Source organism: Barbatula barbatula, assembly GCF_947034865.1.
Source record: "Barbatula barbatula genome assembly, chromosome: 12".
NCBI classification, from domain to species: domain Eukaryota; kingdom Metazoa; phylum Chordata; class Actinopteri; order Cypriniformes; family Nemacheilidae; genus Barbatula; species Barbatula barbatula.
In genome coordinates, this window is record NC_136775.1 from 6,213,771 (window position 1) to 6,285,859 (window position 72,089).

General features: G+C 39.7%; 1 protein-coding gene across 1 annotated transcript; it reads left to right on the plus strand.

Annotated features, from left to right (window-relative positions):
* Positions 1-5,768: 5,768 nt before the first annotated feature.
* On the plus strand, positions 5,769-59,945 carry adgrb1a (adhesion G protein-coupled receptor B1a; the record flags this gene model as incomplete). Its single annotated transcript, XM_079469420.1, has 31 exons — positions 5,769-6,486; positions 18,103-18,261; positions 19,343-19,417; positions 19,808-19,912; positions 21,347-21,514; positions 22,035-22,214; positions 23,263-23,592; positions 23,822-23,923; positions 24,103-24,209; positions 24,305-24,499; positions 24,591-24,659; positions 25,219-25,327; positions 26,577-26,720; positions 29,585-29,660; positions 30,234-30,336; positions 30,502-30,545; positions 34,239-34,365; positions 38,660-38,763; positions 39,153-39,255; positions 40,148-40,298; positions 40,715-40,784; positions 40,936-41,002; positions 41,667-41,752; positions 46,668-46,766; positions 49,077-49,248; positions 49,338-49,433; positions 49,542-49,581; positions 50,640-51,301; positions 52,295-52,330; positions 52,428-52,586; positions 59,215-59,945. 31 exons carry the CDS (start codon positions 5,769-5,771, stop codon positions 59,407-59,409), a joined length of 4,851 nt encoding a protein of 1,616 aa, XP_079325546.1. The 3' UTR covers positions 59,410-59,945.
* Positions 59,946-72,089: the final 12,144 nt, after the last annotated feature.

Genomic DNA, 72,089 nt, shown 5'->3' on the forward strand with positions numbered 1-72,089 from the left:
GTTCGAAATGAGGGAATGCACTCTGGGGTTTTATGCTAAGATCTGTGTGTTTATTTTCTAAAGCCATTATCTTCTTGAAGGCTTTCGTCAGAAAAAGGAGTTGAGAGAATAAGATGGGGAGAATAAAAATGAGGGAATTAGTGAAATAAGAGAATGAAAGAAAAAATTTAAAAAGAGAATGTAAGGGAATCTAAAAGAGAGGAGATAATAATGATGATATAGAAAGAAAAAAGAAAGAAAGAAAGAAAGAAAACTTTAAGGACATTGGCCTTCTTCACACGGACATGTCCATTAATCTTCATTCTGCTGTCTTGTTTAAATGGTATGTGTCTCTCTTCTCTCTGCTGTGGCTCTTCAGCTTTATTCGTTTCTTCAGACAGTTAGACGCCTAATTGAAATTAGCGTCAGGTAAGCGCTAGTCTGTGGCAGGGATGACAGGGAAAACAAACAAAGCTGAAGCAGACGTGCCAGGGGAAAGAGAGCATGCAGACGCAGCCTGTTAGATCATCACACAAACAGATGTTCACTTCCTTCTCTTCCCCCCATCATTTGTCCTCCTAACATTCACACTGTCCCAGACATGTCTGTCTTCTTCTTCCCTTCATGTCAATATTTAATCTGTGTGTCCCTCTCTAAACATCTGTTTCTTAAAATGCTGCGATAGCCATTTGAAACAGCCGAATGAAAATTCCAGCACTGCATTATTGGTTATCCATAAGAATCAAGGTGAAGTTTTAGGGAGGTTTTGTATTTAGGCCTTGACTTTGATGTGGTGCCGCATTATTATGCAACACCACATCAAAGTCACCCTTCACAACAGTGGCAATATTAAAATATGTATTTTTAGGTGGGGAGGAGCCACCTACAAAATATATATTATAAATATTTAAATATAAATTTTTTAGATGGGGAGGAGAAAACTAAAATTGTCAGTCCACAGTGAGACATCACACTTTGACAGTCAGTCAGAAGGTATTTTATGTGAAGTGTGATTTTTGGACCAGTGAAAAAAATCTGTTTTCGCTTTTTCAATTTTTTTTATTTCTTGGAAAGAAAGGCTTTTGAAAATATACAAAAACAACGAATAGCACACCGAAGGCTGAAAGGATGGGCTTGAATGGATCTGGTGCCTGAAGTGGTGCAACTCAATAAATCGCGAACAGTGCTGCCTTGAAATCTTGATAAAAATCTGTGATTTATAAAACGTTTCAGGTTTTATATTGCGTGTTTTAGAGGTGTCAATGTCTGACCCTGATCAACTTTCTAGCTGTAGTCTTCAACATTGATTATGGCTTTTTTTGGAAAATCCAAGCCTGTAGAGATCTTGAGATCTCTTTTTTACGTGACTACCATAGTAGGAAAAATTACAATGGTAATCAAATAAAAAGTGGCCAAAATCTGTATCCCTCAAAATATCTTCTTTTGTCTTCAACAGAAAAAAAAATAATAAAGCAAAATGTCCTACTATGGTAGTCAACGGTGGCCAAGAACTGTTTCGCTACAAGCATTCTTTCCAATATCTTTCTCTGTGTTTATCAGAACAAACAGATTTGGAACAACTTGAGTGTGCATTGTCATTTTTGTCGACTATCTCTTTAAAACCTCCCAAATGTAACTTTACCATATGGGTGAGAATCTTTCTATTTGTTACTGCTGTGGGCAAAGCCTGAATGTAACTGTTACAATTAAGAATTGTGAGCGGCTCAAAAAGACTTTCTGAGAACAAGAGCACCTCCATCTGGCATTAACGGTTTGCTGATGTAAGATGCTAGACTCGCCCGTGTTTGCCTTGTAGGAACAGAAGCAGGTTATAAGTTGATAAAGGAAGGCCTGGCATTTAGCACAGTAAACACATTCATCACCACAGACAGATAATTATCTCTTTAATTCCACAACCGTTCGAGGTCTAGCGCTTGTTGTCGTAGATGCTGAAGAACAAATAGAGGAGAAAGAGGTTTGTCTTTAAAGAAGCACCCATGCTTCATGTCTTCTAAATAACCTTGTTGCCTTGTAGATCTATAATTTCCGAGGCATGAGAATGAAATAATGGGCGGAGCCAGGAGAGATACACAAGAGCTCCCATGAGAATGACAGCTTCTCTCCTTTTACCTTCACGCCTATTTGTCTTCTATGTTTTGTCTGGTCTATTTGTCTTCCAAAGCAGTGTTTTACCTTTGTTAAAGCTAGCAGGGTTTTGGGAGGTGCGAGCCATTATTATATTATCGTTAGCACTTTTTAAAAATATAATGAATGTGAAAATCAGGCACCATCACGGCAGCCCTAATCATTTACATTTACATTTATTCATTTGGCAGACGCTTTTATCCAAAGCGACTTACAAGTTGTTTTTTTATACAGTGGCACATTACTGCAGAGCAATCAGGGTTAAGGTGCCTTGCTAATCGGGTAACAATCCTGCCACAAGGACGTACAATAGTCAACTTTTTCCTTTCTTCTACTCTCTAATCCACACATCAGTGCAGAAGGCTGAACAACCGAGAAGAAGCCTTTTCCTTCCGCTTCAGCGATTTTTCCAGCATGTTCAGAAAGCGAAGCCGCTGACAGCATCTTTACATCAGCCTGTGTTTCCATAACGCCTAGCCGGTTCCGAAAGACCCTGTCACGCCCCGCGCATGCACGTGAGACTGACAGATCAGGAAATGCTTTGGAGTGTGAATGCCAATGACTCAAAGTGAAAATCGATCAGGCCATTCTGTTTTCTACTTACCTTCCTCTAGTGCATTAATTTACCCGAAATGTCGGTTTTTGAGGCTCTTCTTCTCTCCCGGACTGACGGGGTGCGTGGAAGCAAGGGCTCAATTAACTGAATGGCAATTTTCTGCGTGTCACCGCTGAACCTCTGCTGATCAATAAACACGACATGTCGGTAATGAGCTGGCCACTGCGTGACACAGAGAGCCCCTACCCCAGAGCATGCTGGGAGAGCAGATTCCTAAGGGCAGGAGAGAATAGATGAGCGGAGGACAAAAAGAGCTTCCCCTTTGCTGTACGGTCATCATCCCTGAATCAGTAGAGTTGTTTGATAGCGAGTCGCTAAGGAGGTTCTGCCTTGAGAACGTCTCGGTTAACATCAAGGCTGAGCTAGGCCAAAGGATTAGATGATTACACCCTCCAGCTTCATTACGGATACAGCAACCATGAAAAGCACAGTTTATTTTGTTCGAAACACCCACTCTTCCACTTAGACCTGTGCTGTGAGCATCTAGAACACAGCTTATCTGGGACCTAGCAGATATGGGCTATTGTTCGTGTGTGTGTATTTATGGCAGTGTTTGAGGTCATGCTGGGATCAATTGGAGCGTTTCTATATTATCTGCCTTAGTTGAGCTCCCAGGGAACATGGCCCATACAAAACAAGACATTAGAGAGTCTGTGCTGTTAGCCACCCCCGGGTCTCCATAAGACAGCGTTTAGTGAGAGCAGTAGGTCAAAGTTTGGTTACGTCTGGCTATGAGTAATATATACAGCCGCAGAAATTTTTTTGAGACCAATCCAAAATTTAATTTAATCAGCATTTCTAGATGTATTGTGGCCATTGCAAACCAGTGTCTGATGAATTTCACCAACATCAAGTCATCCAACAGCAAATTGAAAGACAGACAGCATGACAAGACACATGAAAACTGTGATAAATTTTGACGTTATCACCAAATAATTTTGCAGATTTTTTTTCTAAATACAATAGATATATTTCTGTTTTATTCCTTAAAAGTGAATATGAACTTGTTTTCTTTGCAGCTATGTTTGGGTGAACTATCACTTTAACAGGAAATTTAGTTGGGTTGACTACCACTGATCTATATAAATTATTGAATTGCGCCTAGAGCGCTAAAGCAAATTCTGAATCCACCAGAAGCGATCTCGCCACCATCTTAGTATGCCCAACTGACAGCGAGCACCATTGACTTACAGTCAAAATGATGATCTAAAATAACAAGGATTCAGGATCTTCTGGGCTGGCCTAAAACGGTTACTCGATGACGAAAGGGGCGTCCGAGCATGCATGGCCTCGCCCCTAGTTGTATTTGACAACTGAGAAATGGTGGCATGACAATAGCTGCTTTGTGGGCGTGGTTTCAGTGGTGACCGCCGACACGCCCCCAGCGTTTGAGAGTAGAGAGTCCTGCCTATTTTTCCAAGATTTTGATAAAAAAAATTACTTGGATGTTAGTTTTCTCCATTGAAATTTGGCTGGGTGGTTAATAATACACTTTTCTGGAGTGTGTCAAACTCAGAACACATATTTTAATTTCACTTTACTCTGACTTTAAATAATTGACCATTTACATGCTTAAAGCATTTGCGTTGTAAGAGTGTCCTGTGAAACTTTAGATATTAAAACGGGGACTGGTGAGTTACTGTTTTATCATTAATATGTGAAAAACTCCCTTTTAATCTAAAAGAACATTTGGGCATACCAACAGTACGGTGCATTAGCTTCAGTGTAATGACGTCATGAGCGATCGAGTCATTTATAAAGATAAGTGTTAACTACAATAAAAAATATAGTTTACCGACAGGACAGACATTGTTGGGTATTGTCTTTTAAAAAGTGGTGACCATTGAATGTGTAAAGTGTTCAAAATTGTATATAATTATATTTATACTGCAAAATAAACCAAAGCAGTTTTCAATGTGATTCCCTCAAATGCAGTTTTAATAATAATACTGTGAAGCTGTTTTGAATTGATCTGTATTGTATAAAAAAGTTACAGAATTGAAATGTTATGTGGTTAAAATACACTCAGCAACAAACCCTGCAGCTACCAACCACCCATGCCTAGGTTTCAAGAAGTAAGGAACTGATAGAAATTTCACCTTATGTAAAGCTTTCCATTTTCCCTTATTTATTCCAAGAATCCTCTGGTATTAGTGTATATTAATAAACAGCTTTTTTGGTCTGGGTTGTTCTTATTTTTTTGCATACTGAATGTAAGGAACAAAGCTAATGCCTTTAGTTAAGGATGATTAACCTAGAATAAAATCAGCGTGGTATCTTCCCATGTAGTATTTGGCTCTCAGGGTGAGCCCGCTGCCAGGGTGCATACTTTGTAGAGTGACTAATAGCACATGGAACCGTTGCGATTACATCAGAATAGTCTCTGAGACGTCTGTCTGCAGCTCGCTCATGTGACCTCACATATTTTTTGTCGTTAAGTGCTGTCAAACTACACGAGACATTGAATTGTCAAGGAAAAGAATGACGCTCGGGCCGGTTCAACAGATGATCCATCCACTTTTAGCCTAATGATTCGTTGAGGACGGGGCTATTGATCATTTTGGCATGAAGCAAATGCACTGGAAATAATGAATGACAGCAGGTGTTCATATTTTTGTAATTGATTGGCCCGTAATTGGACAAATTATTGAACTCACTGATGAAATACAAGATTGAGGGTGACGTTTTGTTGAATGTGACTGCTTTACAGGGAACAAAGAGTTATTTCTCGATGTGTGGCACAGGTGCAGTACTTTTCACTCAATGTGACCCAGCAATGTAATTTCTGCATGCAAAAGTCTGGCTAATGCTATTTTTTCTGTCTTCTAATCCTGCAGATCTCTCTGAGGCTGTGTGACATCATGGGCGGCAAAATGGATCAATGAGCCAAAGTTCCTTCTCGGCCCAGATGGTTCTGCAAACATCCGAGAATATCACCTTCTCAACAAGAGATTCACAAGATAACTTGCCAATAGTTTGACATCTTCAGCCTCTTCTTTTTTGCACACCTTTTATCTCGTATACAGCCATGATATCAAAATTCTTACGGAATTGTCCGTCGTTGGTCCTGCTATTGCCTCTTCTTCAACTTCTACGGCTGGATGTGCTCAACGCTGCCCCCTCCGGCCCCGAGTCTGACATATGCTCCACCCTAGTCCAGAGCCGTTTCTTTGGCTTTTTTTTCTCTTCAACTGTATTTTCCAGCACCCCTTGCTCATGGACCCTGCAGAACCCCGACCCACGGCGCTACACTATCTTCATCAAGATCACAAAGCCTACCAGAGACTGCGTTCCCAGGCAGCATCGGACCTTTCAGTTCGATTCTTTCTTGGAGACGACACGAACCTTCCTTGGGATGGAGAGCTTCGACGAGGTGGTAAAACTGTGTGATGCCTCCACCCATGTTGCTTTCTTGGAGGCAGGGAAACAGTTCCTGCAGATCCGGAAAGGGCTGCCCAGAGCGGGTGCTGGGTCTAGGAATGGGGATGGGGAATTTAAGGTGGAGTATCTAGTGGTTGGGAAGCGGAACCCCAGCATGGCTGCCTGTCAAATGCTGTGCCAGTGGTTGGAGGATTGCCTCACTTACAGTACCTCCAACCGGCCCTGTGGTATCATGCAGACGCCATGCCAGTGCTGGGACCACCCCCCTCCTAACAAAGAAACCAATGGATGCTATCGAGATGGAGTCTATATGACGAACTGCAGCCCTGTTGAGAAAGAGGGAAGAACAGATGTAGACTCAAGTGGTAAGCTGACATTTAACGTTTAGTTGAAATCCGTATGGTTCAATGGTTAATGTTGTTAAATCGCAGAGTTTTTATCTTTTCTCTAGAAGTTGATCTAGACAAAACAAATTCTCACTTTTTGGGTTAGAATATTTTTTACCCGTGTTTTGGAAGAGATAAAAACAAACTAATGAAGATTAAATAAAACGGGGTTTTGTCTGACTATAATATCTGATTTGAAATATTGTCCATGTTCATACATTCATAGAAGAAAATATTAACAGAACCATGTAAGTTTGGGGAAATTGATCAACAATGCTTGTGCCAGCTAGCAACTTTATAAAAAAATGCTGGTAGGGAAAGAGATAAAGTGATAGTTCACCTGAAACAGAAAATTCTGTCATCATTTACTCACCCTCATGTCATTTCAAAACTGAAAGACTTTCTTTCTTCCAGAGAATACAAAAGAAGATATTTTGAAAAATGTTGTTGAACGAACAGCAATGGCAGCAATTCACTTGCTTTGTCCATACAAAAAAAGTAAATGGGTGCCACCGCTGTTTGGTTATTAACATTCTTCAAAATATCTTATTTTGTGTTCTTCGGAAGAAAGAAAGTCATGAACACTAAGGGAGACAGTTTTTGGGCGAACTGCTCTTTTAATATAAATATAGAAGAATATATCTAGACCCACACCGTGTGATTTCTGAATAAATTCTGAATTTCTGTAGATTTTTTTCATAAATTTCCATAATAATTTGTTGATGCAGGGTATTTGCCGACATGACGCATCTCCATACACTTACATATTTGCTTGGCATGCACAGGTTCTAGCCAAATCAAGTAACTTTGTATTTTTGACAATTTCAGACAGTCACAAGACCTGTTATTAATGTCGATTACTCAGCATAAATGTCAAATTAGTAAACAATTTAGCAGCAAAGCTATAGAATGCTGTCAAAGTTGAGGAGTTCACCTAGATCAGGCTGAGGTTAAAACAGAAAAGAGGGATAAGAGACAGGTTTTAGGTTTCAGCTGATATGTCCTAGCTGGGTGACCTTGGTTTGTTGGCGTCTTGTGTGTCCCTGTGAGGGTTCAGATGGGGATATCGGATCGGCCCGTGGGAGACTTGATGCAGCGGACATGCTCTGAGAGTGACACAGGATAGCTGTGGCGCTGGGCTTGGGATCGATTATTTGAACGGGAATGGGGCCGGTTACTGAGTTCAGAGCTATGATGTGATGTTATGTCAAAGATTGAATATAGCACAGAAACCTCTAGAAGAGGGTGCAGCCAAGGGATTGGAAGATCAGTCAACCAATCGTGCCGCGTGACCTTTCGGTAGATCTTCTGCTCTTTCTTTTTATTGCCTGTGGAAAAACCTAAGAGGGCAGATGGATCTCCACAGTGTCCTATCTGATCTGAAAAAAAAACTGCAGGATTGTGAATTTTTGATTGTTATAAAGTAGAAGCTTGTGATAAAAAGTGATAAAAGCAGGTCACATAAAGAGATGGATGGAGGGTGGGTGGAGATAAAGACTGGATGCTTTATAAATTGATGGTGTGCTTGGGAGGCGAGCCAGGCAGGTCCAGCTGAGCTAACAGATGGATTAGTGGCCGGGGTTAGATGGCAAATAAAAGATGACTTTTGAAAGACAGGCTGTGCATCATTACATTGTCGCTCTCTGGGACCTATCAGTCTGTGGCCAGTATTAATGGCAGGCTAACCACTGTACAGTATGTGTGGCCTGTTTTGTGTTCCTTTCTCAAAAGCCAAGGAGGACAATTCAAGGAGGGGTAAAAAAGCTTGAAAAGATGAGTGTGTGTTCCATCTTAAAATGCTAAAGGCGTGTCTATTGTGCCAGCGTGACCCATTGCTCAGAGGCAAGGCATCATGGGAGATGAGTGGATTCATCACTCGCAGCTCAGAGCAGTGACAGATTACAGACTGGATTTGAGAGACGGAGTGGAAGGAAAATGGAGTGAGATAGAATGAGACAGAGAGAATGAAAATGAAAGTGGGAATGAAAGTGTGAGGTGACAAGAGAAAGCAAAAACTATTTCTGTTAGAAAATTCAGGTTGTAGCATTGTTTTGAAACATTGTAGCAAGTTTTTAGCTGGTCTAGGATGATCTAGACTGCATCACTTAATAGCCAGTTTGGGTTAGCTAAACCAAAATATACGGAAATAAATTGTATAATATTCTATATTTCATAATTTACTATATTTGTATAAATATATTGTTGTTTTTTAATATATAAATATATAACATTTCCATAAATTGGAAATATGTTTTTATATATGTAAATATATGAGAAGCTGCAATTTCTTAGGTATTCCTCAATATATTGTAACCTATATGACCGCATTATTTTATATATTTCAACACATAATAAATAATTTAATATATGTACAATATATATTTAGGAAAATATGTGACCCAGCCTATGAAAACACAGCTATTGATTTCTCTGTCTCAGATTATGAGACCAAATCACAGCTATCATACAAAACCGGTTGTTCCCAGCAGAGATGACTTGCACTTTTCCTTATTTTGGACCGATGTGCTTTAGTTAAGCGAGATGAAAGCGCACATTTTTTTATCTCAGTGAGATGCTTTGAATTGAGACTGGGCTGATAATAGCAGGGCTTGTTAAACGAAGGAATTTAGATTGACTTCCCCCGCAGTCTTTCGTCTTCAATGACAAGAACAAGGTTTAACAAATAACGTTTTTTTTTCATTTCACTCTTTTGTTTACATGCGGCTAGTGACCATTTTCACGCTGAGCAGTTTCATTGTAGACGGCTGAAAGCAGTTGTGCAGGCAGTAGCCTACTCATTCATTGCATGTGGGGTGTGCGTTATGTGCATGTTTGGCCACTAGGGGCGTACTTTTATTTTTCATATGGCTTAGGAAACTGCTCCCACTGCTCCGAGAGGGATCAGCACGGTCCTTATCTCTGTTGGATGGTCTCTCCTTTCTCTCTCAGCCGCTCTTTCTGTTATATTCTGTCTTGTTCGCTCTGTGTCTCCAAATGTTGCCAATGTACCTCCACAGCACTCATGAAAAATTCATGTTTTAATTAAGCAGTTTTACTATGCTCGATAATAAAATATGCCTTAGGTCAGGTGGGTGTTTGGGTGTGTGAACGTGTGTTTTAAGTATGATTTTTAGCCGCAAGACTATGACTAGTATTTTGTAAACGCATGTAGGGAATAGGAAAAAATTTTTTTGCTGAAAGGGTTTAGCGTTATTTAATACACACTTTCATCAGGGTTTATTTTTTAAAGGATTTGTTCCAGGAGGTTGTTGCATTTTTAGTTTGGTAAAATCTGTATTTCATTGTTATGTTTCTGACTGAAGCCGTCTTAACCCATCTCAGACTCTCTAATGTGTGTAACACTGCCTTGTTTTTGTCAAAGTGGTAATTTTCTGTAATTGCTCTAATCCTGCAAAAACACCTTGACAAAAAATTACAGTAATGAGTATCTAATGAGAATCACCATAGAGAATAATGGCAATTACAATGAAACTCAATCAAACAATATCAGGACCAGTGTTGGGCAAGTTACTCTGAAAAAGCAATGAATTACTAGTTACAAATTACATATTTAATAGTGAAATTGTGAGAATTATGTCGCGTTCACACTTGACTTTTCCCTCCATTGACTTCCATCCATTCCAAACGCAAGCACGTCCAACGGTGTTTCGCATTTCGCTGTGTAGCAAAGTCTAAGTTTGATGAACTCTGGCCTGCGAATTCGTGTCGCGTGAGTGCCTGAGACCAATAGAAGATCAAAACTACACAGCGTAAACTCTCGGTACAGGAAAGTTCAAAATCTAGGAATTTTTATAATAACTGCATTAACTAATCTACTGCACTGTAACCTTATTAACTGCATTAACTCATCTTCTGGACTGCAACCTATTGACTGCATTAACTCACCTATTGCATTGCAACTTTAATAGCCAATGTCAATAATTTATGCACACTTAAGTCACTTGCACTATTTTAGTTATTATTATCTGTTCATATCCACCTGTAAACTAATGTTCATAGTATATAGCCATCTGTATATATAGTTCATAGTATATACCTACTGTCATATTTTCATAGAACGTACCTACTGCAAAATATTTTTATAGTCCATGCCCACTGTATTATATTTTCTCAATATTGTATCCTGTATTTATTCACTGTATATCCTGCACTTGCTAACTGCACTTCTGGTTAGACCTAAACTACATTTCGTTACACTGTACTTGTATATGTGTAATGACAATAAAGTTGAATCTAATCATCTAATCAAATTTTTGTACCACCGTCCGATCTTCACATGCTCAAAGTAAAGCCTGACCTTTATACATTTTAAAGTTAGCCTTTGAATTTTTATCTCACGTGCAGGAATGTCTAATGCATCTAGGCTTTGGAACATACGTGTGACACACCAGTGGTTTCCATAGGAACATTATCTCAGAGTGAACGCTGTCAAGTCCCCAATCTACAAACTAATTTTAATCTAGTTTACTACCATATGGGGGCTAAAGGAAATACTGTATTATCTCTCAAATTCTCTCGATCTAACTTATTAGTTTAGCCATTGCTGGATTTAAAAGGCTACAGCCTTCACCAACTTCACCAATATTCACGATACTATCAAAAAGTAAGTCTTACATTATTAATTCTCTCATTTTTCACCAAACATTCTTAAGATAAACATACCCTGCTGAAAAATACAATAGAACCCTGTCCAAAACACAGTAGAAAATGTTATGGATATAATGGTTATAATGGGAATTGTATTGGTTTTAATAGAAACTGTAATGGTATTTTTTGGTATGATATCTGCAGATAATTCATATAGAAATAATGCCCAAAACACACCACAAAAAGGAATTTCATTATGTTTTTTATGGAAAAGGCTAATAGTTCATAATGATATTTTAATGGAAACCATTGGCTTTTATTTGTTTTCTATTGCTTTTCTCAGCAGGGACAATAAGAACTTGAGGGATATTTTTTGTGTTTTCACCCCAAAATAAACATTCTGTAATTTATTCACCTTCATGTCTTTAAAACTGTATATGACTCTTTCTATTGTGTAACAGAAAGGTATTTTGAGAAATGTCTTGTGGTTTTGTGTTCATAAAAAAGTAACAATTATAATAAGTAAAAAGTGCACAGTGTTGTCAAAATTACAAACTTTCTTCATAATATATTATTTTGTGTTCTTCGGAAGAAATTACATCATAGTGTTTTGTTCATTTAAGGTTTTTGCCCTGTAAATTGCATATGGGGATCAAATAGTCACATGCTGTTCTGGAAGGTTTAGCCCTAGTGTGATGACCCATGTTGTCAATCTTTGACCCAAGCAGTGAAGGTGAGAGTGTGTTCATATGTATATTTGTGTGTGCCTTTCTGTCCTTCCGCTCATATGAGCAGATGTTTCTCTGCCCAAGATTGATGTGCAAAGGCGGAAATAAGAAAAGCTTATTTTTCAACTCATCTGTAGGACCGTGAAAAGTGTAAGGCCCATCTGATCCTTTTAGCAAAGGTGTTTTGATTCACGCTCTGTTTTTTTCACTCCCTTTTGTTCCTGTTGAGGAGAGGCATCCATCTTTGGAATTGAAACGTCGTCTCGCCTGACCCGCACCTGCAACCAAAGAACGTTCAAGCGAACCCCTATTCATATCCCTGTCGTACTTCTGATCTGTTTATCTCCATGCTCATCAGTGAAACGTCCGGAATCTGAGCTCGGTCGTGTTCTGCTAACGCGTGTTCTCCGCCAATGAGTGCTCGCTGCTTTTGTGATTGCGTGATGATTGAAATGCAGTGAAATGAAGTGCTTTGATCAGGATCCTCACAGATCTGGCGCCGCATAATCTAAGGTCCTGTTGTTTGAGCCTCCGAGTCAGAATTGAACGCTTCGTTTAATTAATTGCTCATTATTGACCAAATGAAAGTGAATGTGATTGATCACTTTTCTCCTGAAAGTTAACAGCAGAACGAATGGATATTTTTCAAATTGATGCTTTACTGAACATAATATAAATATAACAAATAACGATATTTAGTTTTTTCTGAAAAGTTTGTCATGTGTGTGTTTCATTTGGAGAATACATTATTTATCATGAGTCATTATGTGAATTTAAAGCAAACTCACTGAAAATGTGAAAACATAGTGACATTTTTGTTGGGATAATTTGATGTGGAGTGACCAGGTGTGGCATATATTTGGCCATTGTTAGACTATTTGCGTTGGGCGGTATAGATGGTATTGATGCACACACCTGTCCTGAAGTTAACTTCCGGTCTGTGTTTGGTCATAATGTAACAATTTATTTTACATTTCATTTATATTAACATAATTTATTTATTTATTGTATATCAATTGTATTATATTAAATGAAAACTACTCGACAGTTCTTGTCTTTTGCGGAGGTCTACCGTAAGTAGTTAAGTTTGATCCACATAGCGTTTGAACGTATTGTTCATCGGTATTCTTATTTGCTGTCTATTAGTTGTATTGTGGGTGTTTTGGCTGTAAGTCATCATCATCTCAGATATCTATTATGTCAACAAACATAAGAAATCTACTATCTATGCACATCACTAGGTTTCATAAATCTCCTGTCAGAGTTATTGTAGTTTTACTTAATTTTTTTAGCTTGTAAAACTCTTTTGGGGTCTTGTTTTTATTTTAGAATTGATCTCATAGACATTTCTTTTATTTACAGGTTCTCCAAATATGCTGCTTTTATGTAGGCTAATTCAATTCAAATTTATTTATATAGCGATTTTCACAATGTTCATTGTTCCAAAGCAGCTTTACAGGAGAAAATAAGAAAAACACAAAAAAGGTAAAACACAGCACTTTTGGCGTTTAATAGAACAAGTAAGATTATTCTAGTAAATAATATCGAATAAATTCAGTCTCCCGGTGGTTTATTTACCATATTAGGCATTAAGTGAATGCTGGGGCTGAAAAGATGCGTCTTTAATCTAGATTTAAATTGGGAGAGTGTGTCTGACCCTCGAATAGTATTGGGAAGGATATTACAGAGTTAAGTTGCTACGTATGAGAAAGCTCGACCCCCTTTGGTGGATTTAGTTATTCTAGGTGTTTTCAAAAGTCTGGAGTTTTGAGATTTTAGAGAGTTTGACGGGTTGTAGTGTGATAGAAGCTCTGTTATGAGATGTGATTTCCAAATGACAGGTTGTTGTCTAATAGAATGCCTAGGTCTTTTAGACAAGGAATAGCAAGGGTCCCAAAACCAATCCCTGAGGTAATCCACAATTTACTTGCGTTAGATTTGATGATTCCCAATTTAAATGGACAAATTGAAGACAATTTTGCATCGTATGTTTTCGATTTTCTCTGTACACAATTTTGATGAATTCATTGCTACCAAGGTGCGGCGGAATAACCAGGTCAGGTGATGTCTGTTTCTTTGTTAATTTAGCAACTGTACGAAATAAAATCCTTGGATTGTTTTTGTTAGTTTCTATGAGGTTATGGTGGTGCTCAGCCGTTGCTGGTTTTAGTGCCTTTTTTTTAACAGTTTGCACTCTCTTTCCACGCAATTTTAAAGACCTCTAATAGGGTTTGTTTCCATTTGCGCTTCAGTTTACGTGATTCTCTTTAAAGGGCGCGAGTGGTGCTATTGTACCATGGTGCTATTTTTTTCTCATTAATCTTTTTTGACTTCATATGTGCGACAGCTTCTAATGTGTTAGATAAAATAGAGCCCAAGTTGCTGGTCATGTCATCCAGCGATTCTGTATTTATTGGTATGGTTATTAAGGAGTCAGATCTGGCAATATTTTGTAGTTAAAGTAAATGTTCTACCCTGTCGATAACGAGTTATACTGTTGATTTCTGCAGTGCGCAGTATACATGTTATAAGATGGTGATCGTGACATTGTCACTTTGACGGATAATGTATATATTGATAATCAAGTCTAGTGTATGATAAAATCGATGAGTGGGTCTATTGATAATAGATAATTTTTAGCTACGGTTAAGGTGTTTATTGTTTTCTAGGGCATTTATGGTTTGTGGCACAAGACGGGAAAGATTAGATGAGGTGGTAGGGGGAGAAGACCTGAGTTATGTTTCCTGCCCCTGAAGAGAGGTTAATCAATGAGATGTGTAAGCACAGCTGTTCAAATATTTATTCCAAGCAGGATGCTGCAGAAATGCACACACACAATGAACACTGGATTAGAAGCACTGATAGAGATGGACAGAGAGAAATGGGCAGAAAGAAAAAAGTGTGAGATGATGAATGACTAATTTCCTTTTACTCAAATACTTCCCAAAGCCATTATTATATGTTTTATTTTCACATTAATAAGATTTTCAGATATCTTAAAGGCAAAGGTCAAATGCTCCTTGATGTTTTCTTAGCTCTATTAAAAATGATTTTTTTAACATGTTCCTTTTTTCATTTAATCAAATCCAGCCACATATTCTCTCACGCTTGTTCGCTGCACGTGTGCCAAACTGCCAATGACTGGCAGTGTCCTCTGGGTGTCAGCACTTACCATCTTTAGCTTTCCATCACTGACCCACACTGTGTCTTTATGCACAAAACGGTTTGAAGACAAAAAAGCAATGAGAAAACACTTAATTGTGACAAATAAATATATGTAGTGCCAAATATTTAAGTATGATAAAATAGGGTGAAATATTTTTTTGGAGTTTGATCTGCATTAAAAAATGACGGGGGGGGGCATTTGTGGTTGTTAAATCTCAGCTGTTTCTCCTAGACAGCAATATGATTCAGTGGTGAGAAAATAAAGATTTCCTTGAGGATTCAGGCCTGCTGTTCAGGTTTCCTCCTGAGGATCAGACCTTGACAACCTGACAGTATAGATCTTATTGATTTCTCAAACTGCTCTCAGATTTGCCAATATGCTCCATTTTGCAGTCGAAGGTGTTATCAATGTGCTATTCACATTAGTATTATTGTTCTGTACTCTTAATTTATGATCATTATTTTTTCATTTAAATCGATTTGACATTTTTCAAGATTTCTAGGAGAATCTATATTTTGGAAATATATTTACTCTATTTCCAAAAGCTCAAACACTCAAAATCTGGTGAACGCTGCAATGCAGAAAATGCGCAAACTGACAGAATAATAGAACTGAGAGCAACAGGCAACCAGAGGACAAACATGAGGACTTAAAGATGATGTAGAGGCTCTGAATGCACCAGCAGCTACCACTGAAGAAAAGCCCACTACATTATTGAAAGCATAATAAAATGTCCTTGGGGAGACAGAAGAAACACTACATTATTCTGCACCCCTTTCTCCTTCAGCCTGTGATTATTGAGCCAAAAAGGGATCGTACTATACCAATCGTTTTTTACGGAGAGAGAAAATATCTTATCTCCAAATTGAGTATTATTTTTTCCTATCAAAATTGTATTACCTTATTCGCTTTTCTCAAGATTGTTTGCCCCAAAGTCCCTATCGGCCATACCCATTTTCAACGTTCAGAGTTTCATTAGTTTTAAATAAGTTTAAAGTCATTCAGCACAGAAGTCAAGAAGGTTATTGGAGTCAGATTTGGACTACTTATGTGTCCCCCTGTGGAGCAGGGATTGGCTAAACATGCTGTTTACACCACGTGCGATTGGTTGATGAAGCCGTGTGACTTGGCGCTTGATTGGTGGATGGAATTAATCAGAACTGCGTGCTGAGAGCCGCCCGGTTCAGTTTTGCATGAGGTTGTCGCATGCTGTGCAAGGAGAACATATGATTGTGTATTCATGACTGAGACGTTAAAGATTAAAATCTGTTATGTTTTGATCAGGTAAATGTGTCTCTCGCAACATGCGGCAAAGCCAATCTCAGCCATCCGAATAAACAATTTGCCATTAATCGCTCATACTGCTCAAACAAATAGATATTGATTCTGCCTTTCAGCGCACGATTGCCAACAGATCTGTACCAGCACTGCGAGAAAAGGCATAAATTGTTTTTTTCTTGCCTTTATGTTTCATAATGTATTAACTGGAGCTTGCAGGTTGCTTCTACTAAGTGTACTCAGTCTAGAAGGGGTTCGCTTAATGTTGTGGTCACTGTTGTGGATTTTGATTTATAAATACATAAAAATTCTTTCAAAACAGTAGTTTGCATACACCTCTATGAATATGTTTAGAAAATAAGGCAAGTTATTTCACAGATACATAGAACTCCTGGAGACCCTCACAACTTTGAGTAAAGGTCAGGGAGGGTTTTTCATAAACCTTTACATTAAAAGGCAAGGTTATTGACTTGTGTTCACCCAAATGAAGTCAATTGACGGTGTAATGTAACATACACGATTTAATATAATGCACAATACTAGGTTCACTATATGATTATAATTGAATAGGATTTTCACAGAAAAATAGGACTTAAATTGAATTAAAGTCAAATGACAGTTCTGTCATTATTTACTCACCCTCAAACCTGCATGACTTTCTTTTATCCGCAAAGGACAAAAGAAGATACTTTGAAGAAAGTAACCGAACAGCCCATTCACTTCTATTGTAAGGACACAAATCCAATGCCAGTGAATGGGTGCGGTTAACAACACTTTTTAAATATGTTGTGTTCTGTGGAAGAAAGAAAGTCATAGAGGTTTGAAGTGACAAGACGGTGAGCAAATGATGACAGGTTTGTAATTGTTATGTGAACTATCACTTAAAGAAAGATAACTTTTAAGAAAAAGCTCTAAAGCAAAAAAGGGGCGTTTAAAAATATTACATATATGTTGACGTATGCACTTGTTGTCAACCAATAGGGTTAAAAGGATTTTTTTGTGAAATATTGTGAAAAAGCTGCGGCATAGATGTACAATACATATTGTAGGTGTATTTTTGTATTGTGATATATTTTTACACCTAAAATATACAATAATTTGTCATAATTAGTCATAAAATGTCAACATTAAATGTATTAAACATATATCACAACATTTATGGAATACATTTCTATTCATTCTTTTAGGACTTCTCCTATTCTTCTTATCTGATGTGTTTATAATTAACACTAACTGATCTACAAGGTCAATATGGTTAATTAATCAATACACAGTTAACTGATCTCCACCTGGTCAATATTAACACCTCTGCATGTAATGTTACAATCTTTTTATACATTTTCGTATAAATGCGAATGAGGACTTTAGACCATTCCATTTCTCTCTAGGTCTTTATTCTTATTTTCTGTATAGTCCATGCTGCACTGAGTGTAGAGTTACAGACTCTCCCTCGTACAATTGATTTGTGAGTAGTTAAAAATGTCTGTAACTGGACATGGTCCAGCTTCATGTTCTATTCATGCAGATTAATACATATACAGTATGTCAGAGCCTCTGGGATCAGACGGGCAGCAATGTCTGATATTAAACATTCATGAGCGAACAGAATGCTAGGACTCATATCCTACTGGTATTTATGGGTCCAATCTTACAGCTTAGTACCATCATAATAGATTACGAAATCCGAACATAATTGCTTTGCAGGGATGGAAATTGAATTTGCATATTGAATATGTATTAATAAATGTTTTTTGCTTGGGAGATGAGTTCACATGGACTGTATGTGGTAATGTTGTATTTGGGGATTCAATACAGGTGGCTGGAGTGGGTGGGGCAACTGGGCGGAGTGCAGCAGCGAATGTGGGGGTGGGGTCCAGACGCGTACACGCACCTGTCAATCACCTCCCGAGGAAGCGTATCTCTGCGAGGGCGTTCTGGAAGAAGGGCGGCCCTGTAACGCACAGTCCTGCATCGGTAAGTTGTGTTCTGTGCATGTATGCATGTGACTGTTCATCTGTTCAAAACCACAGACATCTTTCTACCTCACTACTCTCTCGCTTTCTCTCTTTCTACTCACTTTGTCCCAAAGGAAATTCTTTTTATCATATCAATTGTTTTTCATAGTAATGAGATTATTTAGGGTTTCAATGGAGGCTTTGCCAAAGTCGTATGCCACTCAGGAGTCAGGACCCACTTAATCTCACATGTGACGCTATCTGTGAAATCCAGGCTAAAGTCTCATAATATATTGTACTGTCGCAAATTTTGTGGCCATTGCAGTCGAGGGTCTGATGAATTTTAACAAAATCAAACATCATGAGTGATAAAACTTCATCCAAATCCTGTACAAAAATTCCTGTTGAATTGCTTAAAAGTGAATATGAACCTGTTTTCTTTGCAGTATTTGAGGTCTGAAAAATGATACAGGATATTTTCTGTTATTTTGACCCGTTTCTCCAGTTTTCATTTTCTGCAAAGAAATGCAAAATTAACCAATATTCTTGTTTGAAATTTGGCTGAAATATTGTTAGTAGTTTACAGAATGAAACAAAATGTATCATTTTAACTAAACAAATACGTGTAAATAGTAAGTAAAAAAATCTCAAAATAATTTTGAATTTGTCTCTTCTTTCTTTTTCGTGACTGTAATTATAACATTAGAGTAACATTAAAAATGACCAAAAATAGGTCATGTGTGTTTATTTCAGAAAACCAAATTATCTGACCTCTGATTCCCAGATTTTATGTTATACAGTAGCTCTGTGTTTACTGTATGTCAACAATAATCTCCCTTGTAACCAAACAATTTTAGGGAAAGCATCTTAGACAAAAATGTTTCCTTAGTACAAATATTCCTTAGATTTCTTCACCTTTAAGAGAGTAAAATGAAGATCAGAGTATTCCTCTGGGATGAAATCTCATGTCTATTCACATTTCACTGGTAAACACGATGTGTTGTGTGACAGAATGACAGACCAAAATCATAATGTGATCATAGAAAAATAGACTGATGATAGAATAAGCCGTTTCTGTGTGCTTTTCATTGGACCTTTAGGATACAGGCAGTATTCGTCTAAGGGCAAGGGTTTAAATCCAGTGAAATACAATGGAGTACAGGAGGCCATGCTTGGTAAGAGTACCACTGACAGTGCGAATGTGACTGTAGTGAGTAGATCTCCACTTTAGTCTGTACGCAGGCCATGAGTCAATAACTCGGTCCATGGTCGAGGCCATCACCTTCACCTTGATTGTCTGTGTGTCCATTCAGCATGATCTGCTTATATCTCATCTGCCATCCACTGCTCGCTCCATCTCACTCACTTCCTGAACACTGTTTTTCTTCAGTTTTCAAAGCACACGGTTCCAGATCGCACACACGCTCGGAGTTGCACACTCAGCTCACATTTTAGTTAAACTTTACACAAAAATCCCAAGCATGGCTGATGGTGGTTTAGTTGTACAGGTCACACAGCACCAATCAGAAGTCGACTGTAGTTGCTAACCCCACCCCATCCTGCAGGCAAAGGCCGACTAGGCACTCGCAGCCAATCACTGCGATCGGTGGACAGCCGTAAAAGAGAGGACTCTGATAAGACGCGCAGCGGACAGCAGTCTTCCCCAGCAGGTAAGATGACATCAGCCTCCTTTGCTGCTTGGGGTTACACATGCACAAACACACACTTCACCATTTCACCCACAATTTCACATATAGGGGACTGGATGCGTACAGTATGTGGCTATGGCCTTGTGTTTGTCTGTGTGATTTATGTTTTGTGTGTATTATGTGTTTTGGCATGGTTCATGGTGTGGGGATGTCCATGAATCATGGACGACATTGCTTGAACGCTAAAAGAGTTTTTAAAAGGCTCTTGATCCTTTAATTGAACTGTTAAACAAACAAAAACAAGACATACCTTGTTTGGCGGTGGTCATGTTTGGGTTTGCATGATTTAAATGGATGCTTTGGACTTCTAGGATGTTGTAATTCCTAGTGTTAATATTTAATCTGTATTTTGTGAATACTGCATGAATCTCTCTTTATATTTTGTGGTACCAAGGTGAGTCTGTTTCTTGAAAAGTAATATATTTATTGTTTATGTAATATTGAAATCACTGTGAATCTATACAATGAGGTTTTTATGTGTACGTGCGGGAATTAGATTTTCTCTGTAAAGTGGTTTTGTTTATTATTTAAAAGGGAAAAAGGAGTTCAGATTATAGTGTACTGTATATGTGATGGCTGTAATATGCGTACTGTATGCACATCTTGCATAATTGTATGCATAAAGTACCACTTTTTTTTTTAATTTAACATAGAAAAACTTTGAATTCTGTTTTCTCTTTAAAACGTAATTATTGAAAACGCTTTACAATAAGGTTGTATTCGTTAACATTAGTTAATGCATTAGCTAACATGAACAATACTTCTACCTCATTTATTTATCCCACATACTGTTAATTTCAGCATTTACTAATACATTTTTTAAATCAAACATAGTACAATGTTAACATTACCTGAACTAACGTTAACAATTGTATTGAGATTAACTAAGATTAATAAAAGCTGGCAAATGACATTGGTCATTGTTAGTTCATGTAAGTTTATGCATTCACAAATTTTAAAAGTTTCTACCGTATTGTAAAGTGTTTCCTTATCGTTTACTATTTAATAGAATTACTTGAAACATTCTTTATCCCACTGTTACTTCATCTATGTAAATAATATAACCTATTGGACTGTCGTGAAAGCCAAGTTCTCCCTATTGGACCTTTAAAATGTTCTTTTTCCTTAGAGATTATTTCATGATTCCCTGCCTTCTCCAGTTTAACGTCTCTATTAGCCTGGCTGACAGATCTAAGTGATGAAGTAGAAAAATATATATGACTGATTAACATAACCTAAATACTCTGGATATGGAATCAGCCACATTTGTAAATCTCCCGTCCGACGAAATGGCTAATCCTGCATGTAAATTCGTTTTGGCCCTATTTCCTACCCTTTCCTCCACACCCTACCCCATCCCTGACCCCACCCCCATCCTTCGCTCCTCCCCCTCAGTGGATCCTCCGTCGGGTGAGGAGTGGTCTGCGTGGAGCGTGTGTTCGGCCACGTGTGGCGAAGGCTGGCAGAGCAGAACGCGCTTCTGCGTCTCCATGTCGTACAGCACGCAGTGCAGCGGGCCGCTACGCGAACAGAGACCCTGCAATAACACTGCTGTGTGTCCAGGTAAGCACAGCCCACTTCAGGCCTCTCCTCACCCCCACCAGCTTCCTTATCCACCTCCCGTCCCACCCCCAATAGCTTTGCCCACTTGCCGATGTTCACTTTTACAGGGTCTCATTATACGAGTGTTCCCCTCAGAATCGTAGATGACGAGGAGCCATGTAAGATCTTAGTGGATTTTAAGCACAACGTTTTAGAATGTCCCTGTGGTTCTTATTGCATGTAGCTGGTGGCTTTTTTCTCTTTATTTCAGCATCTCAGGGGGAATGATGAACATCCTTTTTAGAACACCTGTCTGGCACAATGCCATTAGAAGCACAATGTTGTATTCAATGCAAATTATTTTATGCAGGCAAAATAATGATTTGCTATTTAAGATGCAAAACATGAATATAAAAGAATTGAGTCTTTTTGTCCATACAGAAGATTTGGAATTAGGTTAAATTTTTGATTTAGTAATATATACTCTATATACAGGTGTGTTTGTAGAAATGTGTCTTTCTCTCTATAAATCATACCCTAGCCGCTCTGATTACAGTGCATGGGGCCTGGGACGAGTGGTCTCCATGGAGCTTGTGTTCCTCGACGTGCGGTCGCGGATACAGGGACCGCACACGCTCCTGCAAGCCACCCCAGTTCGGAGGAAACCCCTGCGATGGTCCGGGAAAACAGACGAAGATCTGCAATATTGCCGTGTGCCCAGGTGATCGTTGGGTCTTTTAAATACCGACTTTCTCATACGGATGTAATGACTTCCATCTAGCGGCACAATTAAAGCCTAATGTGAGGCAGTGTGGGGGAACGAGATTGAAAGGAGCCATTGTGAGGTTCACGGTGAAGGATGGTGATTAAGTGAGGCTTTAAATCACTGCAGATTGGACTACAGTTTGGCAACCCGAAGCTCCCAATCTCCCATCCCTGCTTCTCTCCCTTTTTTATTCTCACTTATGCAATGTATCTTTTAACAATGGCTTCTTTTCATGCTGTCTCTTTTGCTCATTGTCTGTCTTTCTAACACGTGTGATTGGTGGTTTAACAAAGCAGTCAACCTGCGACTTCGTATCTGAATATTTTTTGGCCAGTGTAAACTATTACAAAACTAATACAACATATTGACACTGTCTGAAAACTATGCGTTTCTCAACGTTTTCTTTTCAAGAAATGGTCAGTGTAAACTTATACAAAAACAATACAAAACGAAGATTTCATTTCCAAAAAGAGATAATAATGTTTTATCGCATTTCAATTAATAGCAACAAAAGGTTTGTTTTGATTTAAGCCATAATAACTCAAAAGCTACAGCTAACTAACACAATTAAAACATGCTAAAATAATAAAATAGATGTTTTTGAAAAAAAAATGTTTTAAACATTTTAAAAACCGACTTATCTCTTTTTGGAATAAAACTCTTTAAACTTCTATAAAACTGTGTATTTCCAATATCTCTTTTTACGTAATAAAAGAAAGAAAATAAATTTTACTATAAAACATTGGTTGTTAAAGATGAAAAATTATTCTCATTTTCATCTCATTTGTACTTGCAAAACCACCAAACAAACATAACAAATTTGGTAATTTGTGCGTTCAAAAAGATTATATTGATTCTAAAATAGACATTTGATTACTAAAATGATCAAATATAGATGTGGCCCGGCAGTGAATGTAGGCAGATTTATTGTTCTTAATTTTGAAGGAGAGCTATGTCAAAGGTATTAATTTCACATTTTAAAAAGTAATATTTTCTTCTGTAGTGGACGGTGAGTGGAACGAATGGTCAAGCTGGAGTTCTTGTTCCTCGACCTGTTCTAACGGGACCATGCAGCGCACACGAGAATGTAACGGGCCCTCGTACGGGGGCATGGAGTGTCAGGGCGAGTTGAAGCAACAGAGGGAATGCTTCCTAAAAGAGTGTCCTGTGGATGGCCAGTGGCAGCCCTGGAGCACCTGGGCTGGTTGTAGCACAACATGTGGTGGAGGAAGCCAACAGAGACAAAGGGTTTGCTATGGGCCCTTCTTTCACGGAGAGCAATGTCCAGGGGACAGAGAGGAAGTTAGACGTTGCAATGAGAAGAAATGTCCAGGTGAGATCATCAAAGCTCCTCAGGCAAAGCTTCCTGAAGTACAAATTAAATTACTATTATCATCTAAAGTACAGTTTCTTTACTCGACAGACATTTGAGTATTGAGGCTCTATTTTGTTTTAGCGTGATGTTAAATGTTGTGTAGTTGCACCTTGTATGTCGTATCTGTATATTTGATTTTGGGGGTATGTACTGTCCTGCATCTCTCTGACATCTGTGGTTTCGGCAGAGCCGCATGAAATCTGTGACGAGGAGAATTTCTCCAACGTAGTGTGGAAGAGAACTCCTGCAGGGGACACAGCGGCTGTCCGCTGCCCTCCAAATGCTGTGGGTAAGACATGACTCATGCAAGCGCACACAAGCCGGAATAACTTTAGAATGACAAAAAGCTGCCCTCACAGCTACAAAGGCTTAGTTTAAAGAAGGAAACAAGCACAACCTTTAAAAACAAACGTTGCAGTTAATGTTAAATATACAGTATAGTCATAATGACTCATATCTATGTTGCAGGATTAATTCTTCGGCGATGTTCATTGGATGATGAGGGCATTGCATACTGGGAGAACCCGACTTACATGAAGTGTGTATCCAATGATTATCGCAGTATCCAAACACTGGTAAGCACAAACAGATCTTCAAACTGAGCCCTAAAGAAAATTATTATGCAGGCCAAACCCAGGATGCCCAAGGGCGTTCTCTTTCTCTATTCCAGACACGAGAACACCTGTCCAAGGCTCAGAGGGGGCTTGTGGGAGACGGGGTCTCTGAAGTGATGACCAAGCTTAGGGTGACATCCAGTGATGGAACAAGCTACAGTGGAGACCTTCTGGCTATCATAGATGTATTAAAAAACATGACAGAAATATTTAGGAGGTCTTACTACAGCCCCAGTAATGCAGATATGAGGGTCAGTAACGAATTGTATGCTTGGTTTGATAAAAGTAGAAGCGCCTTGTGTCTACATTTTTCATGTCATGTCATGTGCTTCTGTGTCACAGAATTTTGTGCAATCAGTTAGCAACTTATTGATGGAGGAAAACAGGGACAGATGGGAAGAGGCTCAGCTGGTGAGTTCATTCATTCATTTGCGCAGGGATATATTTATTTTCTCCCGCATTTATTTACTTATTCACTCGCTCATTTTTTCTCTCCCCCATTTGTTTACTCATTTATTCCCTCACTCCATCATTCATTTATACAATTACTCACTCGCTCACTCACTCACTCATTCTTTGTCTTTGTAATGTTCACATCGTCTCCGTCTTCGTCTTCCTCTCTCTCTCTCTCTCTTTCTCTCTCTCACTTAGTAATTATGCTCGTTTCAGCTGGTTTTTAAGGTGATTAATTGGCTAATTCTCTTCTCATCGCTGCACATCTTTCTCAGCTCTGTGTCTCCTGCTGTTTAGTTAGATCATTAGTTAGCTTTGAATTTATGCCTAAATGCAAGCTTCAGTTTGCCTTCTGAAAGAAAGATGTTATTAAGCTATGGCAGAACTGCAAGAGCATCGTATTTTTAGACGAATGTTATTTATTTACTACATTTACTACAAATATATTCACAGATTGACATAGTATATGTGAATCTGGGTCTGTGATATTAAGCGTTGTGGGGTTTGTTTTGAGCAGCTGGGTCCTAATGTGAAGGAGTTGTTTCGACTGGTGGAGGACTTTGTGGAGGTCATCAGTCTCCGCATGAAGGACTTCCAGGATACCTATGAGGTCACAGACAATTTAGGTCAGTAAAGATTTGTAGCAATGCATACTGTGAAAAGTGCTATACAATTAAAAGGTATTACAACTTTAGGGAACTAGAGATTCGCAAAAAGCTTTTTACAATGAACAGTAATTAACAACAATTGATAAAGGCACTCAATTCCTCCAAACACTACTTACTGACTCCCACTTTCACACGGGGTTAGAAGGTGTTAATACACAATATGCCATTGAAAGCCCTGAGCCGTGAATGAGAATGCTGTTCACACAAGCTTCCGAATGTGTGTTGCTCCGGGCATTCCGAAAGCTTTGGAATCCCACCCTGAACCGCCCACAACTAGCACAATGAAGGCTGTGTTTTACTCAGCACACAGGTTTGTAAAAACAGCGGGAAGATGAGATGTCATGGCCGTACGCTGTGGGCCGCAGCTGGCAGAGTTTAAATAGAGGGTGAGGGGGCAACAGCATGCTCTGTTTACCTCGGAATTACCTAGCCGTTCATGAGCTTACATTCTCCCATAGCGCCAACATCTGTTTCACAGGAAAAGACCTGCACTGGACACACAAACATGCAGAACAACAGACAGAACGTATCGTAAACGTATCGTTTGTTGCTTGGTTAGTTAGATGACTAGTAGGGCTGTTCACCGATTAAATCGCAATTAAACGCATCCATAATAAAAGATTGTGTTTATAATAGTGTCTGTGCACTGTGAATATTTTTTTTATTCTAAAAAACACACAAACAAGTGTTTCTTTAAGAAAGAAAATATTAAAATGAATAGCTTTGTTTATCAATTTAAGTTATATACAAATATAAATGCACAGTATACAGTAATAGCGATTACTATTTGAACAGCCTTGATGTCTGGTTAATCAGTTGCTTAGTTGGTTAGTTACGTAGCTTATTATTTTATTAGTTTATTTAGTTTCTTGGTTATTTAACTTAGACATTACATTTGAAGGGGTAAAATAATAGAAGACAAAGTATTAAAATCTGAACACAGTAGGCCTACCTTAAATTAGCAAGGAACGAAAGAACTGCAGTTAACATCTTTTTACAAGGCGATTCAGGTGAAAGTAATGATAAAATGAGTCCATGGCAAGCAGCACAAGTCAGACTATAAAAGATTGAAAGCAGGTTAACTGAGAGATTTTGTTTCTCCGAATCTTCTGACAACATGACATATTCTCCATGTGAGATATGAGCAGTGAGTCAAGATATTGGTGTTGCCATAGTTCCTACCGTTCCTTCTGGTTTTCCCCTCCAGTGCTGAGTATTCACAAGAGGCCTGTCGCAGGAAATACGGATATCACTTTCCCCATGAAAGGATGGAGGGGGATGGTGGACTGGGCTCGCAACTCAGAGGACAAAGTTAGAGTGCCCAAAAACATCCTGGTCACTGGAAAGCCAGGTGAGAAACACACAATCGCATGTACATGTCTTCTAATGCCTGTCACAACTGTGGCGTGGCGGTTCAGGCACACAAAGAGAGAAGATTACTGAAGATTGTTAAGCTTTACAAGGTCTGATGTTACAGGTCATTAAAGAAGCTCCAGTCCCTTGTGACTATGCTAATAGGGAAGTTGCTGTTTAATCAGGAGTCGGCAGGAGCCAATCAAGTGCAATTAGGTTTAATTCCCCTTCCCATTGGGGGATCTGTTGCCATGCCACCAGCAGCTGATTGACAGGTCTTCATGTTATAGATATGTTGAGAACATTTATATTGAAAATGGATTGGGATAAACCAAATTACCTCTGGTGGATACAAGGTGGGGAGGGATTTGACATCATGAGACTGAGCACACACCACAGAGTGGATAAAACCATCTCATCCTCACCATCACTTCTTTAATATCGCCTAGCATTTACCAGACAGTAATGTAACTGTGAAGTCTAAAGTGTTGACTTCAGTTCAAGTGACTTTCTTGTTTTCAAAAACACAAAAGATACTTTTGGAAGAATGTAACCAAACAACATCGGTCCGCGATGACTTCTATTGTATGGACACAAAACCATTGAAAATTTCCCCAAATGTCTTCGTTTGTGTTCCACAGAAGAAAGAGTCATATACAGGATTGAAATTAAATAAAGGTGAATAGATTTAAAGAACAGTTTTATTTGTGGGTTAACTATCCCTTTAAATGCAAACAGAAGGTCTGCTCTGGATGTGTGCATCAAGCAAACCCATTGAAATAAGACAAATACTGTATATGTTATGTGTTATGTTATATTAATGTTAGATAAAACTATCATTGATTAAACGTTCCTCTTTATTCATTTAATTTTCTTATTAAATCAGATGCAATGGAATTGTAAATCAGTAATGAAGGTGCACCAGTCATTGCAACAAAAAAAAATCATTTTAGTTATAATATGAAACAAAGGTCAACATAAATAAATCTCAGACTTTCCTATTCAGATGAGATTAGATTTGAATGCCCAAAATAGCCAGAACACAGGCTTCAGGCACTTTGCCTAATACGATAGATTATTTTTACCAAGGTTGTGTGAGAAAATGCACTTGTTGGATGAAAATCCCCATCCTGCATCACACAAATCCACCCAACCTCCTTGGGGAAAACAAGTCCCGTCCGAATCGCCTTCTAGGAAAACGTCTTCATGTCTGTTATAAAGAACACATTCCTGCAGAACCATGTGCTGTAGGTAAATGGCCCCTCAGGTGTCATCTGTCCCCATTATTGTGGCAGTGGCATATTGGCAGACAGGCTGGGGGAAAGGGGGTGCGCAAGCAAAAACACAATTACCCTGAGGGAGTCCAAAACTGTCACACACCCACCCCGCTTCCCCCTCCACGTTCTTGCCCATGAGAGCTCAGCTGCAGCCCTGGAGATGTGGCCTCTACCCGCCGCCTGGAAGAACCCTACAAACTCTCTCTCTCTTTCACTGTCTGTCTCTTATTCTCTCTGTGTCTCTCCCCTATATCTTATGCCAGTCTGCCAGGCTCGAGTCCACATGTTTGGGCATGAGATGGAGCAGTGTAGCTTGAAAAGCATATGGACCTTATGTGTGTGTGTAGGCATGTGTGTGAATGCATTGTTTTAGGATGTTGCTGTTTTTTGACAGTGATGTAACGCGAGTGTGACGGAGGCTGAACCGTTGCCCTTTCATCTCACACACGCCTTTTCAGCCGCTCTGGTCTCTTCATTAGCACAAGAAATACAACACTGTCATTTTGAACCAACAGGCAATGCCAACGTTCCACCATTCAACGCGTACCTGCCTGTGAATGATAAGGCCAGCTTTTATCAACCAAGTGCTTGAGTGTGTATACAGGGAGGTATTACAGTCTGAGACCACATTCGGAATTTAAAATCGGATTTAAGCTCAAAAATACTTTTTCAGGACGTTTTTAAAATGAAAAAGTATTGAATTAATAAGAAATATTTGATGCAAGTCGAATTGATTTCCTTATTTCCATTGAAGAACATGTATGTAGAACATACAAGACAAAATGTGTCATCCGAGTTTTTGAAAGCTGATGACTTTAAAATAAAAATGGAAAAAGACATGCTTAAATTATTTTAAAAATTTTAATTACTTAGAAGCTTTGAAGAATGTTGAATTTATGCTGAAATGTGTGACGATAATAATGAAAAAGTCGTGTTAACTTCAAAATGCAAAAATGCTCAAATTTAGCTTTTGTGCGTATTTGTGTGTGGGGGTAGGGATGCAAGATATACTGAAATTTAGCAAATGTTAGTACTGCAGTATGCATATGACAATGGTTTGCAATACTTGTTTTTTGTTTAAAATAAAGCCAATACAGACTGGCAAGACCGAGAGAGTGATTTCTACAAATAATGTGGCATTTTATGTTGGTTATAATTTGTTAGTGTTTAAATCTATTGTAATATAACAATAGATGTTTGATTAACAATATATTATATATTTTTTATATATTTGAATAACTTACAGATTTATTCTATCACACATCACAATATCGATCAGCTTACTGCAAATCACATTTCTCTTCAATATTGTGCAGTCGTAGTGTGGTTAAGGTGTGTAAGCAAATGTTTACAGGTCTCTAGCGATGTAGACCTACTTTAGTAAGGAACTAGAGGGAGAGAAACTTTCAGAATTTCCTTTTTACATTACAGGTCTTAAAGAGAGTTTGATAACATTATTATGTTAAAACGCAATGACAAGTCTAAACCAACTCTAAACATCATCCTTCATTTGTTTATGTCTCTCTCTACACAGATACTGTCAAGTGTAATGTCTGTGTCTATGATGTGTTTGTTTATGTTATAGATGAAGATGAAGCTTCAGCATTTGTGACTGGTATTGTACTCTACAGAAACTTGGGCAGTATTCTCTCTCTAAAGAGGTGAGACTTTATTTTCATTAAATTGATGAAGCATTGCCTTGCTTTTGTGTTATATATTGTTTTATATACAAATATAATATACAGTACAGTGTATAAAAACCTCCATGTTCCTAGGTTCCATGTCATTACGGCTAAACAATGAAATATATTAAAGTGATAGTGGTTTTGTGTCGATACAGTATATGTTGTGTCACAGGAAAGTGTCAGCTTCTCTTAAAGGAGTAGTTCACCGTTAAAATCTAAATTCTGTCATCATTTACACGCCCTCTTGTCATTTCAAAACTGAATGATTTTTCTCCTTCCGCACAACACAAAAGATATTTTGTAGAATGTGGTTAACAGCCCGCTATTCATATTGGTTACGATAGAAGTGAGTGGGGGGCTCTGCTGTTCTGTTAGCAAAATATTTTCATTTGTGTTCTGCAGAAGAAAGAATCTCATACAGGTTTGAAATGACAAGAGAAATGATGACAGAATTGTCATTTCGAAGGTGAACTACTCCTTTAAACTCAAGTTTGTGAACTCCTCTCCTGTTCCCCTCATGTTGTTTCTCACGCTTTGTGATTTCCACAGAAATAGTACAGTGCTGAACTCCAAGGTGATCTCTTTGACAATCAGACCCACCCCCATCTCTCTCACAACTCCACTTGAGATCGAGTTCTCGCATCTTTATAACGTAAGTCAGCCGACCTTTAAACCGGTCCGAACAGGGTCTCATTCCAATATTATTCAGACTGTGACTACAAAACCTTTTCACTTAAAAACGAATTTGCATAGACAACACCATCTGATGTTTTCACGTATAAAAAGTCGGTACATCCCTCGCTTTTTCTCTCCACAGGGAACCACAAACCAGACCTGCATTTCCTGGGACGAGAATGACAGGTGAGCAGCCGTTTATTGATTTAAAGCTGTTTTGCTGTCTGCTGAGATTTTTGGATGAATCTTCACTCACACCGTGACACAGTAGGGTGTACTTTCGGCAGCTTAAGGAGGCGTATGCATGATATGATGATAAAGGATTGCAGGCACACACGTTTTAACATTGATGGAATATACACTGAGTGTTTGTTTAGTTTTGGTCATATTTATATACTAGCCAATTGTTTTTCATTTTAATCGATGTGGCATTACACACCATACGTATCACCATCTGTAAGATGAGATGTATTTTTGCACAAGCACTTTATTCTGTAGTGAGGGCTTGAGGACTGCAAAAGCAATTTTTTAGCATGTATTTTATTCAACGAGTGATTTTGTTTTAGTTTTAATTTGTGTTTTCATATCTAGTAATTTTCTTACTTTGAAACACTATAAAAATTGACAGTGCATATCAGAGAAATCTGCACATTGCAGATAGCTGTCTGGATTTTGAGTTGACCCCACACGGAGGTCATTTTGAAGCGGATGATTCATGCACGGTGCGTTCCGTCTGTAGTGTACGCGCATTGACAGCAATTATGGAAAACGGCAAAGGATTATGTTTTGCCTTGACAAAGAACCATGGGCCTTCTGGTCATGCTTTGACTTTTACCTCCCCACACATATTCATCTCCTAGTGCTCTTTTTCTTTTAAAACTGAGAAAAACGATGCGGTGCCCATAGCACTTAATGGGGTGTGGGTGGGACATTTGCATTTGGAGGCATACATATAGATATATTACAGATGTGAGACAGAAAAAGTTTTCAGTCTCTTTCCTGGAGGGGAAAAAGAACAATGCAAATAAAAAACTAATAAATAACTAGATTTTAGCATTTTTTAGAAGATAATGTGATTTAAGGAGTGTTTGGTTGCCAGAGGTTTGCCACATATGAAGTTGCTATAGTAAGTGTGAGTGGTTTCTAGGCAGTTGTTATATGCTTTGCAGAAGTGTGTTAAGTAGTGTATTTTGGAAAACATAAAATAAGTTTGCCTCTTTTGTTAATATGGTGAACCCACAACCTCTAGATACGCCCCAATGTATCACACGCAAAGCGAAAATCTTAGTTTTGATCTCCAGAAAATTAATAGCACACCTGTCCTTAACACTTCATATGATTTGATGCATAAATTACACCCATAGCACAAAAAGCGTTTCCATTGTGGCGTGTAAAGAAACAACACAGAGAGATGAGAAATAGGGAGCGACAAGGAGGGCGATGACAGAGTGTCAGATAAAAGAAGTGAACGAGAGAAAGAGGGTAGAAAGAGAGTGCCACCGAGAAGACAGCGAAATGTAATCTGGCTGCATTGAGCGAGAGGGGAAACGGGGGGTTGGCGCATGTTTGACGCAAAATTAAAATCCATCTCGGACAGCTGCTATGATTAATGATTCATATTTGGGAGAGAAATTGGAATGTGAGGAGGCTTGTCATTGAGTCTTTTTTTAACAGCTTTAAGGCGTGTAGGTTTCTGTTGACTCGCACCTCAGTCTCAAGCCAACCAAACAAGCCAGTACATTGCCAGACATTTTTTCACCACTTGGTAGACGTTCCCTTTCATTCATCCCTGTGCTTTAAGGCATCTAGCGTGCATTTGATTTAGTTCAAAAGTGACTGTGGGTATATTTTCTTTCTTGCAGGCATTTTTCCTCACGCATCTGGACTTGGCATGTTCTCGGCAAACGTTCACACACAGAGCTGGACTCCAACCCCAGCAATCCAATTACACAGCTGCGCTGCGCTGTGCTGTCTTTGTATTTGTGTAGTCGACACAAGGTCTTAATCGCATCACGTGTAGCGTCTGTGCGGACGTTGATAATATATTGGGTTTCAGGTTTATGTGCTAACGTTGACACCGAGTCCTCCCCTGGGGCTGCAACACAGTTCTGTACTGTATGGCCTTCAGCACCATCCGAGGTGCATTGTGGGTAACGTAGGCTGATGCACTGCAGAACTATACTGCACAGTGACTTTCGACTGGTGCTTGAAGCTCTTGTGTGGAATAGGACTATGTGTGTGTTTTGACTCCATATTTATTTTGTGGTTGCTTGAAGAGGACACTAGATGATTGATGAGTTGCTGTAAGGATCAGTTGTGCGTGGAGTGGGTATGTCGCCTTTGGATATGACTTTCATTGATGTCATTATGAGGTCTTTGTTGCAATTATTGGAGCGTCAGATCAGGCACAGCCGAATCGTGCTGTCAAGAGGGTTCCACGTTAAGATTATGAGATTCACTTTGGTGTGGCTACAGACATTGTTTGAGCATAAGCACTTTTTTTAGCTATGATGTCTAAACCCCTCACCATAATTGTATAACATCCTGTATTATATATTATTCCCAGTTTTCAGTGGAAATACACAAAGGCTTTTTATTCATTATTCTGTATCTGAAAATACAGTATGAGGACTATTTCTAGCCTTCATAAATAGTTGATAGTAAATAAACACCAGGCACTCGGATCGGTTTATGACTCTGTTAGAAGTTTTCAGGTCTCATTGGCCCAGTGTAATATCGGTCCTCTGGTCCAATGCACTTCTCCTCCACACTTTGTAATCCTCCAAAGTTTTGACAGGTACAAAAGGCTGTTCTTTACTCCACTTGTATGACTTCCTGCCGGCTGAACCACATGAAAACATCACATGCCACATCCACACTGGCCTTTAGAAAACTAATTTTTGTATTAATTGCTATTTTTAAAGTTAACCAGCAAAAATAAATAAATAGCAAATTTCTATATTATCTGAAGAAACTGTCAGGCACAAGACTTTTCTTGTTCCCAGTTTTTGCTCTTTTGTGTAGTTTCAAAGGCATTGCTGTGGGTACAGGTATATATGCTAGGCTGTTGCTTTCTACCCCATGCCATAAGCCCACCCCTCACGTTATGTTTTGATATGTGTGGCCCCACTTTTGCAGGACTTTTGTATGTCTGTGGTAATACCTCTCTCCAATATACCCCATGTAAGGTATTTAATGTCCATTACAAACTGTGCAATTCTGGGCATGAAATAGGCCCATAGCAGGCTATGAATACTACACATTCTTGAACAGTGAGTTAGCAATTACCAATAACAAGATTTTAATAATAGAAAAAAAACGTATAAACCATTCTAATGGATTTAATGGTTATAATGCGTTGGTTTGAATGGAAACTGCAATGGTCTCTTATTTGGTAATGTGTTTGGTTCTATTGGTGGGATGTAATCTGGCAGATGTAAAACAACTTAAAGCAACTTGTTGAAATCATTAAAACCTACGAAATTAGGCTTAAATAATGGTTTTAATGGTAATTCAGTTCATGGTGTTCTAAAAAGGAAACCTTTAGAAGTAGTATTTTTGTTGTTTAGGTTTATTTTATTCAATTTTATTATTATTATTATCATCATTATAATAACCAGCCATGATGTAATAACTAACCCAGGAATGTTATTTTCTTTCATTTTAAATGACATTTTGTAGCCGCGTTTTTTCCACATCAGCTAACCTGGCCATGCAGAAAGCAGAGGTGCGCGCCGCATCGCATCGTCCATTCATCCGTGTTTTCGCGGTGTTTTTTTAGCGCTCCGGCTTTCACACGTCGCGGTCGGCGCATCCTGGATGAGGGAAAACAGCGGTTTTATCGCGCAAGGGTTTGATCTGTATCTCTCCGCTCCGCAGCTCGTCGTTGCTGGGCTCCTGGTCTGCGCGAGGCTGCAGAGCCGTGCCCGTCGACTCCAGCACCACCAAATGCTTGTGTGACAGACTCTCCACCTTCGCCATTTTAGCACGCCTCAACCCCGATGTGGTAAGTGCGATCGTTTCTTTTGTTTCTCTTAACATTGCAAGTGTAAAAAGACTCGTTTGTGTGATGTGCTGTGTTTAAATGTACGGCGTTTTTTAGGCTATAGGCGTCATTGTGTATCAACAGATCCCACTCTCACTCCCCCTCTTTCTCTTCTCGGCATACCACAGAGATTTAATGCGAACAAATTAAGAACAATGTTGCATTTCTTTAGTATGTGGAAGTATATGTTTATAACAAAATCAATGGATGTTTAGTGACATGTTGCTGTGATGGAACACGGTGTATCAAACACGATGGCTTTGATATGCATTGCATTTGCATGCATTACAGTATACATTTTGTCTTTACAATTATGCATGTCATTCGTTATATGATGGTTTTGTTCATCTACATACATGTAGTGATGTCAGGCTCATTTTTTTTATCCATTTGAATGACAAAAACACTCCCACATATTTTATTGTAATTTCTAGAAATCTTTTGGGTTGCGTGCTGCATAGCCTTTGCGTTGTTTCTAGTGTTTTAAAAATGTGTAGGCTACGGTGATTTTGTCGCCTTTGCATGAGCATGAAATGTAAATCTTGATGAAATGCATCAGTACATCTGGGCCTTAGAGGGATGTGGATGTGTAAAGCTATATGTCTTGTGTTAAAATACTTTTTTTCCTAAAATGATGAGATTTGGCTGGGTTTGATGCAGGGAAGGGGAGCGTCTTTGTGTTGAATTTTCATTCGGAGTGATTAGTTATTATTAGACTGGAAACTGCCTCTGAAGCAGTTTATTCACCAGTTGCCCTGGAAACAGCATGGCCAGTGGAAGTTCTTAAAGCTATAGAAGACGTTATAACACTCTCTTTGTGCAGCCTGGCCCAGATATGAGCCAGCGAGCCAAAAAAAGAGGAAGAGGAAGCTTTACACCCTACTGGCAAAAACAATGGCCACGTCTTTGCCCGTTTTCCCAGCCAAGATGTTTCCGATTGGCTGTTTTCATGTTTTAAGTCACTGTTGTGATTTGGGAAACCAAGTGGAAAGAAAGGGATCGTAACAGAAAAACGACTTCTCCATTTTAGATTCTATTTTCTTGAGAAGATAACCAGAAAATGGGCTTCATGTGATGACAACCAGACATGACTTATTTATTTTTAAAACAGTGATTTAATCAATCTGACAGTAGGTTACAGAAATAATCTTCATTTGTAGAGCTTTTAAAAATACAACCTTTAAGTACCCCAAAACCATATTATGGCAATTCTTAAAACATTTTAAGGAAGCTAACTTGTGTGATTTCATATTGTCTAATTCGTACGTTAAAGTAAAATCTGTTTTCACGTCAATGTCATTAGGTTTAGGTCTTCGTTATTGCGTTTTCTAATAATTGTATGTTTATGATAAATCGTACGATTTAGCCACTTCATGAAAAAGCTATGGATTCTCGTGAGATCAGGCTGAGTAACCTTATATATACAGTACTTCAATAAAAAACTCTGTGTCTACACCGGACACGACCGACGTGAGACGACACACGGCTTATGATACACTGATAATACAAAATGATACACTGGGTAACTAAAATTTAAATGATAATGAGTTCTTCTATTGTCTTTTGTTGTGCCACGTCCGGTGTAGATACGGTGTTACAGTAAGAAACAAAGCTCTGTTTTAAAATAAATGTGCCATCTTAAAGCCACATGCACATTTTTTTAATCCTACAAACATCTTCGTTGTTTTGCAGATCTGTCTTCCAGTGTGCTCCCATATGCATTTATGCATGAGATGCACTGGCGTTTGCATTCAGGCTTGCACTTGTAAAGGCCACATGATCTGCATGGTCTCCTCGCTGAGATGCTAATGCCGTTCGTTACGTAGGCTGCGTGTCTTGCTCTACTTGCTCGTAAGGAAGTGAAATATGGGAATGTCGCAGTTAGCTCTTCACATGCCTCGTGGGAAGCATGTTGTGGGGATTTCGTTTGTGTTACTGTGTGCCAGCAGAAGGAAGGGCCTTTCCTCCCCTTTGGCTCCACTCCCTGTCTGTGTCTCTCCTCATCTCGCTCCAGACCTCCACCGCTATGCGACTAATTATTCCTGCAGTTCCACTTGCCACCTCAAAAGGCCCATCCAACGCCCCCCCCACCGGCAACTAGCATCCTACAGCTTCAGAATGATAAAGAGCCAGCAAAAAAATAACAAGCGTTCTCTGTTTCTACTTCACTTCCTACATTCTGAAACTGTGGTGGATTGAAAATATGATGAGGCTAATGTCAAATACAACGGTGCAAGAGAAGTAGCACTGCAGCTGTATTAATAATATTCAGTTTAGTAGTTTGTACAGATGTCTTTAGTTTTGAGTACAGCTGAGGTTTACATGCGGCAGTCCAACTTAAGCAGTTTGATAAGAGGAATTGCTTTGTTTTAGGCTGAAATGAATATTTATGAGCTGAAGCTTGGAGTTATGCTGTTTCGGAGGGGGTCAGTGAAGATGGCCACAAACTCCACACAGAATTAAGGCCATCGTCCCATATAAAATAAGTATAAAAAATGCAAATACATTACTCATGATATGCAAAAAAAGTATTGCTTTCAATAGGAGAAACAGAGAAACCGGGACTAAAACACACAATTATTTGCTGAAGTTAAAAGCAGTTGGACTCGACAGTGATCCTTACGACTTACAAAGGAAACAGGTTTCCTTGGACACTGATATGTTGCACGGAATTGCTTTTCCTGGTATTTGTATGTAGCTATTTTGCTGAGTGTTTTGCCACTCAAAGGAGCGTGTTCACTTGGTGTTCACTGGAAAAGTGACGTTACGTGTATACCCTTTATAGAAAAGTCTATAGGTCTTAATTTAAATACTAATGCAAAGAGTATTTGCTTGTTAAACGTTTTTTTTCTTTGTTGTGTATTTTCTATTCAAACACTCAGTTAAGGTTAGAATTTAACATATTTCCTTTATATAAAGAAGAAGTGTACATCATATTCATAAACGATTAGCTATTTTCCATTGAGGGGCGGGAGCTACAGCACAAGGAGCTGCAATATTTACATTCCAGAGAGCATTTAATTGGACAAAAGTAGTCCTCCGGGAAAATTAATAATGCTTTTGGTTCATTTTTTCAAGACAGGGTTTAATTTTCTAATATTAAATTCAAATACAATTTTGCTATACATTACTTTTTTCTAACATACTATACTGAGCAGGGGGTTACTTGTTGCAAATTATGATTCCATGGCTTTTCTTAATGTATGCAAATATGCTTATATTGACTTTTGAGACATATGGCAAAGATCGACTGAACGTTGACCCATCTTTGCGTGCCAAATGATGACTCTGCTCTTAGTTTAGCTATGGGTCTGTGTCTGCCCTGATAGACTGAATCATTCCCTTGGTTCAATAGAGGCTGCTCTGGATTCTTGCTGTCCAGGACAGCTTAGGCTTAGTCAAGTGTTTGATTGGCTGGGAGGAGACAAACTTGGTCTCAGAGGATACATTTCTTTCTGGAGTGTCAGTAGGGACCTCACTGCAGTGCAGATTAATCAGAGGGATTTAATTAACTTTGCCCTGTGCGCACATTAAACCTGGAGACAAGACAGGCTATAAACTCGCCCAATTATCTTTGGGTGTGCGTATATGTCTTTCCTGTTAAGGTAAGAAGTCCACACCTCTGAGGATGCCAGGCACCGCTCGGCATTCTTCAGTAGCATTAAGCATCAAAACGCTTGAATGTATTAAAAATGTATTAGCACTTTAATGGCAAGCGTTTCTAGACATGGATTAGTCGCTTTTCTGTAGCGCACTGGCTTCTTAATTTATTAACCTCAGACAGGAATGAAGGTATTCACAAACACACACATTCTGACAAGCTCACATTACTACTTACAGTACATATGTATATGGCAAATGCTGCATACACCACTGCAGTGGCCGCTGTTTCACAACCACATCACCATGGCAACCAAGACAATGGTTGCACCAGCCTGCAAACGTGCATTAAATCTGAGGGTTTGGGTTCATGGTCTGTGTATGAGTAATTCAGAATTAGATAGTATATGTATAGTTTCTTACTTTTTTGTCTGACTTCACAGGCGATCTTGCATTCATAGGTTGTCATAGCCTTTCTCTCTGCTCTTTGAGTGACCTTCATCTCACCTTGTTTCTTAGCTGGAGCCTCATGCACAGCAGCCCGCTCTGCCCTGCTGTCTCCAGTACCGAATCACATGCCGGACAAGCACACGGCCAGCCTGATGTGTCAGTAGGGTTTTTCAGTGCTAACTGAGTTCATTTCTTGTGTTGACAGAACATGGATAAGACCCAGCTTCCATCGGTAACTCTGATCGTGGGCTGCGGGGTCTCGTCCCTCACCCTGCTGCTGCTCATCATCATCTATGTGTCTGTCTGGAGGTAGGTAAAGATCTTCTAATCATTTAAAATAGTATTTAAGTGCGTTTCACTTCTATTTAAAGCAAGGAAAACTCATCAGCACACAGCAATGCAGCCGAATGGATTTCAGCACCACGGACAGCGACCAGTGTTCTTGTTGAGCTTCTACATTGTTTTTACACTTATTTTGCCATCATATTTAAACAGTATATGTTAGAAAAATATGATGTTGTATCTTTCATTTAACGTTTTATAGATTTTAAAGGTTTGTTAAGGTATTTATTAGCTTTTCTCATCCTATTATTAGCTGGAAAGTGTTGATCGCTGTGTATTTATAAAAACATTTGTGGCTTGAAAAATGCATGTCATCAAATTATTTTGGCTCAATATGTCATTGTGTACTTCAACAGGTATATCCGGTCAGAGCGCTCTGTCATCCTCATCAACTTCTGTTTGTCCATCATCTCCTCCAATGCTCTCATACTCATTGGACAGACTCAGACGCGGAACAAGGTAATTCCACATGCATTTACACAACTGGGTTTAAATTAGTGGTGAAACGGTTCGCGGTTGATCCATGATTCGTACGGATCATGCTGTACGGTTTGGAATGCACGTGACCCGCGGATTGACTGCAAGTTTATTCATCACACACTGGCTTTCAATGCTGAGAATGTTAAGTTCGGAAAGTCTCTCTGGCTCATTGTACTTCTCACAATGTACGTTTTGGAGATATTTTATCTTACTTATTTAGCAAGAATGCTAAGATTACTACGTTCCAGGACATTTGTAGCTATTCTCCATTACGATTGGACAAGACAAAGGATACTGTGATCACCAAAATAAAAGTCCTGTTAATTTAAAAAAAAAAACGTGTGCCAGATGAGAGAAAGTCAGTCGAAATACTTACTCCGTGATCACCATCATAGCACTTGTCACATTTATAATCTGATATCTAGAGATCCATTTGTCAGCTGTTTACTCTGATTGCACGTTTATAATATAATATATTTGATATACATATTGATTTTTTTTAAATAGGCCTAAGGGGTCCACACTGTATAACATAATAAATAAGCCTAAAAGATAAATAATAACTGTTTACTAGTGTTTAATCTGTTGATATCTGTTGTCTGTTGATAACTTCTTCTTTATAGAATTCTATAAACTGTTCATATTATAATAATAAATTATTATGAGCCTTTACATTAGAGCCGATCCGATCTGTAACCCAAAATCCGTAACATGATCCGAACCTTGAGGTTTGTGATCTGTTGCACCGCTACTTTAAATTGAATAAAATATTGAATCACAAGTCTTAATTTTTCTTATTTCTTTGTAAATACTGTCCTTTTTGATTGATGGACTTGATTTCTTTATTTCTCTTTCACTCTCTCTTTCTCAGGTTGTTTGTACTCTTGTGGCTGCTTTTCTGCATTTCTTCTTCCTGTCTTCTTTCTGTTGGGTTCTGACGGAGGCCTGGCAATCTTACATGGCCGTGACTGGCCGTCTTAGAAACCGCATTATTCGCAAGCGTTTCCTCTGTCTTGGTTGGGGTGAGGCTTCCTGCCTTCCTGTCCATCTTTATGCATGTATTGTGTGTGATCAAATAGAATTCATAAAAACAAAAATGTAACTTCCTTTTTTACATTATACATTAAGAGTGGGTCATAATTGTTGAATAACTTGTCCATCTAATACATTATTAGATAACATCTGAAACCTTGTATGTCCAAATACGCTGTTTTTCAGGATTTAAAAAAAAAACACTTTACTCATTTAATGATTTCATATTGTGTTGTCAAAGTTGACCAGCATTTAAAATAATTTTTAGTTTATTTAAATTACGAAATATGACGATATTATAGACATACTGCATATATATACTTACATTATTAGATATATATTTTGTGTAGTTTTTATTTTCAACTGCCAACCTACTGTATCTCTAACAATTTTTCCCCTTATGTAGGTTTACCCGCTCTTGTTGTAGCAATTTCTGTTGGATTTACCAAGGCAAAGGGATATGGCACTGTTAACTAGTAAGACCGCACATAAATAACCCTTCTATTTTCTTTCTTTGGATCATTTGTTAAGTAATCACATGACTTGACCTGTCAGAAGCAACCAATACCAACTCAGCCACATGAATGATATAATTATCATCTGACATTATTACCTTCATTGTGTTAGCTGCTGGCTGTCTCTGGAAGGCGGACTGTTGTACGCATTTGTGGGACCAGCCGCTGCCGTCGTTTTGGTACAGTCTCCTTCTCTGTTGTTTCATTCATAGAAATATCTTATCCTAATTTTCCAGAATCACTGCTTAACGTTGCTAGCATTGCTGCACCCAGACACATTGTAAAATATTGCAATAAATAAACCACTGCTTTAATGACAAGCTATTGATAGTGAATGGGGATTCCAGTTTTTACCTGCACGACTCCACAGTGTAATTTGTGCTGGAGCGGATCTGTTTAAACACAGCTTATGCTAAGTGTGCTTAATTTAGTTTGGGTATAATAGTCAGCTCATTACACCAGTGCAGACAGATTCAACATTATCTGGGTTTAGACTGTATTATGTTAATATATGTTTTGTTGAATAACGGATTTGATTTTGGCAGATGTTGGTCGTATAATGAAGGAGCGTACTGTAAGATTTTGCTACAGTCTTAAAAGGAAACAACGCTCAAGTGTTGTTTTTCTGTGCACCACAAATATAAAAAATAGTGGCCATTATTCATTTTGTTTCTGAAAATTTAGCCAAAGCATTGGTTGTGGGTTTACAAAATCCTTTAAAACAATGTAAAATGGCCACTTGTGATGCAGAGAAAATAATACTACTACTACATTTACAAATTGCACTCGGGCTGGATTTTGTTATGTACTTGTATGTTCACCTCTCTCCTTTCTCTTCACCAGGTTAACATGGTTATTGGGATTCTGGTTTTTAATAAACTAGTGTCCAAAGATGGAATAACTGATATGAAACTCAAGGAAAGAGCAGGGTATGACGCAGAGCACTCATTGATCTCATTGGCAGACCTCTAACCAGCCCTGGAAAGACATTCAGTGGCCGGGCCTCTCAGGGCATCTCTCCCCTCTCCAACAAGACACAAATGATCACATTTGTATTATTTATTTCTTCAAATTTAATTCGGAGATAATCTTTTTATTGTTGAATAACAAAACAATAACAAAAAGACAAAATGTGACATTTGGAGAAGCATGGGGAGAGATAACAACGGTCTGGTTATTGGTCCCGTCACATGCAACATGACACATTTGCTCACCTCATAGCCTTTTTTTTGCATTTCCTTTGATGATTTTCCACACGTCGCTTAATCATCTCTCAGCTTCTCTTGGTTTTTAGGTGTCGTGTGCATCTTGATGCAAAGCTGTTTAAAGCCATCCGTGTCACATCTATGTGTGAAATGTTTATTTGAGGGGCAGACGCAAAACCCGGCAAAGGAAATCTTACATAACACATCGTTTTATTGATCACATTCAGGCTGAGCGGCTTTCTCATTATTTATCCATTGATTTTGACACATTTTTTAGTCTTGCGAGTAAAATGTCATTGCAGCTGAAGTATGAAGCGAAATTGTTATTATAGACATCATTATAAGGGTTTCATGATATAACGCTGTCCAATGCTGGTTCATGGACCATTAATTACACGATGGGAATGATTCAAGATTGTTCCAAAATTCACACGCTTTCTACCTTTCCAGAGCTCTCTCTGGGCCTTACAACATTAATGTGGCCTGAGATTTATTATGGGGAAGAGGAATATTATTCATGTTATGACTCACGATTGTATTTCCTTTCCCGGGCCGAGCTCCGCTGCCGGCAGGCTGATGCGTGCCTGCACCAGCATCGTTTCTGCATCCAACTGTTTTCTTTCAGTCTTTTCTCTTTTATTTCAATAATGATGTGTTTGCCTCTGCTATGATTGATTATGTTTGTTTTTGTGTTGTTTGAAACTTTTATCAGCGTTTTCACAGTTTCCCCTCGCTCACACTCAGGGCTCTCCTCTCTGCCCCTCCCATGCATCACTGATTGGTTGAGAGGCAGGTCCGTCCATTCTAAATCTGATCTGCTTGGCCTTAGCTCCACCTATAATTAGGAAGCTACAATCCTTAGGACTGTTCAAACCACAACAAATTGGCACTACAAGTTTGTTTGTAGTCATTCCCTTTGGGGTGACGGAGAATTTCAACTCCATCAATTTAAAATGGTTTCAGTTATGATAGAAAGTGAAAATGAAAATATTTAAGTGAAATTTTTGTGTGAAGTGTGTTTTTGTGAGGGTGGAATGGAATGCTTGTGTGGGTTGAGTATTGGATGAGTGGACTTGAGGAAGTATGGAGATGTCTTGTTTGGACATCATTTATTTTTTCAAAGTCAATATTATTTGTAAGTCAATGTGAATTGCCATTAGCAATCTGTATTCTTGAGGAAAACTTGGATATTCATTGGGAATAATGTGACATTATCTGATTGGATGGATTAGAACGCAGTCTCCCGAAATGAAGAAAACAGTGTTTAAAAAGCAATGCGACTGGTTAATATTGTCCAAAAGCAAAAGTTATTATGGTTGTTATTTTAATTTAGGTGTAAAAAAGGTATTTTTTACTTTGTGGTTGCATGTACATATTTATCGTTCTCAATAAGAGCAGGACCGTACATACAATTATTACACGTCTCTTTTGAATGCTTGATTCTGATTGGCCAGTCGCAACATTTGCAGGTCTGTTATTTCCAGATAACAACCTCTCAAAACTAATAACACATGGTAACCAAGATGCAGCAAATCCATTCGACAGGTTTTTTATCAAATTAAATATTAATATGTTTTTTTAATAACATTGTATTACATTATATTTACAAACGATTAAACCAGATTGCCTGTTCGTGACATTTGAATGTCGGTACCTTAAAACCGAAAGTAACCCGCTTTCCCTCACGGAAGGTCAACATTCGGTAGAAATAAGCTAAAACATATTTCAAATTCACATTTCATGTCCATTTTTGTTTCCATGTGGCAAGTAGCCGTATATTAAGCAGGATAATGTACAAGAAGCCGGCTGTTATTGCGAAATACGCCTTATAAGGTCTGCTTGTACATTATCCCTTACCTTATAAGCATTAGGGTCAATTTTAACCTTAATTCAATAATGGAAAATAATTTAGCATTTCAAAGAGATGTGATAGCTATGTTTTTTCTGTAGTTTTACAGCGGACAGATCACCGAAGTGCATTCTCTGTTAAAGCAGACTTACTTTATGCAGACTGCTGTTGACGTAGGATGGGTGATGAGATTTAAAGGGAGGATGTTTTACTGCCTTCGCCCTTGTTCTTAAACAGGGCATTTGTCATTAACCTAATTAACAAGTGCTGCTGGTCATTATTCGGCGTGCAGAAACAGCACTTTGGACGACTCCGTATACCTGTGAGCTCTGACAGTATCTTCAGTTTTAGAATATTAAAGATGAGAGTTATGCAGCTTTTGCCGTCGACCTCATCAAGCAAGAACTTTATTACCTGTGGCGAGGAAAAAACAAATGATAAACTGTCAGAATGAAGATTAGAAGAATGAGCAAAGTTGTTTTAATATTGAGTAGGAGGCTATCAGTTCTATCTGTGAAGATCCCCCACCTCTAGGACTAGCAAGATGGTCTTGTAAATTCAAAAAATGCTGATTGCTTTTTAATATCACTGCCTCAAGTGAGGTTTTATTGGTCGCATTGGCCTTTTGCTTGGAATTGAATTTCTTGCATTATGTGGTTTTTAATCTACATGTCTGCCAGTAGATGAATCGACTTCCTGCCATGCCAGGCTGATGCGTATAAGTGTGCTTTTGCAGGTGGCCAGCAGTTGCATGACATTTTTTGAGTAAATGTTAAATACGCAAATGTTACACATTTTCAACCGCTATCTGCAATTATCAAAACACGTGGGATTCGAGTAAAAGTATTGTTTAGGATAATGGAGTAGACAGAAGATGCTCCCTGTCTAAAGGTGCATGTATGCATAGCATAAAAAACAGTTATCAAAGATGCAGAATCAGTCTCCGCTGCACAGCTTTGAAGGAAGGACAGTCAAATAAAGGTGGAGGTAAAATTATATTTTCACCTGATATTCTTGCACCAAGATTTTTGATTGTTTAGTTATATTCGAATTATTCGATTATTCAACCAACATTTTAGGAGAAGCTTTGCGGACTGATGTTGATTTTTCCATTGATTCTTAAATCAGATATATCGCTGCTGTCCTTCTAAAACCTTGTATGTCCATATTTCAAGTGGCGTAAATCATTATTAGTCACCCTTTATGTTGTTCACTTGGTTTTGCAAGTATCTGACCAATAAAAACAATTAAAAATTGATGGTAAAACACACAGCATTTAATCATTTATAAAATACAGTGGTGTTTCCATTTCCTGAAAAACAGCAAATTCGGACATCAAAGTTTTTGGAAGGAAAGCACCGATATCTAGGAATACAGTAAAGTCCCCCCGAGATGTGACAGAGCCACCACTGAACAATAACATTTGAAGCTTAGCCTTATATGGCTAGGACCTACTGCTTCTCATCTCTTTTCCACATAGATGCAACGTTCACCTGCTCACGGGACATTGGCAGTTATGATAGCGTTTCCTTTAATGTGTCTCCTAAAATGACCGCGATTTAGCTTAGAGTCTGAATGCACGATCTCCAGCTGTCAGCCCGAATGAATGTTTGCGTGTTTTTCAGCCAGCTTATTTGAGTTATCGTGTCTTTCTCCAGGGCCTAAAGACAGATGCAGAGTAGCACGGTTAAACTGCTCGCAGCCTAAATCAAGCAAATTCCATATGGCATGCTAATGCAAAAAAAGACATTGATGTCATTGATAGGACAGATTCAAAATCTTGTCAAGGAGTATTTTACATAGGCTGTCAGGGGAAATATGCGATGGTACTTCATACATACATGCACTGCATGTAAAGTTAATATATTTGTATTTGTCCCATATTTTCAAGCAGGCACATACAGACATAAAACTGATGTGACAGCATATTTGTCATCGTTCCTACTTGCTTCCCAAAACCTTGACAGAAATCTGCCCTGAGTGCGAGCTGGATTGGGGATTCTGTGACCACTAGCTCTGTGTATACGTGTGTGCACAAGTATGCAGGGTCCAAAATGAACATTTTGCCAAAATTGTGCCAAGACATAAAAAATGTGCATCCACAAATATTTGTTCCTAGCAATGAAAATTTGAATTAATTAAATTGAAAACTATTTTTATTAAATAGAATTTTATGTGACTTGACTGTAAATGAGACAGTCTCTATTTTGTTCTCTATTTGTACTTGTTCTCATTGCTAAACGGCAAACCGATCTACGATAATTCTTAGTTATTTTACGAGGTGGCTAAATCATATCAATTTGTTCGGTGTGTAAAAAAGCGCATACTGAAAAAAAGGCATACTGAAGCCCTTAACCTCAATGTCAACATCAATTGCGAGAAAGCAAATGGGACTAAAACTGCACAAACGAGATATTAAGAATTCATACAAATTAACCACCTCGTAAAATAGTTATGAATTGCGTGCGGTAAGACGGTTTTGTTAATGCGATGACACTTGAAATATTCCATATAAAGTTCTAGAGGAAAAACTTAGCATAACGTTCAGAAAAAGCTAGCAGTTCAGTGAAACTGTTTTCTTTTTATTAAAATCGCTTGCATCATTTGGTCAGTGTGATTTTTACTGGAAAGTCACAATCGTGAATAAATTAACAGTAGTATCCCAAATATTGTTCTGCCTTGTATTGTCGAGTGTTCATTTTGGACCCCGGGTGTACGTGCAGTAAGTGCGCGTGTGTGGTTATATGTCAGTGTACATGTGTATTTCAGTGTGTTGATTTGACTTTGCAGTCAGATGACAGTGCCACTGTACAATATGACGCTCAAATGTGCCAAGTGCGGAGTTATCTCTTCGGCTGACGTTTCCACCACAGCTACCAGTAACGCCATGTTAGTCCCGCTAATTATTTATCAATTCTGATGCTCTGCCTTTGGTTCTGTTTTGCTTTCTTTCTGCATTGTTTTTGCCTCACCCCTCTTTTTCGTTTTTCCGGTTTCCTCCCCTCATTCATTTCCCTCACCTTGCTGTTATAACAGGAGTCATTAGAGAAGATGCTGTAGGGTTAAAACATGCATTGCAATATGAGCGTGTACTTGAAGTGTATACTGTAGTTGACCAAAAAGTGTCAGTAAATGTCATGTAAAAGACTACTTTTTTATTTACAGTTATACATTGAATTAGTGACAGATTGAAATATCAAGTAGAATTGTGGAAACTCAAACAATTTGTATTTAAAGATTATGACACTGGCTGGTAACTGGTACTGCCTGGCCGATTTTTAAAAGCCTTAACCGATCCAATGTATCAGGTCCAAAATCTGCCAACGATCATTGGATAATGTGGAATTTAGCTTTTTCTGGATTTGTTTTTAGTAAAGTGTTTATTTTAGTAGTTAAGCTTTATTTTGTTTAATTTGTGTATTATATAAAGGGATCATTTGCAAAAACGATAACTCTCGTTTTACATTTTTAATGCCGTGTTTGGTATTGTATATTCCAAGTTTTATCAATCAAAGTGCCCTTCGGTTGTAAAATACAGCTATCTAACATGTACACTATAAAAACACTTCCTGTTTTTAATGAGTTTTCTATTTTTGCAAATTACCTCTTCTAGAAACTATTAGACACTATTTGGAACTGTAGAAACTATTTGGCCACAGTTTTACTGTAACAGTCGTTGTATTTTGGTAGACACTGTGGTTACCATTGCACATCTTCGAGGTAAAAATGGTCAATCTGACTGTGAGACTATAATGAGGGATGCTGGTATTCTTTAGTACTGTAGTGTGTTGCTGGCTGGCGTTCTAACTCTATTATACGAGATAATTTCAACCAGCTGTTTCTGTAATGTGTGAAAGGGATTATTCCGTGTGTTTCTGTAATTGGCATATACTGTAACGGTTCCTAAAGTTTTGGAGGCCTCATTATTTATTGGTGTTTGATTTATTTTCTTTTTTTTCTCATTGCGTTGCGGTCTTTATTGCATATGTTTACTTTTTCTGCTAATTTTAGTATGATATTGTACAGCACAGTGGTCCACTACTGTTGTTTTTATTGTGCTTTATAAATACATTTAGATTTGATTTGACATTAGCAGAGAGTAGGTTAAAATGGTTTTATGTGTGTGGGTATGTTTGTATACATATAGAGATAACAGTGTTTGCAAGCTTGACTACAGGATGGTAGATATAATATAATCTGTGTAATGGACTATTATCGTATAGGTGTTTCCGACAGGACTTATTTGGCTAGCTATGCTGGTTTTTATTGTTTTCTATTGTACATTACGTTTTATTTAAACCCTCTGTTTTGCTTAAAACCTGGCAGAACAGGGTTGAATTATAATTTTGGCAATCATATCAGTTATCAGCCATAACAACCAAATATTATCTATTTCTACATGCTATAAGAGTACAGAGTGAATCATTACCCTTCATAAATAAAATCAGTCAACGGCTTCAGATGTGTTATATATCTAACATGTTAAAGTGTAGTCAATAAACCAAGGGGTTATAGATATTTGGGCGTTTTTCTGCATATTTGTGTCTGTATGGGAGAATGTGAGTAGTGTGTGTGCGTGTTAAAAGGACGAATGCAAGACTGAATCAGACCAAGAAAATGTAATTTAGAATAAAGAAAGTCAAATTTGTTACGATTAACTTGAGCATGTCGGCCCCTCCCTCCAAATCCACCATCACTGGAGAGTTCCTCCCCAAATCCACTGATGTCTATATGCCGTCATTTGTCAACCTCTCATTCGTCCACCTTTTACTCTGTCTTCCATTATTCCTTTTTGGCTTCTTTTTTTTATCCGTTGCACCAGTTCTCATTTGTTTGAACTGTGATGAACTTACATGTATTGAGTAAATTGATATTGTTCAGAGTATAATTAACAAAAAGGGCAACACTAGCTTATATTATAAACTGTATCGACCAAACGCATTGATTTGTCTTTTTGTGTAGCTTTAGATATGAATGCTGTTTTTGTTAAATACCACATTTTTAATTTTAAAAACACCTATAAGACCCCTAAAATCAACAATGTGCATTATAGATATGAACTATTTCCATAACTTTAAGATGTTTCTAAATATCGAGTCACTCTTTAGAAAGAGTTTTATCTTTGGTTTTGCCCTCTTTGTCATTTAGTTAATCGTTTTGACTCAACATACTGACTGAAATTCTGCTCCTATCCTGTAGGGCGTCGCTATGGAGCTCATGCGTTGTTTTGCCACTACTGGCACTCACTTGGATGTCTGCAGTCCTGGCCATTACGGACCGCCGCTCGGCTCTGTTCCAGATTCTTTTTGCCGTCTTTGACTCCCTTGAGGGCTTTGTTATTGTCATGGTGCATTGCATCCTTCGCAGAGAGGTTGGCAAACCAGTTCAAAACCTCTAGGGCTTTATGTTTAAATGCACATGTCCAACAGATATAAATGTGCATGTTTGATGTCTGTTTAGGTTCAAGAAGCGGTGAAGTGTCGAGTCGTTGATCGCCAGGAAGATGGCAACGGAGACTCTGGTGGATCTTTCCAGAATGGCCATGCTCAGCTGATGGTGACTTGCTGTTACAATAAGCTCTGTCTTACATGTGTATTTTTATTAAACATAAAATCATAATTGCAATCTTCCGTCTTGGTGAAACATGCTTCCTGTGTTCTCCAGACTGACTTTGAAAAAGACGTGGACATGGCTTGTCGATCAGGTGAGTCTCACGGCGTAATTTTAGTTTTAGACATCCCCCGAGAGATGCAGCCTGGTGTTTTGATGAAAAGTGCTAGTTTCAGGATGTATAATGCATTTTTTTGGAAGGAGAATGTAATTTTTTAGATGGTGTGCAGCACAATGCAGATAAAAAGACTTGTCTGTTCATGCTGTGCGTCAGATCTGTCAGCCCGTCCTAATTACGTCTTCTCTGATATCTATCAGATTCTGTTTCAACGTCCAGAAGACATATCAAGCAAACATCTGGAAGTATAGACTTAGATGTGATGACAATGATGTTTTTTTTAAGAAGAATTAAGCCTTTCGGGTTCTAATAATGTAATTTCTCGAAAGTCCCTGTCAGTGTCAGTGCATTGAACACATGGAATTATTGTATTGTCAATAGTCGTGATATTAACAAAGAATACTACATAAGTGATAATTTCGTTAATATTTGTTACTCCAGTTGACACTCCATTAAAAAAGGTTGCACTTTTGCACCCATTTTACACTTTCTCTCTCGCTGCATTCCCACTCTTGATTTTTAAGTATGATTTATTGGCCAAAAAAACACAAAATATTCAGAATTGAAAATTAATTTGACATATACCTTTATAAAAACAATTGGCCAAAATAATACAAAAATAAAAATCTTGAGACAGCCCTTCTTCAAGCATTTGAACGCTCTCAAACTGGTTCAGCTTTGTCCCTCAAACATATATTTACATATAAACATATATCTGCTTCCTATCAGAAAACCTTGTAAAGTCTTCAATCATCCCATGCTTTTTTATGGAAGTCAAAGCATCAATGTGAGTCGCTTTTGTTGAAACCCAGAAGCAAATTGTGTAAAAAAACTCTTTCTTTTTGTACAGCAGAAGCATCTATTAAGCTTTATTTAGTTTTACATCAAATTTAAGTATCATGATTCAGCAAAATTTTATTTCGGTGTACCAGATCATATAATTTGTGCTGATGAAAGAAGTTTAAAAAGCATTTGTAGTGTTTCACTGCCGGTTCTCATTTCACCACGTAATACTTTTGTGCTCTGTTTTGCAGGCACCGTGAAGCGTTCTTCTCTACAGGGTGAGGAGAAGGTGGCTTCTCAGCAGATAACAGTGAAGAAAGGTTCCAACTTCAACACTCTTCCTGCGAGCATGGCAAAAGTCCACCTGCAAAACATCGCTGACTATGCCAGCCACACACTCACCATGCGCCGCGAGAAGGGTGGCATCGCTGGGGTCAGCACGGAGCTCCCCGGAGCCAAATCTATTTATATATGTGATGGAGAACTCTTCAAGCAGCTCGACGGAGATCTGAGCCGGGCTCCTGGAGACAGCAGTGGACCCGAAGGTGGAGGGACCAGCCAAGGCTACATATTCTTACCCAACAACAACAACACGCTTAGGCCCACAAAGGGCGGGAAGGAGGACCAGGCCGCCAAGTACAACATCGGCATCGAACAGTTACCTCAGACCAGACTCATCCACCTGGCCAACACGGCCGGATCAGATCCAGTGCCGGGGTTCGGGCTGAAAAGCTTGCCCACCGATCGAGTCAGTATTTCGTGCGCAGAGAGGGATTCTCCTGGACAGACGGTGCAGAACATCTCCAGCGAGTCCCAGATGACCAACAACACATGCGAGCTGGGGGAGTTGGGCAACTCTGGTATGATGTCTATGAGCGAGACGGTCTCCACGCTGTCTATGAGCTCTCTGGAGGTAAGACGTGATTCATCATCGCAACAATTACAAACCTGAACCTGTTTCCACGATGCGGATATGCTTGTATGTTGTAAATGATGTTCACCGTGCATTGCACTTTGTATGAACAGATTTTCAGCTTAAATAAATCAGAACCTCAGTGACAGCTGCTTTCTAAATTACTTTCTAAATCTTTGTTCATTAACATTTGATGGCTAACAGCGCGAGGAGTGGATATGTGCTTGTGGAGCACGTCCGGAGGTTTTCTTTTGAAATAACTTATTTTTGGCATTGCCATAACGTCCACTCTCTTAACAGCCATGATTATTTCTAATGACCGATGGACACTTTGGTTTGGTCCAAGGAGACGTGCTGTAGACCAATCTGCCTGTGAATTCACAGCAATGTGAATGTGAACGAGGGAGCGTGTGTCCCAATTTGTGCACAAAAGGAAAATACTGGAAACTGGGGCGTCTGTATAGGGGAGTGTCATTACATTGCCCAGAATAACATTTCAACTGACATCTCCAAACGCACATAGACTCCGTTTCAACAAACGCTGATGCCACATCAAAACATTTAATGGAAGGATAAATGCACAGTATTAAAAGGAAGAAATGACAGGAAGTTACATAAACTGTGCCATTTTACATTTGCAATGAATCCCTCTTAGGAGAAAGTCTTTGCAAAGGTCAGGTTTTGCTTTAAAAAGGGAGCAAATGACAAGCGTAGATTCCTTCTTACCTCGGGCCAAACTAGCTCCCAGAATGCACTGAGGGTCCACAGCTGCAACCGTGCTCAAAGCATGCAGAATGTCAGACTGCCCTCAGACACTCTCCGACAGGCTAAAGAAAGGCCATGCGGTCACAAGCTGTTTACTGCGCGTGCATGCCAGGAACTCAGAAGAAGCATGCGATATACAAGCTATACAGTGCCTTATGTGTTAATGGTACTCTCAACTGTGTTTATTTTTATTTGTTTAATCATCATTTCTTCTTTTTCTGCTTGTAGAGACGAAAATCACGCTATGCAGAGCTGGACTTTGAGGTGAGTGTAGTCAAAATACTACTGTACGTGAAGGGACATATGAATAGTGTTTAATGATTCATTTATGCAAAGTTTTCAGTCATGCTTTATCTTACAGAAGATCATGCATACGAGGAAGCGCCACCAAGACATGTTCCAGGACTTAAACAGGAAGTTGCAGCATGCAGAGAAGGACAGAGATTCTCCGCCGGTTGATGGAAGGACTGGGAAGAGATGGAGTGTGTCCTCAGGAGGCAGCGATAAAACCAACCTTAGTGTAAGTGAATCTCTCCTCCTGTAACTGTTTTGTGTCCATGTTATATTTTCATTCTTTTATTTATTCAATACAAGTTTTATATTGGGCTTTTTACAAAGTTGCATTGTTTCAAAGCACATTTACATGAAATAGCCAACGTCATGGCTTCAGTCCTCCTTTAGGCCAGATCCCCAAAATCAAAAGATAAATTGTTTTGATGCAACACGTGTCATTGAATTTCTCATTGCCAAGAAAACAGTTTCACTTACGGCGTGCGGTTCCCTATCGATACTTCACTCGTACTGCGTAGCAGGACGCTATGGGGAAAACTCCTTTTTCTCCGATGACTGAAGCAATTCAAAAGCGCAGTGAAAACTGCACGGTGATTGGTTGGAAAAAAGCAGAGCTTTAAACCAATCGTAGCGGAGCTGCCGGACCAATGGCGATGGCACCCGCCAAAATGGGCGGGGCTTATGGCTATATAAGCGGACACATCGCCGTAGGGTCTTCAGATCTCTTCTCCTTCAGCGACGACTCGTCTTCGCTTCCCGAGACTGACTGCTTCGCCGTCGAGAGAGCACCTGCAGCGGATTCGACCTTCGGCTCAGCGCCTTCGCTCCAGCGGATTCATCAGCGGCTTCGCTCCGGCGGCTTCTGTTGGCGTCTTCGCGTGTGAGCGGCTTAGCGATCCAGCCGGTCTTTTCCCTGCCGCTATCCGGCGAATCTAAAGAGCAATTTTCACGCTTTCTTTTCAGAGAGCGTTTAGAGCAAATTTCCTGCGGCATTTACGTGCAGTTTTCACTGCGCTACAATGCCGCGTCGTCCCTGTCGCTCGTGTGGGGTTTTCCTGCACGCTGTCGACGGTCACGACGAGTGCGTTTCATGTCTGGGTCTCTCCCATGCAGAGAACGCGCTAAAAGAGACGGAATGCTCTCACTGCGAGAGTATGAGTCTCTCCTCTCTGCGCTCGCGGATAGCTTTCTTTTCAGAGAGTGACTCCGCCCCTCGATCTCCGCCGCCGCTGCTCGCACAGGACTCTGTGCGACAGAAGCAGCGGGGTAGAGGAGCTAAGCGCTCGGGGAAACGCGAGCTCACGCCGGCACGCCGTGCCTCGCTTTCCCCGCAGAGAGATGTTTCCCCGGTTTGTTTCACCCGAACAGATCAGCGTCCACTGGCGGCCGCCTGTGACATGATCTCGTTCGGTGGAAACGAACCGGAGGATGACGACGCCATGTCGTTAGCGGCTTCAGACGGGGAGGAGTTAGCGGGCTCGCTGGATGACCCCGCCCCCTCGCCGTCTCCAGAACCCGGCGGACACGCCCCCAGTGCGGACTCCGAGCTCTTCCGGGTCCTCACGAAGGCGGTTAACGAGCTGGGTTTGGAGTGGTCTCCCCCAGAGGAACCCTCTCGCAGCCGCTTGGACGAGTGGTTTTTGCCGGGGCGCCGTCAGGCTCCTCGTCAACGTAACTCACCGTTCTTTCCAGAAGTTCACGGCGAACTCACGAAGTCATGGCGCGCCCCCTACTCGGCCCGTCTTCGACCTTCTTCCTCCTCTGCGCTCACCTCCGTGGACGGCGCAGAGGAAAAAGGATACGAGAAGCTACCCCCCCTCGATGAGTCTGTGGCCGCACATCTGTGTCCGCCCGCAGCCATCGGATGGAGGGCTAAAGCGTCTCATCCTTCCAAGCCGTGCAGGACCACCTCGGCCCTCGCTGGACGCGCATACTCGTCCTCAGGCCAGGCGGCTTCAGCGCTTCACTCCATGGCTGTGCTCCAGGTCTATCAGGCCAAGCTCCTCCAAGGCATGGATGAGTCCGACCCTGACCCTGCGCTCTTCAGAGAGCTACGGAGCGCGACGGATCTTGCTCTACGCGCCACCAAGGCCACGGCCCAGGCGATAGGCAGATCCATGGCCAGCTTGGTGGTGCTTGAGCGTCATCTATGGCTGACGCTCACGGAGATCAAGGATGCGGATAAGGTCCCCTTCCTGGATGCTCCTATTTCCACGACCGGCCTCTTCGGACCGGCGGTGGAGGGTTTCGCAGAACGCTTCACGGCAGCGCAGAAGTCTTCGCAAGCCATGAGGCACTTTCTGCCTAAAAGACCCGGATCTCGGCCGGTGGCGAGCCATCCTAAGCCAGCCTCGACGCAACAGCCGGTAAGAACCCCTGCTGCTCAGAAGGCTTCGGGAGCTGACAGCCGTCAGCGCTCCCGATCTGGACGGCGCTTCCCGCATCCTCAGCGACAAGGTCCCCGGCCAAAGATCACGCTGGACCCCGCGCCTCAGGCCCCATCCTGAGCCCGATGCGAGGAAGAGGAAGGCTACAGGGCCCGCTCCAGCCGGCCCTCCTTCAAAGACTGCTCTCATGTCTGCCAGGTCACCCCGTTCAGTTCCGGGTGCCGGCAAAAATGTTTTATTAAAATGCAATGTTGGAAGTGCGGGGCCTTTTCTAACGCCCACACCACATTCTGCAAAATGTTTAATAAAACACAAACTTTGTCAAAAAAAGAGCAAACTTCCTCTTCCATTGTTCCTGGGAGTCAAGCCCCCAAAAGGCGGCGTATCTCCTCTTTACACCCAAACCCTTGCCACCCGGGCCAAGGCCTGGAGAGCCATCCCCGGGGTATCAGACTGGGTTCTGGAAATAATATCCCAAGGATATTCACTCCAGTTTGCTCGTCGACCCCCGCGCTTTCGCGGGGTCGTCCCCACCCGAGTGCAGGACTCAAATTCTCACGTTCTGCGCACGGAGTTGAGGAATTTACTGGGAAAAAGAGCCATAGAAATGGTTCCCCCAGACCAAATCGAGTCAGGCTTCTACAGCCGGTACTTTCTAGTACCAAAGAAGGACGGCGGCTTCCGCCCCATCCTCGATCTCAGGCATCTGAATCACGCCCTTATGAAACGGCGCTTCAGGATGCTCACGATGAAGCAGATCCTCTCGCAAATACGCCCAGAGGACTGGTTCTTCTCCCTGGACCTGGAAGATGCTTACTTCCACATTCAGATAGCCCCTCGTCACAGACGATTCTTGAGATTCGCCTACGAGGGAATTGCTTATCAATACACGGTCCTTCCATTCGGACTTTCTCTAGCTCCCCGCACTTTCACGAAGTGCATGGACGCGGCTCTTTCCCCTCTCAGACAGAAGGGAATCCGCATTCTGAATTACCTCGACGACTGGCTTGTTCTAGCCCAGTCGGAGGACGAGCTAAAGTCTCACAGATCCCTCCTCCTCAGCCACCTGGAGTGCCTGGGACTCAGGATCAATCTTGCCAAGAGCGCACTGTCACCCAGCCAAAACATTTTGTTCCTGGGAACAGTCTTCGACTCAAAACGCATGACCGCCAGAATTTCTCCAGACCGAGCTCTGGTCATTCGACGGCTCGCGGCCTCATTCACACCCGGGGTTTCACGCCCCCTCAGGGTTTTTCAGAAAATGCTAGGTCTGATGGCCTCTGCATCTCAGGTACTGAGTCTGGGCATCCTCCGGATGCGCCCCCTCCAGTACTGGCTGAAGCCCAGAGTTCCTCCACACGCTTGGCGTCTTGGTCGACTGCGTGTTGTGGTGAATCAAGCCTGCGTAACCGCCCTAGCCTCGTGGAAAGATCCCCTTTGGCTAGAGCAGGGTGTGCCCATGGGCTCCACATCCAGTCGGAAAGTGGTCACGACAGACGCCTCCAACACGGGTTGGGGGGCTCTGTGCGATGGCGACCCGGCCTTCGGCCTCTGGTCGAACCAGGAAGGAAGCCTCCATATCAACTACCAGGAAATGCAGGCAGTATGGTTGGCCCTCCGCTACTTCCTACCGGTGCTAAAAGATCGTCACGTCTTAGTCCGATCAGACAGCATGACGGTAGTATCTTACATAAATCACCAGGGAGGCCTCTCCTCAAGACGCCTTTTTTCCCTAGTTTCTCACCTCTTGGAATGGGCCCAGTCCAATCTGCGCTCACTGAGGGCAACTCACCTTCCAGGCAAACTGAACCGGGGAGCAGATATGCTATCTCGGAGCAATGTTCCTTCAGACGAATGGACGCTCCACCCCATGTCGGTTCAACAAATCTGGAAACTCTTCGGCAAGGCAGAAGTCGACCTTTTTGCCTCAGAAGACAATACTCACTGCCCGACGTACTTCTCGAAGGGCAAGGACGCCTTGGCCCACGCTTGGCCCAACCGGCTCCTCTATGCTTTTCCCCCGATCGCGCTCTTGCAGCAGACGATCAGGAGAATCAGGGATCAAGCTCACCGAGTGCTTTTGGTAGCCCCTCTGTGGACGAACCAGCCTTGGGTCGCAGATCTCTCCCAGCTGCTAATAGCAGCCCCGTGGCCCATTCCCCTGAGGCGGGACCTCCTCTCTCAGGCAGGGAACACGATATGGCACCCCCAGCCAGAGCTGTGGGCTCTGCACCTTTGGCCTCTCGACGGGAGCCTACGGACCTCCCAGAGAGCGTACTGAACACCGTATCACAAGCTAGAGCTCCGTCTACTAGACGCCTCTACGCCCTCAAATGGTCTGTCTTCGCCTCCTGGTGTACAACACGCGGCGCTGACCCAGTGTCCTGTGACGTATCACTGATACTGTCATTTTTACAAGAGTTGTTGGATAACGGCCGTGCCCCTTCCACACTCAAGGTCTATGTGGCGGCTATTTCAGCCTCACATACCCACATCGGAGGACAAGGAGTGGGCAAGAACGATCTTGTCGTTCGTTTCCTGAAGGGCTCCAGGCGGCTACACCCCCCTCGCCCTCTTACAGTTCCCTCTTGGGATCTGCCCACGGTCCTGAGGGCTCTAAAGGGTCCTCCCTTTGAGCCGCTGCTATCTGCGGACCTCCGTCCTTTGACGCTCAAGACCGCTCTGCTTCTCGCTTTAGCATCGGTGAAGCGTGTGAGTGACTTACAGGCTCTCTCTGTGAGCTCATCCTGTCTGGAATTTGGGCCTGGCGACGCCAGAGTCGTTCTCAAACCAAGACATGGCTATGTACCTAAGGTGCTCTCTACTCCGTTCAGAGCACAGGTTATTTCGCTCTCTGCTCTCCCCTCCTCAGAGCGGGATCCAGAGCTTAGTCTGCTCTGCCCAGTCAGAGCGTTAAGAATATACTTTGAGCGCTCCGCCCCATTCAGACGGTCGGAACAGCTCTTTGTGTGCTTCGGTGACCGCACCAAAGGGTCCTCGGTCTCGAAACATAGACTATCGAAGTGGATAGTTGAGGCTATATCGCTGGCTTACTCTTCCTTGGGCCTTCAATGCCCCACGGGAATTAGAGCCCATTCCACTAGAGGCGTTGCCTCTTCCTGGGCGTGGTATAGCGGTGTCTCTATAAAAGATATCTGTGCGGCGGCCTGCTGGGCTTCGCCGTCCACTTTTACAAGGTTTTATAACCTGGACGTTCCGGCCCTTCAGGCCCGGGTCCTTTCTGCTTGAATTAGGTCGCTGAGCCATGGCTATGGCCACGCCAGCACTTAATTACTTTGGGACGATAACCGGTCTAGGCCACCTTCTAGCTTGGCCTCTACCGCTTTCAGGGTTTCCCTGCTTTACTCCGTCTCCGAGCCCAGGCTCCGAGACCATTTATGTTTTTCGTTCCATCTGTAGCACGGCGTGATTATACTTGTTCCCCATAGCGTCCTGCTACGCAGTACGAGTGAAGTATCGATAGGGAACGTACTCGGTTACTTACGTAACCTCGGTTCCCTGAGATACGGGAACGAGTACTGCGTTCCTTGCCGTGCTACGAGCTGCTGTGTCGTCGCTTCAGTCGAAGTAACCTGAAGACCCTACGGCGATGTGTCCGCTTATATAGCCATAAGCCCCGCCCATTTTGGCGGGTGCCATCGCCATTGGTCCGGCAGCTCCGCTACGATTGGTTTAAAGCTCTGCTTTTTTCCAACCAATCACCGTGCAGTTTTCACTGCGCTTTTGAATTGCTTCAGTCATCGGAGAAAAAGGAGTTTTCCCCATAGCGTCCTGCTACGCAGTACTCGTTCCCGTATCTCAGGGAACCGAGGTTACGTAAGTAACCGAGTACGTTCATGTCCAGAATCTTTTATCGCTGGGACCACCGCCCCACCTATCAGTTTCAAACGATCTCCAAATCCAGCGTTAAATCCAGCGTTTATACAACATTCATCACCCAAATGCAGTGAACAAACAAACACAGCTGAACTTTGCAAACATAGTGCTCGCTCTCTCTTTCTCCTGCACACAAGTAAAATTGACTTGTGAGCGTGCTCCTTCGCCCGCTCTCCATGGTTTATGCGTGGGTGTGCCACGTGCTTTCGTAATATGTCCAACTCGTTTTTGACAAGTTGACCATGTTAAGCATGAGAAGACAGCACGTTTAACACTGAAAAGAAGTCAGAATGCATGATTATATGATTAATATATATATAATTGCCAATTTAAATATGTATTCATGTAAAGGCTGAGTTAAGATTGTTATATAAATAAATAATTAAAAAATATATGGTAATATATGTTGTTAAAAATCAATACATAAATATATTCAAATTGCCAAATATACATATATATATATATAATATACAAGCAAATTATCTTTTAACTTTGGGCTGAAATATGACTCAGAATGTTCTGTACATCCCTCATTCTAGACATTCTTACTAACAAATCTTTCTTTTAATGCAGGACAAGCAGCAGACTCCCAGCAAGCGAGCGTGGGAGGGAATCAGGAAGACCCACTCTCCTCCGTCATGGGTGCGTAAGGAGCTGGAACCCCTACAGGCCTCTCCTCTAGAGATGCAAGCGGTGGAGTGGGAGAAGGCCAGCGCCACCATCCCTCTGGTGGGCCAGGAGATCATGGACCTGCAGACGGAGGTCTGAATGACCCCCACAAACAAATCTGACAAACAGAAAAAACTCTAGTTGCAGGGAAAAAGGATGAAAAGATGAAATATAATGTGGGCAAGAGTGTGTGGAGGACCAAAAATATGTGAGAGAGAGAGAGAGAAGTGAAGCAAGAGAGTCTAAGAATGCAACATGGAAATGTGGCTGTGCAATTTTTTTATCTTGGAATGGCCTTTTCCTTTATGTCAAAGCGAATCAGAACACTTTTGAGAAATGCAGGTCTGTGCCTGTTGCTATGGTAATGAGCTGGCACTTCCAGGAATGGCTGAACGAACTGGGCAAGTTGAGTGGTCACCCTCTTTGGCATTCTGGGATGTTGCTATGGGAACATCGGGAGTGACAGACAGAAATTCAGGCTAAGAGCAGATGAGCCTTAGTGAGTGGCCTTCAATTTCTTACACTTCTGGATATACACAAACACACACGTCATAATAGGTTTGTTATGGGTGAGAAAAATTTCAGAATGCTTTCAAACTGCCCGGCAGGAATCAGGCAAGACAAGTGAATAAATCAAATAAAAAACGAATTCTAAATACTACTATCATTGTTGTTGTTATCAGTGTGACACAAAACACATGCATATAAACGCAGTGTGAGAGGCAACGTCATTTCTGAGATGCCCGTCACCCATAATGCAGTGCCCAAAGCTATCTACATATGACTGTTAATCTGTCTCAAACGCCCACCTGCCACATCAGGAAAACCCTTCTGAGCCAGTAGCTGTGCCACTCGCACCCACATCTTAGCCACTGTGCTGCTCCGCGCACCACACCGACCTGTGGATGCTTTAAAGACGTCAGTGAGAATGGTAGATTTTCATTGGACCAATCGGCACGAGAACTTACCAGTGCATTCCTCAGTGACTGCAGCAGGACGTGAACAGGGCTGGAGGACGAGCTGTCCGTTGTGTGAACCCACAAGATTTCATTCGCTTAAGCGGAATCACAGGCGCGAAGGCGATCCGTCTCAGAATTTGTAAAGAATCATGAAATAAATAAAAATACTGATTTATATATACACACTTATATGTACAGTATAGGTGTGTGTATGTACATATATGAAAACATATACAGTATATATATATATATATATATATAATGTCTTATATATGAACTGAAGAGGGGTGTTATTCTCTGGTCAGGTTGTGGTTAAACACAGAGAAAGCACAAGACTCCCGTCAGAGTCCTGTTGTACAGCATTGTAATTATTTCCAGAAGAGATCTACAAAATGAATTTTAGCCTATAAATATCTTTCTTACTGTGCTTGGGGAATATTGTTATCATTATTCTAGATGCCATCACGATCCTGAGATCCCCAAATCGGGTTACTGGACTATATCAGTGTTCTGTAACGGTGTGTATTTTGGTATCACTGACTATCACTCCAGATGATACGTACTTGCCTGAATTCCCCCGTCCCCTCCCAAACCTGTCCCGTTAAACACACCCTTTTTTAAGTTCCCTGGGGTTTCTTTGTTATTGTACAGTTTTCAGAGCACAAAATGAATGTGTCATATTTCTAATAAAAAGTATATCTATATAATAAATTGTAAGGTGTCATATTTACAGCTCCGTGTATATGAAACTGAGGTTTCCAGTGCTTCTGGCAGTGCATTGCTGACAGTGCATTATTTTTTCCAAATTTACATTTCTGATCATGCTATACAAACAAATACTTAAGGTCCAGTGTGTCGTTTTATTGAAAGGTTTATTGACAGAAATACGATATGATATACATAACTGTATCTTCATGGTGTATAATGACCTTACATAATGAAGCGTTATGTTTTATTACCTTATAATAAGCTATTTCTAGCTACATACAACATGGGTCCCCTAATATGGAATTCACCATGTTGTTTCTACAGTAGCCCTAAACGGACACACTGCTCTTTTCCTGAATATTTTATCTCGTTCAGCAAAGAAGCAGAACTTGACAATATCTTCGAAAGGGCGGGGTGGAGCTGTTGGTTGGAATTCACAACCTCACTACTAGACCTTTAATACAACCTCATACACTGGACCTTTAATACAACCTCATACACTGGACCTTTAACTAATAATTAGGTAACACTTTACAATAAGGTGCTATTAGTTAACATTAGTGAATGCATTAGAAAGCATTAGCTAAAAATTAACAATTTCGTTTTTCGGCATTTATAAATCCTGGCAATATTAGTTCATGTCAATACAGTTATTCATGTTAGTTCATGGTGCATTAACTAATGTTAACAGTGACAAGATTTGATTTAAATAATGTATAAGTAAATTATGAAATTAACATGAATTAATATTAATAAATGCTGTAGAAGTATTGTTCTTTGTTAGTTCATGTTAGCAAATGCATTAACAAATAGCACTTTATTGTAAAGTTTTACCCACAATTTAAAAAAAACTTAGTAACGAAAATGGTTCATTCTGCTTTACAATATAGCGTTTCCATGTCCTTCTACTTGAACCCAAATGTGAGACTGGACTAGAGCTCAGAAATAAGCTTTAGTGGTCAGATCTGTTGAGAGAGAGTGTGGCAACAATGGAAAGAAAATGTGCACAATGTCACATTGAGCCTTCAGATAGTTACAGGAAGTTATGTTTTCTCTTTAAATGCTTTATTTCTTTCATTTTTTATCCATTGAATTACTTCTGCTTCAACACTCATGTGGTCCTCGTTTTCTGTTTACACTACTGGTACTGACCCCAACAATTGGTGAAAAATCTATACATTTTTAATCATTTACATTTAGTCATTTAGCAGATGCTAAAGAGTTCAGGATGCAAAAAGCAACATGTCATACATGAGAAATAATACAATAGGTGCTTATACAAAGTTACTAGTTTCAACAAAACCTAGACCACTACCTGTTGAGAGAAAGAGAGAGGGTTAGTGTACATCATTTGTCTGACAAGTATTCACAGAAGTTGTGTGTTTTAAGTAGTTTTTTTGAAGGTTGTGAGAGATGTGGTTGACCGGACCGAGTTAGGAAGAATGTTCCACCAGGAAGGAGTTGCGAAGGAGAATGAGCAGGAAAGGGATTCAATGTCCTTATGAGAAGGCTTTACAAGGCGCTACTGTGATAGTCAGTGATAATCCTGTATGCAAACATCAGTGACTTGAATCTGATCCGGGTGATAGAGGTGAAAAGGGGTGTCACATGAGCCCTTTTGGGCTGTTGGAAGACGAGGCGTGCTGCTGAACCAGCTGGAGTGGTTGCAGGAAGACCAGCAAGGACAGCATTTGCAGTAGTCCAACCTTGAGATTAGGAGTTGTGCCGCATGCTCAGTGAGGTCTAACCTTTCTAATGTTGAATAAGGCCTATCGGCATGATCGCGTTGTCTTTGCAATGTGATCATTGAAGGACAGCTGTTCCTTCAACATTGCATATGTGCTATAGTACCAGGCCTTCATTTCTAAATGAAAAAATTCAGATTTATGGTGGATTGATTGAATTTTGTTTTGTTTTACAAATGATTTTTTCGCATTTCCCTTTCATTTTCAATTGGGGTCATATTGACCCCAAATACCAGATTAAAAAAATGATCAGAACAACCGAATCTAGCCCAGTTTTTTTCACAAAAATACTGTTCCACTAAGATGAAGGGAACCATTTTTAGGAACTAAGGAAAACTTGAATGGGGTCATATTGAGAATATTTTCATGGGGTCCATGAAAAACTGCCATTGCTATGAAAAAACTGTTACATTCGAGTCAACGGAGTTGACGCAACCCTCTCTCTCAACGGCTCTGTTAGTGTTATGCAAATACTGGTGTAAATAAATGTTATTATTTGTGAAAATAATAGATGAGCAATAGAGGATTTGGCGGATGGGGACAAATGGAGGACATTAATTTCATATCAGCACAAGGTGGGCCGGTGTACTGAACCCAATTATGTCTGCATTTTATGAAACTTTATTTCCTTAATACATCACTGGCTGCAATAAGATGGAAAGTGTTGAATTTAAAATGCCTGTAAACAGACATTTATCTGCTACAGCAACCATTGTGTTTACGAATTCAACAGATAGCAATAGAAATAAAGTAAAAAAAAAAAAAGAAAAAACAACTTTAAAATTATAATACCTTGTTGTATTTAGCATCATCTTAGAGTTTTGCATTATACATATGTACCCTAAGGAACATAGTGTGTGCTTCCATATATACAGTACTCTTGCAAAATGTGGTTAATTGATATAAAAATGCTCATTAAGAACATTCCTGCACACATTAACGGTATGTAATATGTAATTTAGGGAGACAGATCACCTGATGGGTTCACCACATTATACTGTATGTGTGTTCCAGAGACACAATTTCAATCCAGATGAGACCTAATTAAATCTTATCTGAATTCAATTATATGGAAATCACCAGTATTTCTGCCATGTGGTTATGCTCCATGTGTTTGTTCATCAGGGAAAATTGACAAGATGACTTTAATAGCGCTGGCTCATGTCACCCTGATGAATTCTCACCTGATCCAGCTCCATCTATAAATCCATAAAACTTGATAGCACCTTCCATGCAAACGCTGTAATAAATGCAAACAAGGCAAATAAATTAAAAAACATGTGATAAAAATAAAGGATGAAATAGCAATAAACTAAATAATTTTATGAAAAATGGAAGCCGGAAACCTTTATACAAAACAATGTAAATATATATTTAAAAAATCTATACCTGCATGTTTTATTGTATCACTAAAATTATTATCTTCTACTTGTTCCAAACCATTTCTGAAGTTATTTATGAGAAATAAAAACGAAAAATGAGGAAACAATTATTGATATATAATAATAGTACAAGTTTAAAGTAAGAAATGTTTTATATTGAAGGTTTTTTTTTTCAATTCCTAGGAAAAGAAGTAATAACTAAACAAATATAATCCAATCTGCTTCCTTTGTCTCATTCTAGATTTCTTTGATGCGACCCTGAGACGTTCAGACTGGTGTATTAAATAAACAGACTGATTTCACGTAATGTGTACAGGCTACTGTGGTTCAGGCAATACTCTTCTCCTATTTTAAACAGAAATCCATGTAGACAGCTTTTTTCTAGACATTTGTGTTGGTTCAAATCTCAAGACAGATTTACTATTTTGGTGTATCTGAATCAACAACAAACAAATCTGAAGCTGTATCCCGGGATGCCAAAATAATTGCATTCTCTAATGCATAATTTGGAATGATCCATTTATATCCACCATGAATGTAAAATAAATATATTTTTGAGAGGAATGCTGCCAATTTATCACATTTAAAGCCCAGGATTATGTCAGGAAAGCTTCTAGGAGAGACGTATAGAAGACTGTCAATGGTCCAGAATCGCACCCCTGGGGTGTTCTGGTTCTCAGAGACCAATTCAGCTAAATGAGCGTAGCAACCTGATCTAATTGAATTATTAAAAATAGATAACTGCTGTCTGAAGGTATCGAGATGGACTTGGAGTTTAAGGTTTCTCTTAAGATTGAAATTTTTCTTTTCCTTTACGGTAGCTTGTATGAGAGAATATATCACTGAAAATCATTTTGTGACTAGATAATAAGAGACGACAGGGCAAATGATGAACGCAGTTATACTAATGAAATAATAAAATCATCAGCTTCACAGGACAGTATACATTGAAAATCTATTAGCTCTATTAGAAACTATATTGCAGAGAATTTTTTTAAGGATGTATAAACTGAAGTAAAGTTGTATAACATCATTGATTCCAAACAACACACGAGTGATGATCATGTTTGCAAATGAAACAACCTAGTTAAAGTGATAGTTCACACAAAAGAAGTGAAGTTTTCTGTCCATACCATGGACGTTTTGGTCACTAACATTCTTCAAACTATATTTTGTGTTCTGCAGAAGAAAAAAGGTCATACAGATTTGGAATGACATGCACGTGAGTAAATGATAGAGGATTTTTATTACATTTTTGGATGAACCCTATTAAGCTGAAGTGTCTTTTTACAGCAGGTATTTGAAATGTATCTCTATTTCAAGTGTAGAACAAAATGGCAGACTACTCGTCAAGAAAGTTCAGGCCATCTCTAAAACTAAAGTTAAAACTGCAAAGTCTTGCAAAGACTGCATCACACATTCATTGGAATACCGTTGTTTAAATTTGCATGCTCATTGAGTCCGTTTTCCCGACCTTTTCAATAGAAGCAAAACCGAAAGCTTTCAAAAGCCATTTAAAAAAATTCACCCAAGGATTTTGTCTTTCTTCCACTCAGCATTTTAGTCTTTGTTTACTGACCTCGGTCCAGCCTGCTGGCCTGCTCTAGTGGCAAATCTGTCTCAAATCTATCTGCCGTGACAGTCACAGACAGAGCGTGATTTAAAGGCTGTCAATCTCGCTCTCAGACAGTGAGGCCTGCCACAGCCGTCCAAACTGATCTGTGTCTGCCTCAGTCAGTGATTAATGTTATCCTATTTTTAACACCTTGTTCAGAAAACACACATTCGCGTTCTTTCATATACGCTTGTTGATGGACAGGACGATCGAGGGGTGTCACACGGGTGCACAGAACTCTCACAAAGATCACAAAGGAACAACAGTAATGGAGAACTCGTATTGCCAATTCAAGATTATGGTCAGAGGATTTCAACCGAGCTTGAGAAGGATGCACAATTTTATACTTCTTGAGCGTTTGATCTGGAAGGGGGAGTGTGTATGATAACTTACTGATCCTGCAATGTATTTGTCTCATGGAGGAATTCTATACAGTAGGCAGAGAAGAAATTATAGCGCATATAAAAACGAAACTAAACTAATTGTGATGAGTTCTACAATATCTTTCTGTGCCATAACTGGCTATATTATAGATCGGGGCTTGGCTGTACACCAGCAAAATAAATAAAGAATAGCAAAATCAACATTTATAAAAGCTCAACTTGCCATCATTTGCCAACTTTTAATGGAAGTTGCTGTTTGCGTAATTGGAAAAGCTATAAAAATAGATGAACAACAATAATCCGCTTGTATAGTATATAGCAGAATTAAAACTATCAACAGCCAGTCTCAAGGCAGTTTGTGGCATAAACACGAAAATTGGAATCTATAAATTCGTGTTCATGGACACGATTTTTCAAATTTTTGGCGTTGATATATATTTATGAATCTGAAAGGCATCACATAATAAAATACATTAGATTGAAAGTCTTGTTTTATGGGTGACACGAAAAGAGGGGGAAATTCGTGTCAGTAAACACAAATTAATAGATTACAATTCGTGACAATGTTATGAATTTCTAGTAATAAAAAATAGTTTCCATATAGGATAATATACTAGAATTGTAATCATTGAAATAACTAAAATAATCAAATTTGTTATCGACAGACAGACATTGGCAAAAAATCTACAAACTAAACCAAAATATACCAAATAAAAACACAGCATTAGCAGTCAATTATTAATAATGGCGTTTCCACCTTCTCGAGGTCTCCGAGTTATGCCGTCACTAAAGCTACAAATGGATTCTTTCGCGAGCGACCTGCCAGAAAAGCTTTCATGTTAATAAAGGAGAGTGGAACAGTAGCGTTCACTGTGGAAAGTCACAGGGCTGCGCAGTCGGACTCTGGCAGTAATGAGGAGCAACGGAGCCAGCCTAATCCCCGTACATTTAGTTGCCATCAAAGTCAAATTTCTACCTGGGAAAAAGCTGCCAACTTAAAGGGGACTTCATAAAAATATGAGGATATTCCATTAGCGCTCACTGTTAGTCAACAGAGCGGAGATGTGGGCAATAATCAGCGGCGCATGTCTGTGAATAGCTGTTTACATGGGGAACAAGGGTCCTCCTTATTGCTTTTACAGACGTACGTGGATGTTGTATTAAAATCGTGAAGGTTGAGACGCAATCTTTGAGGGTGCATTTTTCATCTCTGGTCTCTGAGTTTTTCATTTCCTGTAAAATACAATATCCTGCCCATAAGCCAATTATTCAACCTTTCTCTTGTCTGCTTACAAGCATTCTATACACACTGATGTAAGGACATTTTTCATAATCGTACAAGTTTGATGTTTTACATTTATTGTTGAGCCAAAACCCTGTGTATGTCTACTGTCATATAAGCTTAAGGATTTATATTTAGAAAGCCCACCTTGGAAGTAACCAAAGAATGGTTTTAGATGAATGTTTAATTGGCTTCCTTTAATCGAATTCTTTTTAAGCACCATAACAAATAGTTTTCTTTCATTTTGTTCTTTCATTTTGTATTTACTTTGGTCTTATGTTTGTTTGTAACTGCATTGCAATGCGTATCAAACATTCTTTCATACTCACACTGGAGACTTTTGGAAAACATTTTTGTTTTCGGGTTTACATAAAATGATACAGTTCCAGTACACATTGTGTTAAAGGGATAGTTCATCATTTACTCACCCTCAAGTTGTTCCAAACCAGAATACGTATCTTTGTACAGCTGAACGCAAAAGAAGATGAAGAATGTCAGTAACCAAACAGATCTCCTCCCTCATTTACTGCCATAGTAGGGAAAATAAGCGCTACGGGAGTCAATGAGGGATGAGATCTGTTTGACATACTCCCAAATATCTGGAGCCAAAACTAAGAATAAACTGTATTAAAGAGATATAATATTGCTCGCTTAGATCCTAACAGATGTTTTAATTGCATTTGGAATGTATTCATGAATGAATGAACATTTTTGTAGAAGAATGATGCACGTAAAGCAGTGCTACAGTCTGCTCTGTGTCGCTATCTGTTATATTGTCTCCCCTGACATGCATTTGGTGAATCCTTTTACCCAGAGACAGCACTTTTTATTTCGTTCTGGCAGACTTTCTGTCTCACTTCATCTGCACATTTGGTAGGACCAACTTAAAAGGGACTTTCACTGGCTGTGAGATGCTGTCCCTGTATTAAAGGATGTATTGAAGCACCGTAAGTCTGTTTTATTGTCATGGCTCGCACTTTACTTAATGCTTTCTGAAAGTCATTTTTATCACTCTGTCTTCATCCTTCTCTGTAATACTGTTCTTACCTTCCAGAGAAATCTAAAATAAAAGGAACACTGTATGAAATTAAAGCTGTTCTGGTTTTGGTTTCAATTTGGGATTTTTCAGTTTTTAATGATAAATAGTATTGCTAACAAATGTTACTCAAATCAATTTTCATTAGTAATTTATGTATGTTCTGACTATTTTGTTTTAACGACGAATTTTATTAGGACATTAAAATGGGGATTTTTCATTTGTTCCAGTGTATGAAATTTAGTGGCATCTAGCGGTGAGATTGCGAACTGCAACCAGAGGCTCACTCCACCCACTATGGGGGCTGACACAGAACAAAGATGTCGTCACATTTTCGCTTCTTTGCCGAAAGAGGAAACGCTGTTATTCATCTGGCGAAGAAACTCCACTTCTTAATGTGTTACTATGTCAGTGGACCAGTCCAGTTTGTTGATGTATCAGATCCTTGCACAAATCAAAATCTTTATTAGACCCTTATGCCACTACTACACAGACCTAAAACCTGCATGCAGAGATCAGCTTTAATAGATCAACACAACCTCAGTGCTTTTAAATCTCTACGCTGGGACCAGACCCTTAAATGTTTTTATCTAGATCAAAAATACTAACTCAAGGCCTCACTCTACAAAAGTCATCATTGTGACCAACCTCTCAGGTCTATTTCAAGCTAACAAAAACGGCAACGGACGTTTCACATTGATCTTTTTTCAGATTTTCTCGGTTGTCTGTTGGCTTGATGTTTTGACAGAGGTGCTGAAAGATAAGTGTTGGCACAGTGTTTGTCAGAGGAAGGTCTCAGACTGAGTGACAGTCTGGAGGAGGAACGGATATTCTTGCGTAAAGCTGCCGTAAGTAAGCGCCGTTGTAGAAAGTTGTTCTCTACAGCTCAGTCATTCGCTGTGGCACATCCCACTCAACAGATGGCTACCGTTCAGAAAATCACATTATTTCCAAGAATAACACTAGATATTGATGCATTACGTTATCTCTTGAATTCATGGGTGGAGAAAGTTAGTAATTAAACAAGACAGCCAAAGAAAAAGGGATTAATTGACCATACACACAGCTGAGACTAAATACTCAATTTGCATAACTTGCTATTTTATCCAACTTTTTTGGTTGACACAGAAGTGTTTTTGCATTTTGCTGGGTTGTATGTTTGCACACATGCTTTACACAGATGTCGTTGACTACTTGTTCGAGCCATGCAAAGGTTGTAGGTTTGATTCTTAGGGAAGACATTAAAAGCAATATATGGTTTTGGATTCATTAAATAAATAAACAGATAACAATTTAGAAACAATTAACTATGGTTTCTGTATTTTCTCATATCAGAATTTGTCATACACCTTCATACACCTAGCGAGTCTTCCCGATTTATCCGTCAAAGTGAGTTTGTCTTTCAAATAAATTGCATGGTAATTCAAATCCTCACTAGAGGAGATTCTCTTTCTGAGCTGGTGATGAGGGATGTGAGACTAGAATTAACTGAATAAATGGAAAATGGTGCAGAAACCATGCAGGGAGAAAATAGCAAAGGTAAAGTGTTTCTGCCGGTCAATACTGAGAGTCTCTCTCACGAACAGGGAGGATGCATTACTGCCAGCCAAATTTGTGTATTGGACACAAAGTCAATCTTGGAAATCTCCTCACTTAGAATAAATCTCATGAGCGATCCGGCTCCCCTGGGTTTTTTTGGTGCTATTTTCTCTTTATAAGGGTATGTCCTGTGCAAATAAAAAGCTGGAAACGTTTTACATTTTCTATGTCTCATTTCATGCCTGTGGGGATAATTTGGATGTTGAACATGAAGTAGCACCAGTGGCAAAAGCTACTACTTGCTACTTAGCATTGTACTGTAGCAGCTCAGAGGGTAGATGGTAGTTTTTTGTTGTTGTTGTTTTGTTTTAAAGGTGAAGGATCTTTTGACAGAATTGCAATATAATATACATAACTATGTTTTTTAGAGGTGTAAAGACCTGACATAATGAAGCCTTAATATTTTATTACCTCAGAATGAGCTATTTCTAAACATAAACTGCAGGTCCACTTACATGGAATTGGCATGTTATTTCTACAATACCCCTTAATGGTCAAAAGAGCGCGTTAGTAAATGTGTTATCTCCTTTGGCGAAAATGTGACGACATCTTAGTCCTGTGCAAGCTACTGAAGTGCTTTCGAAAGGGTCATCCCATCTGGACTTAAATCTTTTTAAATGGTTATTTATATACTGTAAGAGAAATTGTCAATAATGTAACATTCCCTTATAGGCCAGTAAGAACTAATTTGGATATTTTCTTGTACAGAAAATTGCTTAAACATATTACCACTTATTTAAAGTTCCCAGTTATTCATTTTAAGATTTTAGATCGTATCTACCCATCTGAAGAATTTCTAAGGATTGGATTTAATACAATGATATGACGATACAATGTACATTTTGTAATTCATTTCCAGAAAATACAGAGCATATTTTCTTTAATTGCAAATATTCTAGTGCCTTCTGGGAAAAAATTCAATTATGGTTAAAGGTGGAAAAAGGTGGTTGAAGTTGAAGAAAATGTTAAAAAAGGTTTTTTGAAAAACAATTTACATTGCTATGTAGGTTTTAAAAAAATGTTGGCAGCAATCGCACAAAGTAGATTTGGTGCACACAGGAATAAAAAAATGCCCCGTATCCACGGTTGAATGTGCCACCAGATCTTTATTGTTGTGAACCTAAATTTATACCAGAGGTCCTGGACATCTTGTTCAGATACATGGCATCATGTCAAAAAATCTAAACCTGACTTGCTCTGCTAGAAATATTATAATTTGCTGAAGTTAGATCTTCCATCAGCACACACGTTTCAAAATAAACACTCAATGTCACTGAACACAAAATCAAGATCCTGTCATAGCCATCCCAGTTCCCTGATCTGAACACTATAGAAAATGGGTGGGATGAACTGAAGATAAGAGAACACCAACATTCAAAGGATCTTAAGAGATTCTGTATGAAGGAATGGACTCGGATGACTTGCTCAAACCTCGTCAGAAATAAAAGACTCAGAGCTGTTTTTCGTACAAATGGAGGTTTCAGAAAGTTTTTAATTCAAAGGTGCAAATAATTGTGGCCTGTGTGTATTATAGAAATAAAATATTGAAATATTCATTTTTTTAATAAAAGATCAAAAAGTGAATCAATGCAGATTTATTTCTACATATTTACCAAGGGTGCCAATAATAGTGGAGGGCACTGTATATATATGTTTTGTTTGTTATGTTTTTTCTTATTATTCTTCTGTGTTTATGTCCCTTTAAAAAAATTATTGAATGTACATTGTATGCCATTTTGTTGTGTAAATTTGTAATATGTTGTTACATTTCAATAAATACATAAAAAAGTGCTTCGAAGGGGAAGGGGTTGGTGAGCCATTGGTTGCAATTTGCAGCCTCACCGCTAAATGGTGCTAAATTTCATACACTGGACCTTTAAAGAAAACTGCTTTTATCAAAAGTAAAATGCTTCTGGTTAACACATCACTGATATAAATACACTGCAGTCGGGACATGCAGTTGCTCAACAAATATAGTGTTCAAAGAGGCAAATCATCATCTCATCTCTTATTTAGGCTTTGTGAATGTCATTCTGGTCGAGTTCTTTTACCTCTCAGACATCACGTAAG